Source organism: Desmodus rotundus, chromosome 8 (genome assembly GCF_022682495.2).
Source record: "Desmodus rotundus isolate HL8 chromosome 8, HLdesRot8A.1, whole genome shotgun sequence".
In the NCBI taxonomy this organism is placed as follows: Eukaryota; Metazoa; Chordata; class Mammalia; order Chiroptera; family Phyllostomidae; genus Desmodus; species Desmodus rotundus.
The window spans coordinates 15581675-15653763 of NC_071394.1; the positions used below are offsets into that span (position 1 = coordinate 15581675).

General features: G+C 41.7%; 1 protein-coding gene across 1 annotated transcript; it reads right to left on the reverse strand.

The window, feature by feature from the left end:
* Nucleotides 1–6780: 6780 nt before the first annotated feature.
* SLC30A8 (solute carrier family 30 member 8) lies at nucleotides 6781–37264 on the reverse strand. The gene is given in 11 exon segments (XM_053929861.1): nucleotides 6781–6812; nucleotides 6815–6925; nucleotides 8272–8336; nucleotides 13013–13181; nucleotides 13184–13193; nucleotides 14857–15058; nucleotides 18837–18969; nucleotides 18972–18989; nucleotides 21043–21189; nucleotides 32614–32813; nucleotides 37194–37264. Coding segments are annotated over 11 exon segments (1158 nt in total).
* Nucleotides 37265–72089: the final 34825 nt, after the last annotated feature.

Genomic DNA, 72089 nt, shown 5'->3' on the forward strand with positions numbered 1-72089 from the left:
AATTGGTCATTTAAACAGATTGCCCTGAGATCCAAAACTGGAAACGCAGGGAGATAAGCCATTTCCTGGAGGTACTTTAAAGCTAATTGTGGAAAATGAGGCTTGTCTCTTTGCAGGATTCTCTGGCTCCTATTTCATTGTGTGGGAATGGAGCTGGGGAGAAGCATTCTCTGACAGTCTATATAATGTATGTGCCCAGAAGCACTTTTTTTTTTTTTTGACACCGGAGAGCTGCAGGCCTTTGTGGGCTTGCAAAATTTCACACATAAGTAGTTGATCCAAATATGCAACGACCTCAGAGATCAGAAGGAGAGGGACCAAGGAAGTGACAGAAACAGGAGGAGTTCTGGGAGATCTGTGGCTCTGCCCTCACTGAGCCAGACAGTTATACTTTGTTAATGCACTTTGAGTAACTAATTCAGCTTTCGCTTTGGAGATAAAAGTAGAATTTTTCAGAGCATGTCGGAAAGGGACTCAACTATTTTAATGACTCCGTGACTGCCTGCCCAGGAAACGCTCTCAGATAACCGCCTTCATCTCCGTGAGCCTCACTGCTCCATGGAAGCAAAGAAAGGGCTGTGCAATTCTCACCCAGTCATTTTCTCACTGTCTTAGGAGAGTTATGTCGACAACCCAAAGCCTTTTGAAAGTTTGGGTGATATAAATCTCTGTTTGTGAACACCTACATACACACTCACTTTGTTTATAATACTAAATAATAGTTAACATTTGCCGAGTGCTGGCTGCAGGCTGTGCACAAGTCCACCCTCTTCAAGTCTCCTAACGTATTAAGTTCTCAGACCGCTGAATAGGAAAGTTTTGCTGATCAGGAGTCAGAGGGCCAGAGCATTTAAGTAACTAGCTCAAGGTCACAGAGCTAATAAAGGGAAGAGCTAAGATTCAGACTCAGGCAATCTAACTACTGAACTGATGTTCAAAGTACAAACCTTCTTTCCTTCGTGTCCTTCAACATCCCCATTCCCCATCTGTAACCAAACATATGGAACCCATAAATTTCCTTTATGGGCACTAACATCACCATGGAGCCCGAGATAGATGTCGATTGGGTGCTGGGTGACAGAGGAGCATATTGTGGATGGAGGGTGGCAGTAAAGTTGGTTGATTTCAGTATTCTGAAGAATAAAGTGTGTTGCTTTGAAAGACATGAAAGATCATTAATGTTTTGATTGTCAAAGAGAATATGTTACCATGAAGTAAAGAATTCTACCACACCCTCCCAGTGACTTCAGTGGTCTCGAGTTCCAACCATACCGAGGAAAGGCAAAGGGTGAACTGAACTTCAAAACTCATGTCTGGCACATAAAGCCCCTTGGTGGCATCTGCTCCTTTTATTTTACATCCTTGAAATCCCTATTGCAGGTTGTCTTGTGTTTTATCGCAAAAACATCTACCATCCGGAGTTATCAATCCAGCCAACTGAAGAATAGAATCTCAGGAAATAGCACAAATGGAGCTAGGGGCAGTTCCTTTAGTTGACATACAAATCCCCCTTCCTTATGATCACGTGGCATTTAGTGTGTCTCTGGCAAAAAATTAAAGATAAACCTGATGTAAAAAGAAAGCAGAGCAAAGAATTACACTAGGACTTGTGTGTTTGCACATTCATCTGGTCTTTAGGGCTCTCCCTGCACAGAACATGGAAACAAAAATCATCCAGTGTTCTTGGAACAGGAGAAATGATCTGGGTGACCTGTCCTTTCCATGTTGAAAGCCACCTGAAGCAGGGGACATTAGGAACTTGAGCGCCTTTAATTCTGGTTGCCTAATTCTCTGCGCTTACTGAGGTGGCAGACGAGTATATTTGTCTCCCCGGAGCAGGGCGAGCTGTCAGCAGAATGCTAAGCAGCTATTTCAGTGGCGCTGATTGATTCGCAGAGATGGCACAGATGTGACCTCCTTAGTCAAAGTCAATGTTTTCCTGGCCCTCAAAATTTCAGAAAAATACAAATGCAAATGAAAAATAATGACAAGGCCCACACGTCGCCCCAGAGTCATCGCCTCAACAATTACTAATGCCTGCCAGGCTTCCAGCATCCTGCCAGGTGCTGACAATGACAAAAAAATCATCGAAGACATAACTCCTGTTCTCTTCAACATCAGTAATGATAAAGTAGCAAAAGTTATGTAGTTTTAAAGATCACAGAGTTTAAAATTTCTTTTGCCACATGTATTCTGCTTTTTAAATAAAAACTAACAAACACAAGCATACCTTACACATAATCTTTTTTATCGAGAATATCTTTTCCTTTATCAACCCGGAGAACCTCCACATGCATGCAGAGTCCAGCATGACTGTCACCTCGAGGATGTGAAGCTTCTGTGGCCACACCCACACTGCAATCCTCATCACTTTCTCTGTGCCCCCTTTACACCCCCATCCACACCATTGGAATGCAAGATGTTACTCTGCGTAGCTGAGTGTGTGTCTGAATACCCCACTCAGTGGGGGACCTCCTTTGGTTGAGGTTCTTCTACATGTTGGCTGTTCTTTAGAATCATCTCATCTCAGGGTAGGTTTTAAAAAAATCCAGAAGTTCAGGTTCCAAATAAGGCCCACTGGCTCAAGATTTCCAGGGTATAGACCTGCACGTCTTTATTTTATTTTCCCCTCCACAGGTGATGTTGACTCACAGCCGGGGCTTAGAAGCACTCACTGTGCCAATCCCTTTCTATAGCTCCAATATAGAACCGATGGAACGATGCCTAGCACACAGCAGGGGCTGGGATCATGCTTCTGGACTGAATGAATCACTCACATCCACTGTATGTCTCTTCGTAGGTAAACATTTAAATTATGCATGGCTCCAACTGCTGAGGTCAATTCAAATGCCTTTGTGGGCTTACCTTGCGTATCTCTGGGTTTCTACAGCAGCATTCCTTGGTTGGTCCCAACACTTTAGCACTGAGATAAAGGCAGTTATCTGAGGTGGAAATATTTTCTTTTGTGTGAGGTTTTGCAATAGACAAGTTAGAATTTCAAGATACAGTAGAAGGGATTTATTGCCAAAATGTGACAAGGAAATAAAGATTAGTTGTAAAAAGCCTCTCTGTATATTCATACACATGCCCAGACTAGAAAAAAATCCCAAGAAGTTTTCTATCCCGAGGTCCATGACCAAATTTCTAACTTCCCAATGGACATTTACAAATTTAGATAACATACTCAAAGTGGAACTTACTAATCCTTCCTAAACATCTCCTTCTCCTTGTTGGAGGTAAGAACTGAAGTGGAGATGGTGTAAGATGGTATTACATGGTTAAGGACTCAGGACTTGCCACTTGCCCATCTTCCCCACAGAGAAGAGAGAGAAGTCACCATACAAAGAATAATAGAATATGAACTAAAATATCACATCGCTAGTCTATGAGTCTGGATCCAATAACCCAGTGAAATAGTTCATGGTTTAGAATGGGCTGCTTGGCCTAGAGACTGAGGTGAGCCACCCATTTCTTTTCTACTATTTAAATCTAAATCTTGAGAGCCGGGCATTCAATTCTCCCTGTGCAGAGAGGGAGTAAGACGGAGAGGTGAGAGATGGATGGTCAGATCTGCAGAGCAGGCCTCGGTCTAACTTACCCACTCAGCCCTGTGCTCAGAGGAGCTGGAGAAGAAAAGGAGAGAGTTATGCATGGGCCTGGATCAGGGAGACACTCTCCACCTAGGTTTACTTATCAAGGGGGCAGGATGAGAAAAGAATGAGAGCAGATGCCCCTCGCTATGAGACCCAGTAACCCTGCCTAAGAGGAAAACAGAGCCCAAAGAATGTCCTGGTTTCAGACAAATCATGTCAAATACTCCTGCCCCCTTCATGGAAGACCTGGAAAGTGAGCAGAAATGGCCCTGGAATGAATGGAGCAGCCTTAATTTATTTTTTTATCCCACTGGCCTCTTGTCAAAAGGCAGCCATTTCAAGCTCCAAGTCTTCATGCCCCAACCCTCCACAGCAAAGAATGACCCGGCCTAAAATATCAATAGTGCTGAGGTCTAGAGACCCTGGATTGAAAAGAACATTTGTCGAGCGCTCACTTCTATCACACACAAAAACTGTTCTTTACATTTATTGTCTCATATTATTCTAACAGAAACCCCTTGATGAAAAATATTGAATATAATCCCCATTTTTAGATGAGGAATTTGAAGCTCAGAGAAATGAGGACCAGCACAAGGTCACAGATCTGGGAGGAAGCAGAAAGGGACAGCAATCATGGTCTCTAACTCCCTCTCCCGCGCGTTCTTCCAGCAGAGTTCCCTACTTCCACCATGTTGTTCATATCTGCCTTTCATGTCCCCAGTGTCCCCGGCCTAACTCAGGCTCTCTGGGGGCGAGGTCTTTTGGCAGGTCAGCCCACAGCCATTTCCATTAGTTCAGGTTTCCTTTGTCCTTAGCCAGACTCTGTGTAGAGATGCTATAAGTTGAGTGCTTCCTAGGACAGGATACATTAAGAAAGCACTGCTAGTCCTTCGCTTTTTAAAAAAGTATATTTTATTGATTATGCTATTACAGTTGTCCCATTTTTTTCTCCCTTTTATTCCCCTCCTCCTTGTACCCCCCTCCCATCAGCACCACCTCCCCCAAGTTCATGTCCATGGATCATACATGTAAGTTCTTTGGCTTCTACATTTCCTATACTGTTCTTAACCTCCCCCTGTCTATTTTGTACCTACCATTTATGCTTCTTATTCCTGTACCTTTTTCCCTTTTCTCCCCCTCCTTCCTGATAAGCCTCCATCTACCTACTCCTCCATCTTGGCCAGATGTCCTGTCTCTCAGTCCTTTGCTTTTAAACTCAGGAACTTTTTTCATCTGATTTTTTTTGGAGAATATAGATTTGTCTTTCTCATGCATCTGAAATAACGGTTCATTGTCAATGCAGATTAGTTGGTCAAAAGGGTTGTAATAACTATGTGTAGGACCCGGTGGGTACTTAAAATATTGGGGGCTCACCACTCATTAAAGTACATGCTGGTCTAACCACTACAGTGTACATCTGAATCTATTAGAGAGTAATATTGATTATAAAATATAATTTAAAAATAGAAACAGCCAAAAAAGAAACATGTTCAAAGATAAAGTGTAGATGAGATTTTGGATAAAATAGATCTGGGCTTCAGCTACTTTCCAACTTGAACTTCCTTATCTCTCCCATTTCATGTTTTTTTAAATTCACCCCCTCACTTAGTGCCCCCAGCCACAGGTCCTCCTTCAGTTCCTCAGATACACCAAGTTCTTTCCTCAGGATCTCCAGTCATGATCTGGCACTTCAAGAACCAGCTTCCTCCTGCTTCTCATTTACCACTCCCTTTTTTGTTCAGCTCTCAGCTTAGAAGCTATTTCTTCATAGAGGCTCTCCATCGACTGCCCCAATCTAAAGCAGCACCTCTTCTCTCACCATCACTTGTCACTGTTTGTAGTCATTTCCCGGTGGTGTTCAGGGGTGATTATTGGTGTGATGCCTGTCTCTCCCACAAAAGTGAAAGAACTCTATGAAGGCAAAGGCCCAGTCAGCTTGGTTCACCAATGCTCAGTCAATAGCTGGCCTCAAAAAATATTTTTGAATGAATGAATAAATGACATGATTACTTTACTTAACCTATATGAGCTTTGTGTCCTTATCTTTACAATGATGGTATTAACTACAACTTCTCAAAATTATCATTAGAGTGAAGGAAGGTAACAAATAGCCCAGTAAAATACTTGAACAATAGTCAATGCTCCATAAATATTACTCAAGACCTGGGAATTCTTATCTTAATTCTCTGATTAAATTATTTTCCTGTGACATGGGATAAATACTCTGCCTCTCTATGTCTCCCCACTTTCTTTTATTAATAGGTCATGCCATATGAAAACACCCCCCAAACAGTAATTTTATAAATGTTAATTTATACAGAGAAGTAAAATATAATTCAATAGTTTCAGACGTATTACAACGTAACTTATAAGCAAGATGGAGAGAGGGCATTTCTACACCATTTAGTGAATAGTGATATTGATAGACAAGGATTCAAAAGAACTGCCCCACTTTGGCTAGTGTGGTTCAGTTGGTTGGAGCCTTTCTCTATAAACTGAAATGTCACAGGTTTGATTCCTAGTCAGAGCACATGCCTAGGTTGTGGGTTGGGTCCCTGGTCAGGACACGTACCAATCACTGGTTCTCTCCCTCTCTCTCTTCCTCCCTGACCCTCTCTCTAAAATCAATAAGCATGTCCTCAGGTGAGGATTTAAAAAAACTTGCCCCAAATCATATTACCACTTGACAACTTGGTAGAAAAGCCAAGTTCTTAAGAAGTATTAGGCTTCCTAATTCTCTTTTACCTCTAACTTGGCTCATCTTATTTTTGTCTCTTGGGTTTTGGGAAATTTTTATGACTCTTTGCCTTGCTACAGATGCCTGATCAGACTTTCCTGAGTTCATTTTTACTCAGTCACCCTTGGGCTGGGCCACTGAATGGCAATGAACTTTTCATTGCCTGTGGTTACAGACAACCATTATTTCAGGCCCCTTCAGGAACGACCTACACACACATTCCTGAAATTAAACACATCTACTGATGAGCTGATAACCCAATTGATTGGTGAATCTAAATTTATCTTATTCATGGTGGATGGAGCTAAATAAAGGAGTATGAAAGGTACACTGTATTGTATCATCAATTTCTCAAACATCTTCCTTTGGTTCTTCATTTCTTATGTTCCAGAAACTGCAGAGCATCATTTCCTGACCTGTCACATCTAGTATACTGACAGTGTGACTGAACTAGTCCTGGGGATCTTCACAGAAAAGGCAGCAGAATTCCGGTCGGCTGGAGATTCCATCTGAATGGTGAGTGAATGCACAGGAAAGCTATTTCCGAGGGCTTTAGCAATCTCCCTCCGAACACTCTGGCTGTCCCAGCTGGCTGCTGTTGAAAAGGAACCACAGTGCGACTGGCATTGATTGCACACACCTAGGTGACTAGCAAACCTCCAGCTTCGAGTGCTCCATGGGGTGGGTCCCAGGCCAAGCACTCAGAAGGAGGCAGGTTGGCTCTGACAATCAGCTACAGCCACACAGACAAGGCAGGGGGGAAATTCTAGTGCAGCAAAGCACCCCGTCACTGTGGGAGCTCTTCCTCACAGTTTGCTCTGGGGCCTGGCACTCCTAGGGGCTGCTTATAGAAGGGGAAATGAGCCCTGAAAAAATGCCAAGACAGAATGGTTATTTCTTATACAACTTTGCTCACCAGTCCCCAGGGACCTCTGGGTTGCAGCCCTTGTATCTAATCAGAAGCTATATCAAGACTAGTGACAGGAGGCAGGAAGCATTTAGAGCTCCCCACAGACCTTTCTTAGAGCAGCAACTCTTACTCCATCTTTTCTCTTGTACCCAAAGGTGTCAGGAGGCTATAAAGTTCCCTCCCTAGTAACCTGATTACTAGATTCTTCCATTTGCAATAAAATATTGATGCAGTAGATGCTGTAAATTCCCTGTAGCCAGATCTGAGCCTCTCAGAGAAGATGAGAACGTCTGAGAAAGCAAAGTCCTCAGATGACTGTCACCAACATCCCTGTACCCTGCCACTAAGTAAGTTCTTGAGTTATTTTCTTTTTTAACAGCCTAATGTATCATCCTTGGCCCGAGCTATACTGTGAGACTCCTCCCACTGTCCACTTCCTCGGCCCTAGGACATGCCATGGACAAAATCACCATCTACTTGATAAAGTAGTTTTTACAATAAACCCAGCATCCTAGGTATTATCGCACATGGTTGTAGAATTTCTAACCATTCACTAAAAAAAATAATTAATTTTTACTAGCAAGTTTTTTAGATTGTTGGAACCTTAAGCATAGAGCCTGTGCATCCTTCATTTTTCTATCATCAGTGATAGGAAAAGCATCTCATACACAGGGGATACTCAATGGAGATTGTTTACATCATTCCTATTAGTTAACTGTTTGGGTGCCAAGTCAAGCAGGTGAAGTCTGATTTTTCAGACCCTAAGGTCTTGAAGGTTGGGTGGCATTTTAGCCCTTTGTTCTACTCTCTACCCTCTTCAGTCAGCCTGAAGGGATAGCATCACTATCCCTGTTGCCATGACGACATTGACAGGAGGGATGGTTTCCAAAGGCCCTTGGTAATACAAAACACTTCACAGTTGTTTTGACAGGCAGCAGGCACTAAGGGCAGCTCTACAAAGAGGAGGAAAATTACTGAGTTTATAGAACAAGGACTGAATTTTGTCCAGGGTGTTTACGGAACTCACTGACCTGCAGCAACGTGCACTGAGAGGATCACGTGGTTCTTCGTTAGACACCAGATGTGCAGGCTGCCCCTGAGATGAGCTCTTTCACCGCATCGTAGCTCAGGTTGCTTGGCACGCCCGACAAAAGGAAAGAGTGGGTGGTTGTTGAATGGGAGGCTGCTGTTATTCAGCTGATACAGCTCACTGAGAAGGCTAATTGGGTCTGCAATGTCCCCACCCAGATATCAACATGTGCCATCTCCAGTTATAGTTTCTTATTTCAAATGTGTACAAATCAGATTCACCCACTGCAAAGGGTTTACTGTCAATCCAAAGCTCATGACAAATATTTGCAGATTTTACTGTACAGTAATCAACACCAGTGATGTGCTCATCCTTCATTTCCAGGGTTTATTGTGCTTTTCCCAATGACCTTTGCATACACTCTGGAAGCAAAATGAAACAACCTGGGATTTGGTATCAGATAATCCTGGGTTAGCATTCTGGCTATAACTATTATGAGTTTACCCAAATCTTGGAACTTCTCTAATTTTCGGCATCATTTGCAATAAAATGAGGATAATAAGAACAATATGTAGTTCACAGAGTTCTTTGAGGAGCGTATCAGAAAATAACCGCCTTTTGTAAACTATGATGCTATACCAATGTTAGTTATCCAACAGGTCAGCTGAGTGAACTGCATTAATAGGTGACCCTAACATTGTAATACCATTATATTATTCAATTTGTACAATTTTACTAAACTTTCAAACAAAATAGAAACAGACTCATAGAGACAGAGCAGACCGACACCTGTCAGAGAGGAGGGGTGTCGGGAGCTGGGTGAAAAAGGTGAAGGTATTAAGCAAAAAACACCCCTCATAGATACAGACAACAGAATGGTGGTTACCAGAGGGAAAAGGGGGTGGGGGAGATAGAAGACACTATAGGGAGATAAATGGTGATGGAAGGGGACTTGATTTTGTGTGGTGAACACACAATACAGTGTACAGATGATGTGTTATAGAATTGTACATGAAGCCTATACAATTTTATTAACCAATGTCACTCTAATAAATTCAATAAAAAACAAAATTTAAATACAAATATTGATTTAGATTCATTAGTTAGGGTTTGAAGCTCAGGGCACAGAATGTAATAGTTTAACTGCATCCGTGTTTCTAAAGGAACAGTGTGGAGCACACAGGAAGGTGGGTGGTCTGACAGGCAGCCACTCAGCTTTTCTTTGGGGCTGGAGGAACTGGGGCGTCTTGAGCCTGGAGAAGAGCAGGCTAAGGAAGTAGGATTGCTTTTTTCAAACACTGCAAGGATTGTCATATGGAAGACTGGAGGGTATGAACAGTTTGAAGTTGCTTGCTTTGGCTCACTGCAGGAGCCAATGGTTGGTGAGAATTGTAAAAGATATCAGTTTGACCGGCGCAACAATGTCAAAAGCCATTGGATGCAGTAGTAAATCCCTGTCTCCTGAAGACGATCCAGAGAGAATGCTGTAGAAGAGACTTCTAAGGCGGACCACCTTTTAGCCTCTACTTCCATCATATGTATACCACCCCAACGCCTGGTGTGATTGTTAAAAATAAGTATGCCTCGGCTGCATTCCCATCCACCTGAGGAAAATTTCTGTGGATGGGACTTTCAAATCTACACAGTTCCAGAGGGGCTCTCAACCTTGGAAGCACAGTAGTATCACTGTGGGAGATATTAAACATCCTGATGATGGGATTACATGCAAGACCAATTAAATCAGACCCTTTGGGAATACGACCCAGAATCAGTACTTCCGATGCTTATTGGATGACTGTAACACAAAGTCAATGCTGAGAACCACTGTACCAACACTGACAAGCCTCTGGACAATGTTTCTACTTTGCAGTGGTTCTCAAGCTTGGCCACATGTTAGAAAACATCAAAGCCAGTCGCCGCCACCCCAGTCAGTTTTACCGGAATCTCTGGGTATGGGGCCTGAGCATGATAAGTATTTTTAGAGAGCTTCCCAGATTGTCATGAACAGCCTGTTGAGAAGCATTTGCTTAAAAATATAGAGAGCATCCTTAACCCTCCTTTCTCGGAGTTAAGGACCTTGCTCATGGGGATTTTCCCTTTAGGGCTGCTTTAATATTCTTTACAGTTTGAGTTTAGTGCAATCCCGCTTCATCTTGTTTCATGGAGGCAAAAAAGAGCTGGTCAACATCGACTTTCACTGAATGAGCTGCACAAAGCACAGGATACCAGAAAGAAATTGGAGGAGTTTTGTCTCAGGTGAGCCATAGAATGTGTTGGAGTCATGGGTGAAGTTGTTCTGTTGTAGGAATAATAATAATAGCATACCTTTATTGAGGACCTAGCATAGCGCAAAGTTTGTGCCGAGCACTTTATTTATAGTGGTTATTTTACTTTAATATTTACAAGAACTTTAAGAGCTAGTTACCAGTGTTACAATTCCTATTTGACTGGAGACAGAGAAGTTGAAAAGCATTGCTTAGGCCACACAGATAAGTGGGGTGTTGGAGTTCATGCTCGGAGTGGGAGGTGTTGTGCAAATGCTAGACTCTAGGTGTTGCAACCCAAAGTTGACCAGTATGCCCAGTGGGTCATCTCTGGGGAGTTCCCTTTGACTTCGGAAGGCCTGCTACCATTCACCTAGGACCCTTGAGATGAAAGCATGATCCCATTACCCTTTGTCTCTCTTGCCTCCTTTGCCTCTACATTTATGGAGAACACAAGTCCACTATTCTTTCTTTTACTCTATGAAATGATGCTGACAAGCACAGGGATGTGCTCCTACTGACCTCAGGCTCCATCACATTCTAGAAACCTTTTCTTTTCTGAGGGAGAGCCTGCAAAAGTATTAATGCAGCCAGGAAAATTCTCAAATTAGTGTTTAAAAAATAGTTTCCCAGATTAGTAAGTACATGAAAAAAATCACTCAGCATGACTCAGTTAAAGAACTGCATGTGAAGCCAGTAAGATAAAATATTTCACCTGTCAGATTAGGAAGGAGTCAGTGGACTGACGATACCCAGTGATGGTGAACATGTGAGGTAATGGGCACTGGCGTAGGCTGTTGGCCCAAAAGACACTGATCTGGGATCTTTGGCAGGAATGGCAGTATCTGTCAAATTTCAAAATGCACAGAACTTTTGAAACAGAAATAACATTTCTAGGAATTATTCCACAGATATGTAAGTGCTAAAAATACATATGTACAAGAATGGTAATTACACCATTGTTTTTAATGCCCATAAATAAGCAAGCACATGCATTCAGTGGAATACTTTGTAGCAATAGAAAAGAATGGGGTGTTTCTATGTATCTTTCTAGGTATTTTCGATCATATTGGAGATCTTTCCATATTAGTTATGGAAAGTGAAAAAAACAAGTGCAGAATCCCGTTTGTTTAAAAAATGCATCTATCCATCCATACATACATGCACTATACATATTTTATATATGGTACACATATATATTATACTTGCGTGTATATAACATGTACATACATAAATGCATAGTCATCTCTGAAAGATATGTGTCAACTTATTGGTAGGCATTACCCCTGATGAATGGGACTGAGAATTCAAAGGTGGAAAAATGGGGAGACTTTTTAAATTCATTTTTACCTTTCCATATTATTTTAATATTTTACCAAAGATAACTATTCTTTTATGCTAACCTCATTTAAAAATTAAGCATCTTCCAGACAGGAGTTATCTGAGTTTCAATGGTTAGCTGTCCTTTCTTCCCTGGAGGGTCACAGGGAAGATCTATACGGAAAGACAGGGAAAGTGGGACATAGTCATCTCAAATTGTGGCCCAATCTGTCTTTTACCCGCCTTTTAGTCAGTAAGTTCCATAATACCAACAACAGCTGCAGCTCAGCACTTGGCCCTCAGGAGAGGAAGTAGATGTACTGTGGCTGGTCAAACCAAACTTGTCACCTCCAGGGCGAGGCAGTTCGCTTGTTGCTCCGGGACGTTTGACTCCGTCTTGTTTCACTACTGTCAACGTTATCATCTGCCAACCATTGCAGGGCCCACTGAGAACAGAACCTTAAATGGAGCCCCGGCAGCAAACACTATGGAAATGTGAGCTGTTCTGGAGGCAACTGCCTTCTGGGACTGTATCTACCTTATATCAAAATATGCTAGACACAAAAGAAATGTTCAGCCAATATCCAGGTATTTTTGATCATCTGAATGTTTGATGTAGTGCAAACCTCTGGTTCTGGTTGAATTTTGGGGGTGTTGTTCACAATCCCCTCCTACAGAAATCCGTAGTCCAGTGGTTCTCCAAGTGGGATACAGCAGCATCAGTATCTTGTTAGAAATTCATGTTCCTGGGCCCCACCCCAGACCTACCATCTCAGGAATGGGTTGGGGAGGCCCAGCAATCTGTGTTTTAACGAACCCTCCAAGTGATTCTGATGCCACTACAGCTGGAGAACCACCAGCCCAGCCTAACAAGGGTGTCAGGCAAATCAGTGCTGCCTGAAGGACAGATGTATGCAGCCTTTCTTGGGCCGTTTCTGTACACTTAGGGAAAAGCTAGCACCTCTGCAGTAACTTCCTCCATGCTTATCTCCAGTGTTTGTACATATGGCTTTTACACTGAGACACATCGTTTAACATTTGTTGGAGGAAAAATAGAAGCCAAAACTTTTTGCTGGTTCTTGCCTGAAAGAAAATCATAGTATTTGTTTTTCCCCAAATTCCTTATCAGTTTAAATGTTCTCTGTGATGCATATTGACAGTGAGGCCACTCCCTTTTCTGCTCTTAGGGAAGAGAAAACATGGACCCTAGGAATAAGAGTAAAATCACTCCTACCTGCCGTGAGTACGACGGAGAAGTCCTTTAAGATGGTGAGGGTGCTGGCCCAAACCAGGACGGAAACGACAAAGGTGCAGATTGGGTCAGCCATTTATAGTCTGGCTAGAAAATACAGGGACGTTGGTTAACTGATTCTGTGTCACTTTGGCAGAAAGTCTGATTAATAAAATCAGGGAACCTCCCTGTTTCCTTCCTTCTCCATCACCCTTTCACCCCCTGACACTTGACATTCAACTCAGAGGCAACTTTCTGAGGACTTAATCCTTCTCTTAAGCTTTAAACAACCAGTGATGGGAGAAGAAAGACTGCAGGACATGCTCTCCCATCACTTAAGAAGTAACAGGAAAGCTATTCTTGAGTGTTTTCTCAAGAGGCCTGATTTAACTTCTCTGGAATTAAGAGCAGTACAGAGTGTGTGGTAGACTGATTTGCACAATACCCAGGGACGTTTCAGCCTTAATTTTGATGAGAAGAAAGCGTGTCATCTGCTCAGAGGTTGCATACGAGCAAAGTGCAGCCGGATCTTGGTCTTGGCAGACTGGAGGTACTTCGGTTTTCCCCTCCCAGGAGTGGCACATACATGAGGCAGGCCTCTTTGATGCCACCCTAAGAGGACAAGCCAAGGCCTCGTTCTTGCCTTGCTGCTGCTGGCCCTTTAGCCTCAGGGTGAAACGCCTGCTATTCTGCCTCGGACGCAGTTTTGTGCCACAGAAAAGTACATACCTCATCTCTCTAAGAAACTTGGCATCAACCTAACCTTTAAAAGCATACTCTCAAACTCCACTCACCCATATAATTTTGAAGTGTTTTCCTTAAACTTAATGCTTTCAGTGAGCATTTGCTCAACTGAATTCTGATCTGTCTTTGTAATTTGCATTTACATGTTTTCATTTTTTAGTGAAACTAATGCAGAGGCCCTGCTGACTGGGCAGTTGTGACACAAACTGAGATTAGAGCTCTTTTCCTCCATCACCCCCTCCCCCACTCTAAGCCTCCCCTGTCCATTCTCGGTACTGCCCAATAGAGATCTGTAGTGGATATTTCCTGAGGGTCAGAGAGCCCCGCAAATCCATTCCCAGTTTCCATTAACACCCGGACTTTTTGGAGAGCAGTTACCTCCCCCTACTGTGGGTGATACTGGTGAGACAGTCATCCAGTGCTCTACCCTCCCCCCACCAAGCAGCAGGTATGAGCCCCAAACTAGGTGAATGAGACTCCCTTTCCCAGAAATAGGAATCTTCAGCGTAATGACAAGAAATGAAAAAAAAAATGAGTTACATTCATTTCAGTCTTGTGTCTGGGACAGAAATTGGATAGTTTCTGAAATAAGTCATCCTTATTTGTACCTTTTGTACCTTAATTTCTGTCTGGCAGTTTATCCAATGTATTAACTGCCCCCCCCCCCCGCCCGCACACACACATATGTATACATTTTTTTTCTTAAGTGAGCTAGAGAACTTTCTGTTGCTTACAACCCAAGATCCCTAATGTATTCATGGTTCCATTGTGGTCCATATTGACCCCATGACAAAAGGAGCTACTTTCCTAAAAGATTGGAAGCCCTACAGTTAAAGACACAGCTCTTAAGAATTGGGGAAGTCTAAGGTTTCAGGTTTTGAATGTTTGCCTGTTTGAAAGCTTGCACAGTAGTTCATTTAGGCAAACATCATCTGTCCACTTTCGTTTAAGTTAAGATTGGAGGATCGACTTCTATACGATTGGTGTATAAAATTACTACGACAGTGGGTGAAATCAAGCATATCACCTTAGAGTAGATAATAAGCGCGCTGGTTAACACTCTGATGCTCTGAAGTAGATCTCCGAGGGTGTGTGCAAAGGCTGCTCTGACACTGGCATTAGCTTGCACTTCCTTGTGACCGTGACCAGGGCGTCTCTGGTGCAAGATCACACTCAGTTTGAACGAGAGAACTGCGTTCTCAGCACCCATGAGATTACCCCCTAAAAACCTATGCAGTGTAATAGAAGAGCTGACAGCGGCGTATACTATCCAAATTGGCAGATAATTGAAATAGCAATGTTTTAAGATACACTATTTGGGACTAATTTTGAACATAAATGGATCATAGCATTTAAAATTGGTCACACAAGGACAGGCAATGAAGATGTGCCTCAGTTTTTCCTTCCATCCACCTGATGCCATTGTGTCACATTAAACCTGGAAACCATCACTTCTTAGATGAAAGTCAAGTGTTTGGCGATGGGGAGGAGTAAATGTCATTTATTGATGGTCCACTACATGTCAGGCGCCGAGCTAGGCTTAAAGCTGAGCTTTGGTGGGAACGTAATTAAATGTGCTGCTTTCAAATGCAAAAAGCAGCAGAAAGGGATACAATAAAATAAGTAGTGAATTTCATCAGGGTTGGATTTTTTTGACCTTTTATTTCACTTAATTTTGTTCATTTACATGAGAATTTGAAATTTGAATAATTTTCTAGTGGCCAGTGATGAATATACTGTGCTTATGTATATGTGGCTATTTATCGAGACTAAAGTATATTAAAATATTATAAATGTAAATATAGATATGGGTACACACACACACAATACTGCAAAATTTAACAGTTCCTATTCACATCAGAGTTAAGTGGTAGTCATTATAAATTATGTACCTGATTCTATTTATCTACAATTTCAAGAGGCATTAGACCAAAGGTAAAATCAGAACTTTTTTACTGATGGCCAACAAGGATTGTTTTGCCTGGAAACTCTTTCTGTACATTTTGTTACAAAGGTTTTAAAAATTATTGTTCAGTACCTTGTACCTCTGTTTTCAGTAGAGTGTCTGCCAAATCTCAGGCCATCATCACAAAGCGAACTGACTGCTCTCCACCAAAATTGATTATTACACAATGGACACGTGTTAGGTTGTCAGTGTTTGGGCAGAAATTAACGCTCAGTTAGGAGTTACCGTTTCAGGCCCTTCAGACAGCCTGCTATGGCTGGCAGTTAATCGACGCTCTTTCTCAGTCTGCCACGTGTGCTCCTCACACTGTCATTCATTCTTCGCTGACTTTATTTGAAGGAAAAACAACTCACTTAGGGATCTGTGTACACCAGGCACTGTTAGATGTCTGGGAAATAAAAGTGAGTGAAAACAGACATGGTCCCTCCCCATTGTGGCTTTAAATATGAAGGAGATGCAGAGACCTTAAAAAGACACATGCATACATGGAAAGTTCTAATTGTAATAAGTGTATGAAAAACTGCTGCTACAGATAAGCAAACAAGGGAGTCCAATTTAGTTGGCAAGACAAAACATTTGAGCTGGATTTGAAAGGTTAGAGTTAAATAGGCTGATGAGGGGAGAGAATGTTTCAGGCAGAGGAAATTCAGAATGTAGTAGCCTTAAGCCTCTGTCAATAATTTTCATTCTAGAATCCCTTTGCAACCTGTATTACAACTTTCTGCCCTTATTTTGAGTACCCAAGGAATAAGTATATTCCCAAATTATGGTTCTGATATCCCTATTCAGACAACACAGCCTCTAGCTGCACTTGAAATCTGGAATCCCAGTTCTGGGAGAAAACATTAGAGTCATCAGTACCCTCATCCATTCATAACTACCTGCTTGCCCAGGGAAGTCAATGCCTTTCAATTCCACTGTCTTTCTGAACATTGAAAATTGAGGTCCAAGTTCAAAAGCAGTTGCAGTAAAAAGAACATGTGAATGGTATCTGTTTATAAAGTCAAAGTCAGTCATTGAGGGTCCAGGTTTATGGGGTCGTTTGCTAGGGGTATCCTTCATCTTTGTGTAGCATTGACACAACTATGTGACATATGACTCTGGAAGTTGTGAATATCTTTATGCTTCCTGCAGCCTTGTGGACACGTAGTTCTCCTATGCAACGACGATGCCATTGCCCCCCAGTCAGGAGGACATGCACTCTGGCTTGTCTCCTAATGGCAACAGATTTGCATTGATCTCCCCAGTGCCAATGTGAAACACATTTTCAATATAACTGGCCGGGGGGAGGGGAGAGGGGAGTGGACTAAGTATCTAGTCAGTGACAGCACGTGCAATACCACTCTTCTATCTCTTTAGCTCACAGAGTTTGAGAAATGGTTGGCAAACTAAGAGGTGAGGGACAGCGGCAGGTAACAGGGAAGGGTATCAGAGTGACCTGAGGAGCTTTTTCAAAGTGTGCATGCTCAGGTTTTACTCCAGTTTTAGAGATTCCTCTGCACTCTCTCTTTAAAAACACTGTTTAACAGGCCATTTGTCTATCACTGTTTTCACTTTCATGTATAAACCTACCACACAGTGTGTACCATGTTGCATTGCAAAATAGACAACAGATGATGCATATAGAGAGTGTATGAGTTTCCTAATGCTGCTGAAACAAGTTGCAATAAGCCTTTCTAGCTTAGAACAAGATAAATGTCTTATCTTACAGTTCTGGAGGTCAGAAATCTAAAATGCGTGTGCAGGACTGCATTTCTACTGCAGGTTCTGGGGGGGGGGGCATATTTTCTTACCTTTTCCAGCTTCTAGACGTCACTTACATTCCCTGACTCCAGGTCCCTTCCTCCACCTTCAAAGCTAGCAATGCAGCATCTTCTCCCCTCTCTGACCTTATACCTCCCTTTTATAAGGACCTTTGTGTTACAGTGGAACTATTTGAATAATCCAGAATAATTTCCCCATGTGAAGATCCACCCTTAACTTAATCGCATTTTAGAAATTCCTTTTATTGTGTAAGTTAATATACTTAGAAGTGCCAAGTAATGTGGAAATTTTTGAGGGGCCATTATTTTCTTTACCTCAGATGATAGATAGCTAGACAGACAGACAGATACAGTTTTGAATAGGGTTGCCCAGAATCAGAGCAACCCTGTTTAAATGGGAAGGAGCAAATTGACCAAAAGGATCAAAGCCCTGGCCCTAAACCCATTGTTATGAGCAATCAAGTTGTTCATTTGGGGAAGAGCAGACAAATATGACAACGATCACATGGCCCATAAGAATGATTTAAGACTACCTGGTCAAGAGAGTGGATCAATAGGCAGAAAATAAAGAGAGAATTTAGTTAACAGAACTTAAGGAAGAATTTTCATAATAATGCAAAATAATGCAAAGATAAGATAGAGTGCTTTTGAGAGAAATGAATGTTGTTAGTTCTTTTAAAATATATGAAACTAATGACCATTTTATAGGGATGTTGCAAAAGAGAATTCAGAAGTAGAAAGGGGACTGCAGTAAATAGAATGTAAGATCCCTTCCAACCCAGCTCTCTGGGAACCCATAGTATGCTCCTTAATAAAAACCGAATAGGAGTAAGTCATATCCCATATGGAGCCATCAATATGCATGAGAGAGCAGAACTGCCAGGACCCAATTCTGAGTGTGGTGGGTCTAGATTCAAATCCAGGTTCAACACCACCTCCTTGGCAATTTATTTAACCTTGCTGAGTTTCAGTTTTCTACTCTGTAAAGTAGGGATGTGGTGAACATTGAGCTTGATAATGTAGATCAAAAGATCTTAGCACAGTCCCTGGCACAAAAGAAGCATTCAGAATGGTAGCTATTAGAAGCCCATGTTAAAGCATGAAAACTAGCATAACCAAACTTCCTCTCAGTCATAGAGCCATTTGGATGCTCTGTCAGGTCTGCACCATCCTCCCCAGTGGAGGAATCAAACAAAAACAAAAAATAACACAACAAACACACATCTAGGTCCAGACAGGGACAAAGACTGGCTTCGTGGGTGGTGGCGGGGAGACTACACAACGCTGGCTGCCACTGCACAGCCCGAGACGATGATCATCACAGTCACCTGGATCTGATAATCCAGGTAGAGGAGGCGCTCACACGCCAGGTACAGCAGCACACCTGTCACTGCCCAGACACACAGGATGACAGCAGGGCACTGAGGATCTCTAAGGATGTAAGCACACAGATATCCACACACAAACAATTTATGAGTCACCTCAATGTCCCCAAGAGTCATAAGGCATTCACGTTCCCTGCCCCCCCTAAAAGAGGTTTCAAACCAGTTCACTCTGACTCACAAGGCAAAAGTTTGGAAGCATTTTAGCACTAAGATGGAGTAGTTTTATGTTGCATTTATAAAACACCGGCGTCTGAGTTCATTACACTCCATGTTACTCAGTAATTTGCAGCAATTTTTAAAGCATATTAATTGCTGCCTACCCACGCTGTTTTCCTTGGGATTTTAATTTAAGCAGGTGCTAAAATGATTGAAACTTATTAGGAGATGAAATAATGAGACACAAAGAGTGAAAGGTATTTAGAAACTCTTAATTTTGCCATAAAACATTTATAGCATACCAGCACCAGTATCTTCTGTGGATTAAAACAGTAAAAAGGGAAGCCTTCAGAGGGTACTTGAAAAATGAGTTTCATTTGCCAACTCAATATACCATAAACACAGAGGTAAGCTCAGAGGTGTATCAACACTCTCACTGCATTTTAAGAGCAGCAGTAAGAAAAAGAAACTTCAGGATGAAGACATTTACATTAATATTTAAAGACAAGATAGTGTTCAATCTGCCTGCTGAGTCAAGGACATTTGCTTACTTAGGGGATTGTTAACACCTCACCCTGATCTGTAAGTGAACCTTGTAGATGGACTCTAAAAAGCTCACAAGGGTCTAGAAAGATCCTATGAGTCAGTGGTCGGGCACAATCCATACTTTTGACCTTCCCTCTTTAAAGGAGGACACTGCAACCTGTTTCCCATTGTGGGACATGTTCCCCGACTTTAGCCACTTCCACACAATTGTCATGATTTTTGCCAGAGCCACCTGCCACCTGTCTTATTAGACACTTCATATTCTCCTTACATAAATTGACTCTGTATATTTAGCTTCTCCCTGAACAAAGAGCTCCATGAAATTACATGTTTGATGTTCTCGTTGATTTCAAACTCTGTGTCATGGTGCTGCCTAATGCAATAGCCATCAATCACCCGTGGCTGTTTAAATTGAAATTCAGTAAAAGTAAAAATCCAGTTCTTCAGGAGCACCAGCCATGTAGCAAAGTGTTCTATGGCCATGTGAGGCTCTATACTATAGAATGTCTCCCCGGAAGCAGAGTTCTGTTGGGCAGTTCTGGTCGTCTGGCGTGTCCGTGAACTTCCATGGCCAGGACGGACAAGCGACATTTGAAATTCTGAGTCCTCCCTATGTTTACAAAGCATCCTATGTTTACAGAACAGCTCTGGCCAATGGTATCAGAAAAGGTAAAGTGCAAGTAATAATTAGACAGAAAAATGATGGATGCTCAGCCAAAAGTATTGTTTTCTAAGAGGAGCTCTGTTGAGGGACTGAGAGAGCATCTTCGGGTCATATTGTCACAACCTCTTTTTATCTGTGTTTATTGCCTTCTCCCTCTCTCTCACTGAAAGGAATTAGAACTTCCTTTTATTCTAAGCTTGCAGCAGCACAGTCCACAGTTGCCAGGCTGTGGTCTGGGTGGGGCGGCACCTTTCAGTGACTCCTGGCCAGGTCAGCATGTGGCCCACCCCTGCTCCGCCCTCAGCTCTCCTTCACTTTCTATTCTTGCCCTCCCTGTGAGAAGTTCTTCCATCTCTGCAACTTTTTTGTGCTGTCTGTGCCTTACTTTGTAAAATGGTGGGAGCTTTTCCCTCATCCTCTCTCCCAGATGCAGAGTAACTTAATGAATGACATTGTGGCTGTCACCACACATGAGACCCTGGGGCTGGGTGGTTGCAGAAGTGACCCATGTGTTCCTGTTGCCCCACTGGAGTAGACATGGCCTGATGAAACTGGTTTTTAGCTGAATTAACACTGAGAACACGTGTTCCCAGTACCTGTCTATTTTATCCAGAGATGTGCCTCTGAGGGTTTTTTTTTTTTTGCCTACGGCTCTGCTTTGTCCCCTTTGTTGTCATCCTCCTTTGGACCCTGAGGCATTACACTGCCATAAACGCCCCATAGGGAACCATACCTGCTCGGTGCCATCCAAACGTCAGCCGCTTGGAGGGAGGTTTCAAGGACAGCCACAGGGAAAAGAGGCTGAGCAGGAAACTGGTCAGATCAATTCAGAGGTGGGCTGCATCCCTGACGACAGCAAGACTCCCAGCCACGTGGCCACCTAGGAGGTGCAGAATGTCACATGTGTCAGGGCCCCAGACTTCTACTCTCTCCATATGCGCACTTACCGGAGTTGGTAAAAATGCCACAGACTCAGAGCTTTAGAAGAGAAATTATCATTGATTCTGTCCTCCTCTTCCTCCGAATTTGACAAGTAAAGAAACCGAGACCCTGAGAGTGGGAAGGATCTAAGCGTGGGGAAATGAATTTCAAGGGCACGACCATTCCTAGGGGAGTAAAGGCATAGAGATTGGAAAGTGTGGGCATTCTTGGAGACGGTCCCTGTTGGACTCGGACATAAGGATTCAGAAAGGGCAGTGCAAAAAGATGAGGCTGGAGAGGCTCGGCCAGATTCAAAGGGCCTCAGATTCCAACATGAGCACCAGACTTTGGTCTGTAAACCAGATGACACAATGGCCCTCTTGGTGTGTTTTTATTTATTTAGTTTTTGGCTTGTAATTTTACCACTTTTTACTTCTCTACTAATTTGTATAATCCACCTGAGTTCGAGACCCCTGCTGTGAATAGTGGGGGGGGGGGGGCGGGGGAGGGTACAGGAAGGAGAAGGGCAAGCACTTTGCAGTGGAATTCCTGAGCACAACAACCCAGAAAAGTGCAGGAAGAGAACTCAGGCCCTGAAGTCCTGCCTGGCTTTTCTCTCCATTCCCTCCATGTCCCTTTTGAGAAAATACCTCCACCTCTAAAACTGAAGTCAGAGGAAAACCTTGTCTCTTCCTCCCTGAACAGAACTTGCTGTTTGAGAGCAATAACCTTCATTACTCTCGTTGCATCTTCCCAGCAACAAGCTTTGCTGACTGATAGTCCTCCCAGCAGCTGTTTATTGCCTTCTGTACTAAAAAGCAATGGAGGCTGTCAGTCATCAGCCCCTCCATCATCAGACTCACCTTGTCGACTAATGATTATAAAAAATTACATCTATGGCTCATAATTGCGGTAATCCCCCTAGACTGCTGGCTCTAGCTGCAGTTAATAACTGGTTTGTCAAAGTTTAATGGTCTGAAGCAAAGTAGTCTTCAAGCTTGTTACTGAGCTGTCGGTGCAAAAATCGCAATGATTCATTAGCCAAAAAGCAACATTTTGCTAACAAGTCAGCTGCCCTTCCAATTATCCTCTAATGTTGCTCTGTCTGCCAAATCGGGGCCTGATAATGAAGCGGTGTTAATAATGCATTATTTCTTGCCTGGGAAATGACTACACGCAGATAAGCAGCATGCCACCATCTCAGCAGTGAATGATGATGGTGTTTCCATGTGCTGAGCTGAAATCATAGCCTAAGTCAAGGAAATGAAGTCTGGCGGGGTTTCTTCAACAGGCTCAGCTGAGTCAGGAGGCAACTGAGAAAGAAAAAGGACCTGGCTTTGGAAGACGCATGTAAACATGGAGGATCAAGAACCAAGTACCATTTTGCAACCATCAGAACCGCTGTTAAGAACTATCCAAAAAACTGGGCAATTATGCTGAGGGACTATGGAGCAAACTTTTTGCAAGAAGTAGTTTGCACTGAACTTGAATTTGCTTCTGAACGTACGGGACAATTAATTCAATCATCCAGACAGCATTTATCGAGCCCTTACTGTGCATGGCAGAGGGACAGGACGTACAAAGATAAAGTTAAAAAATCACAGTCCCTCTCTTCAGTGATGTCATGTCCAACGCTCACTGCCCCAAAGGCATGCCTGGCGGGCTGGAGGACTGGAAAACCACTCCGACTGGGAGCATCAAGGAAGTTTTCACAGGAGAGAGGGGTGAGAATTAGCTGGAAGAGAAGGGTTTGTTGGGAAGAGTGGGAACGAGAACAGAGAGAAATGAAAACATGGAACCTTTGTGGACAAGCAGGAAGAGAGAAGTGTTGGAGGAATAATGGAAAGTCAGACTGGAAAGGTGGGCTGGGAACCCTTGTGGGGGGCATTATATGTCATGCTAAGGAGTGGCAAAGTTATCCTATGGGAAAAGGGGATCAACTGATTATTTTGAGGCAAGCTTGTGACATGTTCAGAACTGTATTTAAGAGGGAGATCTTTGCCAGCAATATGGAGACTGACTTGGAGGCAGAAGCAGCTGGCAGTTAACACACAATGGTCATAGACGAAGGCAATGATGATAACGGCGTGAGGGAAGGCGACAGTACTGGTGTTTCTGGATCACTTGGCAAGATGTAGCAAGCACTGCACGTATAACCAGGCAGGAAAGACACTAAGGACTGTGTTCTGCACACGGACCCTCCTTTGGGCCTGTGGGGTGGAGGCCACAGTAGGACATCAGGAGAGCATTGGGCCTGGGTCTCACACTCACCTCAGGTGCAGGGAGCTGGTGTTAAGTACACGTGCTGTTGGCCGTGGAGAACAGAGACGTGCTGACAGAACTGACAGACGTAGAGGTTTCTGAGACAACAGGAGCCTTGGTCCCCATTACAGGACTTACCCTGGTATGCCACTAATCCATAGTTTAAAAATTCTTTAATAGCGTTACTATCCTATGTAGCTTGTCATGTCAAAAACTCATGGGATTATCATATAACAAGTATTCAAACCATACCACAATTTGCATAGGTGTGCTTTGACATTTCTTAGGTTCTTAGTATCAGGAACATGAAGAAATGTAAGCGGGGTAAGCTGCTGAGGCATCCTGGCTCTGGTAGAAAATAAGATCCCTTGTCAGCCAAGCTTGTGGCTATCACACCACCCAGCTGTATCTTTTTCTTACTAAGAGAGATGTTTGTGCACTGCACTCCAAGGTGCTCACCAGCTCCCCCAGCCTGCTTCCAGCTCAGTGTCTCTATCCAGCAATACGGTGCTTCCTCCATCCTTGCTTAACTCTCAGCAGTCCTGCGTCACGATGCCTTTCCGGACCACTCTCAATTTCTCCCAGTGGTGGCCGTAGCTGAGCTTATTTTTGTGAGTTCTCCATGTCTGTATGTCTGTCTTTTCACATTGGGATGCATGTGTACGTCTGCACTGTAACTCATCTCTTTATGGCCTTTCCTCAACGCGGGATTTTCACACGCAATCAGAGAGAGTCCCAGTTCAACAGGTTCAAAGGCACATTAACAGAGGACCCATTGATGCTTACAGCCTCTTCTAATTCCTTCCTCCCATCTGCTCTGAGAGCTGAGGCCAATTCTCTCTCTAAACACAGCTCTATCACCTCGTTCTCCTCTGTTCAAAATGTCATTTATGCCTCCAGGCCTGCAGACTGAGTCCAATTCCCCAGCCAGGCCTCACGGTCCTTGAACTCCCAACAACTGTTCCAGTTTTATTCTCCACTAGCCATGCTTTAGCCTACACCACTGCCTTAGATTGGTCCTTTCACTTGTAAGTCAGTACTGCTTAACTCAAGCTAGCTTAAACAGCAACAACAACGAAATGATAATTTATTGACTCGAACAACTGAAAACAAACCTGTGTGGGATGGCATTGGGTGCAGCCTAAACTAAGGTTCCAAAAATGTTGTTGGGACTCTACTCTGTCTCCAACTATTGCTGTTTATTGTCCTACTGAAGACAGACTTCCTCCCTGTCAGCAAGAAAAGTGGGCCTCTGGAAGCTCCAGGTTCTTGTCCTTTTGGCAAAGTATTTGTAGAGTAAACAGAGGAAGACTTACCCCCAGCCTCCCTGAGTAAAGACCTGGAGACTGATTAATCTGGTCTGGCATCTCATACTCAGCCTTGTCTAGGAGCATAAGGTACATGGGCCAGGAGGACCAGAACCGCAGCCAGCACAAGGCATATGAGAAAGCTTACTCACCAGTCCACTCCCAACAGTGGCACCAAAATGTGTCTACATATCAGATCACTTGAATTACTCCCTAGGAACACATATTTCCTGTCTTGTTGCAGACCCACTCACTCAGTCTCTCCAGGCAAGGCTGTTACTACCTCTTGGAGCACAGCAATAATCAGATGCTGCTCATTCAGGCCCTTCCCTCTGAAAAGCATTTCTCATCTCCCTCTTAGCCACCTCTCTATTTCTACCCTGCCCTCAAGACTTTGCTCGAATACCATAGGCTGCAGGAGTGATCTGAGAATAATAATTGCTTTCTCTGACATGGTCAAAATGATTTCTGGAGGAGGTGAGCTATGGGTTGGGCTCTTAAATCATGGCCAGGGTTTTGATAAGTGTGGGGAATGAGGAGAGGGATTTTTCATTCAGATAAAAGGGCATAAACCAAAGCTATGAAGACATTCAGGTACAATGATTATTTTGCATTCAATGAATAAACAGCTGAAATAGAAGAGCTATATAAGAAAGTGGTAAAGAAAGAGACAGATAGTTTGGCAGCCAGATGGTAGGATATCTTGAAAGCCAAAGTAAGAACTTTTATTTTGTCCAGATGCTAGAGCTTTCAATCTATGGATCTCGCTCCCGTGGGGCAGCCCCTGGGGCGCAGCCTCTTCTTGCCAGGCGCCCTTGCCAGGGTGCCCCAGTGCTCAGGAATGCTTCCTACGTCTGCCATGAGGGGGAAACGTTGTGAAGGGCTGAACTAGGCAGAGAGGAGCCATGGAAGAATTTTGAAGACAGAACTAACATGATGAGAGCAGTTTCAGGAAAATCTGCTCAAAATAAGTACAGCTCAAATTCTAAATGGCTGTCTGTCAGTATCCATTTAATTCCTTTCCTGACAATATCCCTTTCCTCCGACTCTGAAACAAAGTCAGATTAGAACTCACAGACTAATTGTCAGGAATGAGAAGGAAAGGAAGAGACTGATTTGCTCACTCCAAGTGAATAACTTCCCATTTTACTCCTTAAAAATACAAGTCATTTAAAAAACAAAGCCACAGGACATTAAGAAAAGGTGCAAGGAGAAAAGTAAATTTTTGAATGGAAGACCATGTCATTTCAGACTATTGGTTAGACATCAGCTGGGGAGAAGATGCCATTGACTCTGGGCATCTAAATGGATTCAGGGAAAAGCAGAAGAAGAAAGTAGTGGAGGACACAAGCCAGTTTCTGCATCCTCCTGAGCTGTGTTGGCATGGGGTGATACCAGGACTTTGTTTGGAAGGCTGTGAATTTCCAGAACATCACCTTTTCAAATCACATTTCAAATGGATTCTGCTTTTTAGATTTTCCATTTTGTCCATCTGTTTCATGAGCTATTCAATATTGTCCACAATCTTATGAATTTTGATAATAAAAAATGTCAGTGGGTTTCCAAAGGGTGTTTTCCAGATTGGAACTGCTAAAAGTAAAAACTCCACCAAACTATTAAGTCAGTTCCTTCAAAAGACTTGCCCTAGCTCTAGAAATTGTGTGGCATCAATTATTTTTTAAACCAACTAGGAAAAGGTTATTAACAACTCTGGATTTGTCTTGGGCTGGATAGGTCTAAGTTCTTTTCCAGCTTTGAAAATCTATAAAAGTCTGAGTATATAGGCCATAAGACTCCATAGCTTGAAGAAACCAATTAATTCTGATTGCTAGCTATTATAGTACAAAAATAAAAAATAGCCTAGCAGATTCTATTTCCTTCTGCTCTCCGATTATTATTAATTTATGCCACCTTTTGGATAGTAGAAAAAAATGAAGGCGAAATATTGGTAACTGAGTATAACAGGCAACAGCAAGTAGCCAGGTAGCTTATGTATAGTGTGTTTCTGAAAAAATTGTTTTGGAAAAAAATAATAACATTGAATATCAAAACTTTCAGACTAAGTGCATAGCTGCACATAATTTTATTAAGAAAAGATAACCCTACTCCGCTGGAGTGCGGGGGAGGCTCCCGTTCTTCCCTGGACTTCTGAGCAGAGGCATATCTTACTTTAGGACTTCTGGTCAAGATGGAGGCATAGCTAAACACCTCTCACCTTCTTGCACAACCAGAGCAAAAATTGCAATTAAACTATAAAACAACTATCACTCAGAATCGCCAGAAAATCAAGCTATATGGAAGCCCAACAACCGAGGAATTGAAGAAGTCACATTCATCCAGGGGAGTAGACGGGGCTGAGATGGAGAGAGGGGCAGAGACATGGAGTTGTGGAAGAGGTGGTCCTACACCCATGTGTAGTAGATAAAAATTGGGAGGGATATCTCGGGAACAAGGGATCCCAGCACTATAGCAGACCACCCAGCCCAGGGTTCCAGTGCCAGGAAGATAAGTCCCTATAACTTCTGGCTATAAAAACCAGTGTAGGTTGGGGAGGCAGAAGAAACTGTGGGATTCTCAGGAGTCTCCTCTTAAAAGGACCCACATGGACTTAGAACTTCAGCAGACTCACTCCCTCTGGACTCCAGCACCGGGACAGCCGCTAGATGGGTACCAGGTGCATAGAGGTAGAAATCAAAGTATCTGGCATCAGGATGAGTGCTGTGGACAGCTTCCTCCTGGACAAAACTCCAGCGGCCAGGCAGTGACATTGCCCCTTTCTGAGCCTCCCTTCCCCCTACACAGAGCCACAGAACGGTGACACCATATCGAAGACTCCATCAACCTGGTTCACATGGGTTGCCCTCACCCCTGGAAATTATATAATGCTCTGCTTCATCCAACTTATTGGCGCACTTTTCTACAATAGGCCACACTACTAAGAAGGGGAGTCAAAGCAGCTAGAGCTAATACATAGAAACAAACACAGGGAGGCTGCCAAAATGAGGAGACAGAGAAATATGGCCCAATTTAAAGAATAGAGCCAAACTCCAGAAAAAGAACTAAACAAAGTGGAAATAAGCAATCTATCAGATGCAGAGTTCAAAACACTGGTTATTAGGATACTCCAGGAACTCACTGGATACTACAACAGCATAAAAAAGACCCAGGCAGAAATTAAGATTATACTAAGTGAAATTTTTAAAAAAATTACAGGGAACCAGCAGTGGAATGGATGACGCAGAGAATCAAATCAATGATTTGGAACACAGGGAAGAAAAAAACATTCAACCTTCAGAATAGCAAGAAGAAAAAACAGTCCAAAAAAATGAGGATAGATAGGCTAAAGAGTTTCTGGGACAACTTCAAACATACCAACATTTGAATCATAGGGATGCCAGAAGGAAAAAAGGAGGAGCAAGAAATTGAAAACTTATTTGAAAAATAATGAAAGAAAACTTCCCTAATTTGGTGGAGGAAATAGACAGCAAGTCCAGGAAGCACAGAGAGTCCCAAACAAGATGGACACAAAGAGGACCACACCAGGACACATCATAATTAAAATGCCAAAGATTAAAGATAAAGAGAGAATCTTAAAAGCAGCAAGAGAAAATCAGAGAGTTACCTACAAAGGAGTTCCCATAAGATTGTCAGCTGATTTCTCAAAAGAAACTTTGCAGGTAAGGAGAAACTGGCAAGAAGTATTCAAAGTGTTGAAAAGCAAGGACATACAACCTAGATTACTTTATCCAACAAAACTATCATTTAAAATTGAAGGACAGATAAAGTGCTTCCCAGACAAGGTATAGCTAAAGGAGTTCATCATCACCAAGCCATTATTATATGATAGATTTCATATAAAGGGAATTATTTTTAAAAAAGGAGATCAAAATTATGAACATTAAAATGGTAACAAATTCACAACTATCAACAATTGAAAGTAAAAAACAAAGTAAGCAAACAAGCAGAACAGAAAAAGAATCATAGATAGAGAGTTCATTTGCCAGGTTATCACTTAGGGTGGGGGAGGGGGAGAGTGGGAGGAAAGGTGCAAGGAGGAAGAAGTACAAATGGTAGGTGCAGAATAGACAGGAGGATGTTAAGAACAGTATAGGGAATGGAATAGCCAAAGCACTTATATGCATGACCCATGGACCCATTGTTTTTATTAAATAATCAATAAAATATATTTAAAGCATAATCAATATATAAATATTAATATATTAATTAATATTAATAACATAATCAATAAAATATATTTAAAGAAAGAAAAAGAAAGGGTAAAAATAAATGAATAAGAATATAATTTAAGATATTAAAATGTACCATATGAATACAACTCTGCCCTGACTGGTGTGGCTCAGTTGGGCATCATCCTGCCAAGTGAAAGGTTGCTGGTTTGATTCCCGTCAGGGCACATGCCTGGGTTTCAGGTTTGTCCCTGGTCAGGGTGTGTACGAGAGGCAACTGATCAATGTCTGTCTCTCTCACATCAAAGTTTCTCTTGCTCTCTTTCTCCCTCCCTCCACTTCTTTCTGAAAAGAAAGAAAGAGGGGGAGGGAGGGAGAGATGGAGGAAGGAAAGAAGGGAGGAAGGAAGGGAGGGAGGGAGGGAGGGAGGGAGGGAGGAAGGAAGGAAGGAAGGAAGGAAGGAAGAAGGAAGAGGGGAGGGAGGAAACAACCCTGACCAAAGATGGAAGAAGTAAAAAAGGTTTTTAAAGCCAAAGTTATGTTTTAAAAAAATAGAAGAGAAACTAAAATAATAATATAATCAAGAAAATGTATGCAAATAACATATCAGTAAAATAGACATCTACCCAGTTAAATCAAGAAAAAGAAGACAAACTATGTAAACAATATTAAAATAAGAAAGGCGTTAGATACAGGGGTGTCAAACTCATTTTCATCAGGGGCCATATCAGCCTCACGGGTGCCTTCAAAGGGCCGAATGTAATTTCAACTCCTTAACAGTTCAGGAGTAGTTACACTTATACAGTCCTAAAATTATTTCACCCTTTAATAAATAAAATCAGTATGACACTATCATATTCTACTGTATGATAATGAATTGAAAATTTCAATGTGATAAATGGAAAAACATAAATAGCCAAAATTTACTCAAGAAGTACAAATTTTGAGTATGTCAGTGAATGAGTAAACTAAAAAATATACCAAAGAATTATTTCCAAGAATGTCTTCAGGCCAATTTATCAGGAAGTTCTTAAAAAGGAGGAGATAATTACAGTGTTGTATATACTCTTTCAGTTTTTTTAAAAAGGGTATTATTAAAATTAAACTTTTTATTTGTATATGTATAACTGATTCAAAAACTTAGAATATTAGCTCCAAAACAGAAAACTGTAGTTAAGTTTCCATGATCAATAGAGGTATAAAACTCCTAATGAAAAGATGAGTGACTCAGATTAAGCAATGCTTTGAAAGAACGCTTCTCCACAGTGGATTTGAGAAGCACCATTGTGAGAGCCGGAGAGCCGAGTCCTGGAAGTCAGGCTGCCTGCCCACCTGCAGCTATGTGACTTGAGTAGAGCACTTTACTCTCATGCTTCCGATATCTCATCTATAAAGTGTGCTTCATCATAGGGCCTCCCTCTCAGGGATTTTGACAGGATTAAGTAAGGTGATACAGTGGAAAGCACTCATCCCAGTCCATGGCTCATAGTAAGCATTAAATAAATATTAGTTATTAACACCATAATGCCAGACATACAAAGATCATAGTATAATAGGAAATCTGTGAACATAATACACATCCACAATGGGTAAAACTGTTTTTAGCAGAATAAATTTAAAAGAAATGATATTAGATAAAAGTCAACACTCACCCTTGATTTTTGGTTAATCATGAAAAAAAAACTAGGACAAGAAGAATACTTCACTAACACAATAGAAATACTTAACCCCTCAGAAAACACTTTATTTAACAGCGAAATAGTTGAACATAAGATTTTACAAAAAAGGTATAACTATTGAAAATAAGGGAAAATATGGTTTTTGCACAAGAAAGGGATCCAGAGATGAGGCGGGGGGAATGGGTGAGAGAGGAACAAGGAAAATGGACTGAGATACATTTAGAATGATATTTCAGATATGTACATGGTTGAGTACAAGATGATTACACAAAATGAAAACTTTGCAGAATAAAAACTAACCACCCAGAGCACAGTACAGGAGAACAAGAAGACTCCCACTCACTTCCAGAAACAATAAACCAAGCACATCAAATAACTATAAGTAACTCTAGCAAGAAATAGGCTGTCCCTTGTTAAAACAAATAAACAAACGAAAAACCACAAAACTTTGATTAGAGATATAGTATTTGGTTAAATGAAGAAACACATAGTATTCGTGGTGGAAAAACTGAGTATTTTAAACAGATTTGTGTGCCCAAATTAATTTATATACCAATAAAATCATAATTAGATTTTGGAGGAAACTGAACAAAATGATTCTCATGTCTAATTAAAATAATAAACTGAAATAACTTTTTTCCATTAAGCAAAGAATAATAAGGAAAGAATGAGAGATATTATAATGTATAAATTTGCATTAGTTAAATATGTTACCACTGATAGAGACCGGCACCAGACCCTATTGTTTATAAAAATTTGATAAATGATAAAAAAATCAATGAAGAAAGTAATTATTCCATACATTATACTGAAAACTTTGTTAGCTGTTTAGAAAAGAACTTTCTATCCTTAGAACATATCTAATTTCACATTGATTTAAAGCTATCAGTAAAAACCTGAACAACACAATGATATTTATCTTTTCAGTAGCTGGGGAAGGCTTACTAAGCACTACAACAGCAAAAGAGAGGTGAAAACTCAGCTAAAAATAAGATATGCAATACAATGATGTATATACAACTTAAAACTTCTCTAAGTCAAATAAAAATTTAAACAAAAATAAAAAAGTCAACAAACTGGAAAAGTATTTCCTATAAATATATCTAACGTTTAATATCCTAATATATAAAGAGCTCCCACAGATCAATATAGAAAATTACAAATTATCTAAAAGACAGACATTAAGAGGCAAGTAGTTCATGCATTTACAGGGAAATGCAGATCACTAATAAGCATGCAAAAATATTCTAGCAGTAAAGAATGTTAAAACAAAGCATATTCATTTATACATTAAAACATTTTTTTAAGGTAAAAATAAGTCCCGGTAAAGATCGGAGAGACGTCATTGTCATGCAGACCTGGACGCACACAAACCGCTTGAAGCTTTCCGGGTGGCAGTTTGGCAACATGCGTCAAGACGTAATAAAAATATTTGTGTCCTTCAACCAATTGTTTCCACTTTTAGGACTCTTTTTGAAAGGATTAACAAAAAGGCAGGCAGAGTTTTATTCACGATTTTTTATTACAGCATTGTCCCTAAGCAGGAAAAAAAAAAAAATCCCTGAATGTCTAACAACAGAGAGATGGTTATGGAAAGCACAGTGGAGAGTGTATTGTTCAGGCATAAAAATGTTTTCAAAGAATATTTGACAGCATGGTCAGAAGCATTCAGTATGCTCAGTTATGTTGAAAAACACTGAGCTATGAATAGAAAATATATTGTATAGAAATACTTCATAGTTTTATTGGAGGTTATCACTCAAATGTGGGACAGTGATGATTTTTATTTCGTTGCCTTCTTTTTTCCAACTTATCTACCGTGGCCACATGTTACTTCATGCCTACAGAAAACATTAACGCATACTTTAAAAGGAGAACCTAGGCAGCCCTCCCGTAAGGATGTAGGTTTGCTTGTTTAATCAGAGAAAAGTTCTGGGGAAATATTGACCCACGACCTCTGCAATCATGAAAAGAAAGCATATTCCCGAAGTAGCACAGAGTTGCCACTTGGCGTACACCTGCTCATATGCCCTGTTCTCCGTGGCCTTGGCGTTGCCGTGACAGTGATAGATGGCTCCGGACTCCAGCTGCCGTGGCTTCTCTCCCGCACACTGATCTTTGTTCGCGGGTTTCTGCTGGAGATCTGCGCTATGGTGGAGTTTGACAGAAGCAAGGAATGAACGTGGTTGCAAACATCACGGACAGCCCTACCCATTCTTTGAACCACTCTCAGGGCATTCACGACCTAACTAGGAAGTTATAATTCACAGCTCCTTCCACAAGAAATGTCGAGTGTAAGGAACGAGCAAGAAATTTCCATTTGAAGTCTCAACTAACTAAAAGTTTGGCTTTTATCCAGTCAAACTCTATTCAGTCTCTACCACCAGTAATTAATAAATAGCAAAGGAACGGGAGAAAGGAAGGAGGCAGCCTGTGATGCATTTCCTTCCCAGTTACTTCATTTTGAAAAGGTATTGGACACTGTCCCACAAGTAAAAAAGGGGGTGGGAACAATGTTGGATATGTGTGTATGAGCCAGCCTGATGATTCAGAGACCCACCATTGCATGCCATCACTGTCACTTTCTTCTCCGTGACAACATTGCTAACAGATTGCGGCACCTCTTCCTGCTAAGTCCATATGGACCCTCAGAAACCTTCTTAACAGAGCATTGCACACAATCTCTCTCAATCCGTGAAAGTTATCATGGACGTGGAAACTTAACTTATACTTCCCATAACAAGCAGTACCCATCAGTTCCGCTCAAACAGAAATCATTATTTAGAGCCATTTATAGAGTTATAGAATTTCACAGATGGACAGATTGTAGATAACATTTAGTCCAACCCCATGGTTTTGTAGCTGAAGTAATTAAGGTTCAGAGTAATTGCCTGAGGTCAACAGCCAGCCAATGGCAAAGCTGGGCTCCCAAGGCCCGCCCACTTTGCTCCCCTACTAAACACAGCACATTCAAAACTGGTTTTACTGATGCAAATCTTGATGTTGGTCTCCAGCTAATCAGATTTACATTTTTTTAAATAAACTTATTAGAAGGCATTAATAAGATTCTTAGAATTAAGAACTTTGTATTTATGGCTTTGAAATGTTTAAAAACAGAAATAAATAAGCTTCCAGTGGAAGAACTATTTCATTTTTATTATCACCATCTGGAATTAAAGGTCTGCAGGCTTCAGCTTAGATGCTCATTTTGATTATGACTCTAATTATCACTATGTTTTTTTTTCCGAATAAAATAATATATTCATTATGGAAAATCTGAAATTACCGAAAAGCACAAAGCAGAGGGAAAACTCACTGGTAAGCTTACCTGCAAGAGACATGTTGTTGTTAGGCTTTGTAATATACAAACAGACTCTTTTTTACATGATTAGAGACCATGTTAATTAGGAGGTTTTTGGTTGCAAGTGCAGAAAACAAAGCTTCGGCTAGGGTAATTAATAAGTGGGGATTGTTGGTTCCACAACTAAAAATGTCTGGAAGTACCAGGCTTCCGGCTGATTTACCAGGACTCCAGATCCATTGCTTTGCAGCTCTGTGCTTCAATCTCAGGCTGGTTTTCCTCATGGTAGGGGATGTTTGCCCAAGGTGGTCAGGGCTACATACTTGCTGTGTCTTACACAGGAAGCGAGAGTGTCCCCGTTTCCAACTGCTAAACAAGTCCTGAGTTGCATGCTGATTTGGTCAAATAGAAACCAACACTATAGCCAGAGGAAGAGAAATGGGCTGATTGGCTCAGACCTTGTTCCAGTCAGAAGATTGGCTAAACCCAGCCATACGGACTCCTAGAGCTGAGAGTGGGGTAAATGCTGCCTAACTCACATGGTTGTAACTCAGTGGGTATGGGCCACCAAAGTGTCACCATAGTATATCCTACCAAAGACACAGCTATGGGACCTGATTCTTAGCTGTGTGTATTGTTAACAGCTTCTCAGTTTATTAAATATTCCATGTCATTATTTTAACATGCAGAGATCATCATATTTAATACAGATACATCACAACATACTTAACTGATTTTCTATTATTAGAGAATTCATTTTTTTCTGTAGTTATTTTCTCAGTAAGTACCACTGTGATTCAAATTCTTATAATCTTTGCTCAATATATTATTATCTCCTTAAAATATGATCGTAGAAGGGAAATTATTTGGTCAAAGAGTATCTACATGTTTAAGGACTTTGATGTGTATTTCCAAATTGACTTCAGAATGATTGTACCAATGATGTTAAAAGCACTCAGGATTTTGAGCAGTTCCAAATAATCTTCATATTGGAATAAGAACCATTTGGCAAGAGGCACACATAACGTATTTATATCTATACATTTTTGCTTTCGTAATGTGATACATACCCTGATAATAAACAACCATATAATGTAATAGTGTGGGTTGCCAGTGGTCCTCGCTTGGGAACCTGGGAACTCATAGGAAAGCATAGAAGAGATTCCCCCTTTCCTTGTGCTGAGCAGGCAGCGTGAGGAAGACAGGCTCACCGATTGTTCTGGCACTGTTTACATAACCACTGGTCTACTGTGGCCATAAGAGGCTTTACTTTATTGTATGTTTTTCATGAATCTTGTGGCCAGAGAAAACCAGGTGGTAAGTGACCAGGAGAGAGAACTTATCCCCGAGCAGTTTAGAAGGCAGAGCAAGGCAGGAATTCCATCAGGTCATGGCCTGTGGGCAATGCCACAAGGGGGAAAATGCAAGGCCCCTGGCCAATTTTGAGTTCCAAATACTGCTTTCCTGTAGACTTCAGATCAGCCAATATTGCTACAGTTTGAGCTGAAATTGAAGCCTCAAAAATTAAATGTACATTTGCTGCCAGTGAATATATCAACATAGATTCCCAAGCATTCTAATATATCTGAGGCTCTGAAGAACAGGAACAATAGACCAGAGCAAAGAAATTTACTACAGCATCAAAAATTTTAAAAAGGGAGAAACAGGTTTCTAACTGGTAAAATAAGGGATCAAGATAAACAATCTCTCCCGGCTTAATTGTTTTTATTTGAAAAGAACATAAAAACAAGTTTGACAGTTTTGATCATCACCACAACCTGCAAACTAAACCCATTTATGAGGCACATGAGACCCTATAACTATAAGTCGTTGGTTTTATGTGCATAACACAATGCTAGTGGTCTACTTTAATGAGAAGGGAAATACTGTTATTTCAATAATGTAGAGATGCTCTGTTAATAGTGTCCATACTGTTAACAATCTGTTGTACAAAAATTCTGCCAGACCTAACGCTGGGCTTTATTGTTTAGGATCTCAATCCATCACATCTAATATTGATTTCTAAGAAAAGTAATTCTTACAAGGTGAGATACTAGATGTGCTCAATTCTTTGTCACAGATGTTCAAAGCGAAGTTATAAATACCCTACAAGAAAGTTTCTCTTTGCAGATGTTCAGACATCCCATCCTATCAAACACAATGCTGCCCCTCTTTGGAATGTCAGTTTGGTTCCATGAAACGAACAACATTTCACATATTATTAGGGGATAATTATTTTCTTAAACTCTGCTCCTCACATGAGTTTATTTCAGATTTTCATCCATTCATCTGTGTGTTGTGTTTCTCTTTGCTGCCCACTCGGATTGAACTCCCCAAACACACCAAACTCTCATTCTTACAGGTCTCTGACTCTGCCAGGCGATACCCCCATCCGAAACGCTGTTCTGAACCCTACTGCCTATGTACGGTCTCTCTAACCGTACTCTCATTCCCCTTTATTTTTCAGTTTCCCATCTATCACTTCCGAAAAGCTTTCGCTGGCTGCCACAGTCCAGCTGAGACCTAGGTTTCCTCGGGATGTTCTGATTGGATGTCCCCAAATGACACATGGGCTATTTTTGTCACGGCCTTTTCCTTATATGTATGTCACAGTCGACTCACAGTTTCTAAGGAACAGAGATCTGGGGGTAGGAATCTTTTCTTCTCCATCATACATCCCAGTGTGTTCAATTAATCATTCCTAAATAAGGGAAAATGAAGGAACCAGAACTCTGTAGAACATTAAACTCAGCTATTTTTAGTATAGGTGTGCGTATTTGATAATGGGAGTGTATGATTAAGAAAACAGCAAATAATTTTAAAGTCAATGTAACCACAATTTTGTCACATAGTTGAAAATCCTTAATGCTTTCCAATATGATTTAAGAAAATTTACTATCTATTTTAAAAGTAAGAATAATTGAGGAAAAGAAAGGCAAACCCATTATTAGACTGTATGTGTCTATTTCCCGGAAGAAAATCTACAGATGAAAATACACTCATGAAATGTGTCCTTCATGTTCTTAGGATATTTATGAATCAAATAAATGATATAGAGCATTGCATGTTTCAGGATATGAGTTATACAAGTCAGCCAAAAGTTTGTGAAATGTCACAGAATGCCCAAAGTTGCACAGCAGAAGTTTCTAACTCTGAAGCTGTGGGACCTGGGGACTTGTTGACTACAGAAGACAGAAAATCGTGGGGCAGAAACCGACATCTGTTACCTGTCTAGTGTAAAGGCATGTGCCTTGGCGGCTTTGTCATTCACAAGGTAAGTTCTCTCAAGAAACTCCATGGTGGCCGGGACGAGAGCTGTGGCTGCTGCCGCAGGTTTTCTTGGTACTGTTGTTGCTGCTGCTGTTTAGCTCACTGTCCAGTTTTGGGAGCCCAGCAGCATTACCAGTATTCACATACTTTCCAAAGAAAATAATTAAAAAGGCTTCTGGGACTTAATGTAGCAAGCCTCCTACATCAGTGTTCTTGGTAGGTGTGCTACAATCACAGCCTCCTTGGAGTGTCACCTGGTCTCCTTCTCTCGCCCACAGAACTCCTTTCCTAGAAAGACTTGCAGGTAGGATCCTATGCAGTGTGTGTGTGTGTGTGTGCGTGCACTTTCCAGGCTATCTGATTCCATTGTGCTTCCTCAGAGGTAGAGGAGCTCAGGGCGTCCTCCTGCTAATTGCTGATGTAGAGGTTTGGTCTTTAGAGCACAGCTGGGTGATCTACACACAGCTACAGTTCTGTACAATAATCTCATTTTTTCATTTTATTTCCCTTTCCTTTGGGCGTCTCTCTCTCTCTCTCCCTCCCACGCTCCCTCTCTCCAAAAGCATGTCTCCTGACATGTAGTTCTAAGATGACCTCTAAGCAGCTGTCAGGATTTACTTCCCTTCTCCTAGGACCATCTTGGGATTTCACTGCTGCACAGAGGACATGGGTCATTAGTTACAGAAGTCTGTAGTCTGCAACAGTTCCTGGTGCGGCAGCTTTGAAACCGTTTGAACGGGCAGAAGGAGGGCAGACTCTGCTTCTGAATAAATAAAAACCGTCAAGCGTGCAGGAGCCAGAATGATCTGGGTTCTTCCTGGCCTGGGCATGCTGTGCTCAGGATAAAAGGCTCAGCCAAGGAAACCCTGTCAAGCACACCAATCACAACTCTTAGGTATGGAGTTTTCTAAAATGATCTTGGGATCTTCAACCGCAACCTCCTAGGAATTTACTTTTGATTTCATTGCAAAGAACTTCCTTTTGTGCATAAGAACAGATATAATAGCCCAAGGGGAACAGCCTGGTCAAAGGGCAGGCCTTTGTGTGGGGGCCAACGTGTGTCCCAGGCCTGTACAGATGCTTACAGGGGTGGGCTGGGCTGAGTGGAAAAGAGGGTAAACCTGACCACTGAGTCCTTGGTCCCTTCTCCCTCCATCAACACTCACTTCCTCGTGAGAAAACTCAGAGTGGTCCGGAAGAGCCCCATGGCCCTGCATCCTGACAGTCTGTCTATCTTGATGAGCAGAGACCTCAACCACCCAATAAACTACATGTAAAATGAACACTATCCCCAGAGGGAGAAGGGGATTCAGTGGCAATCGCAGCAGGCAGGGAGGGGGAGAAGTCGTCTTGGCCGAGAGCGAGCATGCAGGTCTCCCATCACATCTGTTGGGGACGCTGTACTCTTGTGTAAGATTCCACACACTAGAGTGTTGATTCTGTGGTCATTTCGTGTGAGCCCATTGCCTGAATGATCGTTTACTTTGCTCTGACACATGGAAACCAGAGAAATGGCTCAGAGAGGTCGTTTTCCCTGCAGGAGAAATTCTGAGTCTTCTGTTAGCAGTATAAAAAGCAAACCAATGTCTTCTCATGTACTTTGCAACATGATACCTTACTCTGGGGAGACAAAAGTAGGAAACCAGCAAAGAATTACTAATCCATCCAGGCAACATGTGGTCGCACGTTACAGCTTGAATTGTTTGTGAGTAATTTCCAGCACAGAAAAGAAAAACAAAATTCAAGTGAAAGAATGTCAAAAAGTGTGGAAACTACTTAAACTGGGTTGAAATCCACTAAGGATAAGTGCAAAGAAGAGAAGAGAGGCATTATTCAAAGGTAAAAAAGAGAGTGTTTGGCTGTACATACCAACTGGAAGCAAACGATCTGAAGTTTGCGATTTCAGACAAACTTTGTCACTAGCACATGTATGATGCACAGGGATATTTACATCTGTTTGTGGTTCTGGGAGTGTGGAGGCACGGACTTGGTTGTTCAGGTGAGCTGCCTGTGGAGGCCAGGGTAGAGAGAACAGACCTAAGAAGGGTCGGATAAGACTGACGTGGCATAGGAGAAGGTGGAAATGGGAAAAGAGGGTAAAAAGACAAGAAAATACTGCACCACAAAACATATTCTATTATCTCTCTTATTTATTTGTAAATTGAACTATATAAAATTGCCATTTTTGTAGGTCCAGTGTGGTCTGCAAAAAGCAATTTCATGCGATTAGACTTAAATATATATGTGCACATATCTACACACCAATAAAGGTGTATGTGTACATGTGTTATGCATTTAAAAAGAAAAGTAAGTGTGCGTATTTGAAAAGTGTTGGGAAATTAGGTACCATTTTCATCAAAGGTTTCTGAATTTCCAAGTGCTGCCCTTGAAGATAACGGTAACACTTTGTTATAAACCAAAGCTTCTGATGTAAATAGCAGAAGAGTAGGGAATAAGGGATGATGGCAAATAAACTTTTATGTGAAAAAAAATAAGTTTTGCTGCAGTAAACTTAACATGTAGACCAGGTATGATCAGAAATTGCCTGTAAGTTACATTATGTGAAATATCCATCCGTGACCACCTCATCCTCTTACAAACTCATTTCAAGGTCACCACTATCCCCCTCTCCCCCGTGTATCGGCAGCGCAATGTTACAGAAAATTTCCCATACTCCTTGCCTCACCTTTGGGCACCTTTGGCATGCACTGCCCATCAAGGGCCCATGGCCCCAAGCGGACTCCCTGAGAGTCACAAAACTTGTACTTGGAAAGCAACACAGATGCCAACAGCACTCCCCTCTCTTGTTGATGATTAGTTTGGGTGGGCATTATGCTGCTCATGCCAGTTTCCCGGGCAACCAGCTTCCAAACCATCCTGAATTACAGGTTGTCCTCTCCGCCCACTCTCCATCACAAGTTTATAGCAACTGAAGAGGCAAAATGCACTTTATAACAGTTACCTCTGGAATAAAGATCCTGTCAGCCACAAGAACATCTCATCTCTGATACAGCCGAGAACTGTTTGGGGTCTCCAGTGCCTAGCTCTTGTTGGCAACAATTTCTTAGTAGGATTTAACAAACGGTAGCTCATACTTGTGCAAAAATGATTTACAGAAGTGTCTTACACCTTGTTTAATATTTCATTTGCAGAAAGGATGTGTGTATTTGTGCAAAATCACTTGATCGGCCCTAGACATTAAAGTACTGAGTTCTTACGATTTGCATTCACAAAATTTAAACTCGTATTTCACAAATACTTCATGTTGCCATTGTTTGCATGTAACTATCCTTTAAAAAGAGGCACAAAAATTTGCTTGTTTTTAAATAACGTGGGTTTGTCATCCTGTTTGGCTCTTTCTTGTTTGTGTGGAGAGGCAGGCAGTCCAGTGAGGTAGCTTCATGCATGGGCTTTCAAAGTAGACTTAGCTTCAGTTTCTGGTTTGACCACTTTCTTGTATGTGTGACATTGAACAAGTTACCTGAGCTCAGTGGTTTTCAGTTTCTCATCTGTAAAATGGGTGCATTGACAGAATCCAACTTAGAGCGTTCTTGTGAAAAGTAAGAGAGATAATGTGTATAAAAGTTCTTAGCATAGTTACCTGGCATTTAACCCTTCTTATATACAAGTGAGTCGCTATGGACTTGGCCTCGTCAGAGTGAAATGTCTTGGCTGTCCCTGAGAGACTGGCCCCAGTCTTAACAGAAGACTAAGAATTACCCACGAATGGAAGAATCCAACAAGGATGTAGAGGTTATTGGAAAGAAGGCCTGCGGTTTTTAACCTGCCATCATCCATATGGAGATTCCTCAAACGTTTGGGGCTCAGCTTTCTAAAACAGTAGATTTGTGCCTGTTTTATTCTACCTGCTTAGCCATTCAAAACGCATCCTCTTTATTGACACACCGGGAGAGAAACCGCAAACTCAATCAGTGTAATTGCCTGCTAAGGATTCTGTATTCATGTGTTTCCACACAGACTATAAAGATATTATTTCCAAGTTGGGTAGCATTTCCTTAGGAAGGTGGTTTTATGGTTATTACTACACTGTAAGGTTTTTCAAAAGTTCCATCCAGGAACTTGAAAACAAAGGCATTGGAAATTAAATTGGATTGTATTTTAAAGAGCGCTATGAAAATTTCATTTCGATCTAAAGTCAACATGTATAAAACATAAACCATTCCCTGATATTTCATACCTTACTTGAAATGGAATGAAAGTCATCTGAATTTTATTTTCTTTTGATAAATTGGTACTATATAACTCCTTTTTTTTTTTGCCATTTTGATTTTTAAAGAGATTAAGCTGTAGAAATGTTCCAGTGCAAATACAATTTGTATTTGTTGAAAAAAGAATGACTTGATAAAACATTGATACTAAAACAATAAAAGAAAGATTCTATTAAGGCTGATAGATGCAAATAAATAATACAAAAATAAACTAGCAGGGTTTTTTGGTGGGGGAAAGTATTAGGACTGGGTGGTTAAAATGTTTATGAAGTATATATTTGATTGATTAGTCTCCGTGTCCCACACTTCCTTTTCTAAGAACTCTGCAAACTTAAACTGATTAACCCTTAACTGCATCCTCTGAGCTAGATATGCTCACCTATGTCTGGCAAACTCCAAAATAGTATTCTGCTGGCTTCATATTCTCACAGCTGGGTATGTCCCTCCTCTTTATTTTATCTACATTGGCAAGCAGGAGGGTGCTCCAAGAACCTAAGCCATGATTTTCAGGCATTAGAGTAATAAACAGAGACAAAACCCCACTTTCAAATAGTCCATCTCCTTGATCTGCAAACGTGCAGAAGGCTTTTCACAGCTAGGCCCAGATGAACGGCAAAGAGGGCAGCGGCAGGCTCCTGCTCCCCAGGAAGCCTGAGTTGATTTGATTTGAGGCTGACAAGAGTGCCTCTCAGGAGAGAGTCCAGGAGACAAGACAGAAGCCGCCTGGAAGCTTCCCCCTGAAAGACTGAGACACCGCTTTTCACGTCAAACCCACAGTGCATCAGGGACTGCAGCTGGGATTTCTGCTTGGAAGCACAGCCACCCGGCATTGCAACTAATTCATCTCTTCTTTTCATAGTAATGAACTTACTTCCACTGAGCCTACGTTTTTATTTTATTTTTTAAATGTTATTGTTTCATTTAACCTTTATTGTATGTTTTCCATTCCCATTTAGTCCCCTTACACCCACCTCCCCACAGCGATCACGACATTGTTGTCCAATGTGAAGGGCTAGTCCAATTGTAGCAGATCTCACCCCCACCAAGAGCCGATGAGTTCTTCAAATTTGTGTCCAACCCTAAACAGCTGAGGCTTCATCTTGCCTTTTGTATCCCTAAACCCTCCACTCCGCTGCCAAGATATCGGTCAGTGAGACAGTGGGAGCTTCCGTTCTCCTCCCAGTCAGCAACTCCAAAGGAGGAGACAAATAGGTACTTAATTATAACAAGTGAACACATAACACACTATTGAAAATATGTTTGCAATGGATTTTTAAAAACTTTATGTGCCTAGGATAATATTCCCCTTGACCTTTCAGAATCAAAAACTAAGATTTTTCTCAGTATCTTCACCAGAATGTGATCCTTCATTATTCACAGAATAAGTTTTATTTTAAACATTATAAACATTCAGATTAAACTGCTACCAAAATAATATCGAAGACACAGACAATAACAATGTCCTGCTATTTTAAGTATTATATTGGTTTTGCCAAAAAGTCCATTTAGTTTTTTCCATAAAATAAAGAAACATTTTTCATTTTCACCAATAACTGTATTGAATCAGATATTTTGAGTCTGTCGGCTGTCTCCCATGTGGTATAATGTTGATTGTACTCAGTTAATATCTTGTTTTGATCGCTATTAACTTTAACTGGTCTAGCTGACCATGGAGCATCATCTAGCAAGAAATCTCCAGCACAAAACTTCACAAACCACTTTTGACACGTTTGATCAGCCACAGCACCTTCTCCATACACTGCACCAATCTTTTGGTGCTTTGGTTGCGTTTTTGCCTTTCTTGAAATAATAAAGCATAATAGGCCAAAAATGTTGCATATTTTCTTCTATCTCCAATATGAAAATGGCTACACAAAAATTCACCAATATTGATCATTTTTTTAAATGCTCGCTGATATGACAGCTGTCACAATACAATCTAACAAAATCGTTTAAAATGAAGTTAAAGGCAACTAAGCACTACCAGAGCCATCTTGTGGGATAAACTGAATAAACTTTTTGGCCAACCCAGTGTGTGTGCAACAAAAATCCATAGTACAAAACCATATGAACAGTTTTTGATAGAAGTTGGTAAGAATAGGACTTGGCACAAACTACACTTCCTAGTCACAAGTTAGTTTCAAAGGAAGCTAATAAATGGTAAGCTCAGAGGCCGCTTCGCCATTTTTACTGAAGGAAACAGAAGGGGAAATCGATGCAACAATTACTGTAATGTCCCGATGGATACTAAATCCCCATTACTTCTTAGAATCATCATTGTTATGGATGTTACCGAGTCACTGAGGAATAGTTCTTTTTAATCAGCTTTATACTACATGGTCATTTCTTCTTAACTTTTGAATGAAAATCAGGCCCCAACTAAAATGAGGTTTAATGATTAGTCCCAAGGTTTAAATACATTGAATCTATTGTCTGCTCAAATATACCCTTTCCCCTGTTGGCTGGCCAGATTACAGGCCTTTGGGCGTTCCATTCTAATCCACATGGTCACTTACTACATTTACTCTTTGCCAGGTAGATGTGATTATTTCATTTCTAGTCACTAACGTAGACAATATGGTATTCTTCCGTGTATGAAACTCTTCTCTGAGGATATTTTGCCTCGAGTCTAGCTTATCTGACCCCTAAATCCAGCCCTACCACCATTTTAACTGCACGACCACTAAATTGGCCATACTGTTGTGCTAAATGCAGCCAGTGGGTGAATCAGGGGCTACAAGTTCTCGTTCTGTCCCTTTTTCTGATTTCCAGCCTGTCAATGAGTAAGTTTGCTTCTTTCTGCTCCAAATCCCTAATGAGAAAAATTTGAATGACACTATTCAGCCAATTCAGAAAACTCTCATAAGGAAAAGTAATCCCCTGTGTCCTCCAGAGGTAACAAAACATTTCCCAAGATGTAATATTGTTACATACATGAACTATTGAGAAGTCATTTGTGGATAAAATAAATACAATGTACCCTAAGATGAATACCACCTAAATAAACATTTTTGACATAGTTTTTAATTTAAAAAGAAACACAACAGAATATCTTTAATATTCAGGAAGGTAGATACCATATTTTGCTGTGTATAATGTGCACCTATTGGTCCAAACTTTCAGGAAAAAAACCTTTCATTTTAACTTTTTATTTTAATTTATTTATTTATATTGAGAAACAAAACCGATGATCATATTCCAGGGTATTATTTGGAATGTGGATATCATCATTGCTTTCTAGAGTTACACTTTTAATGCATAAGCACAAATAAAAGAATTAAAAACATTTATATAGATATGGAATTAGTGCTACCCATGTATAATGTGCATCCTTATTTTCCCCTCAAAAATTTAGGCAAGAAAGTGTGCATTATACATGTCAAAATATGGTAATAAGGTAGGGAGTGAATCAATTTTAAGAATACCCTGAATAGCTTCATGGAATTCTCTGTGCATCTATGGGCATGTGTGCATAAACACACCCATGCACACGCACATTGTTTTCTTAATAGTCTAATTTAACATGTACTTTAGAAATGACTTACAAGCCTGTCAACAGTTAATTACTTACATGTCATTTCTTAATTATGAATAGACTTTATTTTCGACAACAGTTTGAGGTTCACAGAAAAATTGGGTGGGTACAGAGATTTCCCATATACCCCTGCCCCCGAGGCATGCATATATCTGATGGACCTGCATCACACCTGATATCCTTACATTCGGGTTCATTCTTGGTGTTTGGATAAGTGTTTAATGGTATGTATCTGCTAGGTAGCCACTAGGAATGAGCAGCCAGAGGGGAAATAAAGGCAGGGCCCTCACCGTTACAATCTAAAAAAGAACTTAATACAAGAGGCTGGAAGCAAAAGGAAGACATGTCTTACCAATGAACTCAGCAGTCCTGAGCTCAGTTTGATAAGATTGCCAGGTGTCCCTGGCATTATGAGCAAAATAGCATAGGAGGAGGGGAGAGTCGCGGAGACTTGGCTATGAAAGGAATTTCTGTAACAATGTTACTAAGACTGCCAGGCGTTCTGTACATCACAAGTAGGCATTGCACAGGAGGAAGAGAGAGAGGGACCTATGCTGGGAAAGGGGGGCTCTGGAACAATTTCACTACCTAAGACAAAGAACCTTTGCTAACTGAGAAGGAAAGCTTTGTAGCTGCACATTGCTCCCAAGATTTAGAAGGGGGAGAAGGGGGGCTGCCTGGAAGCTAGCTAAGCTATATAACCCCTGAAGCCCACCAGTCAGTATACTTAGATAAGCTAAACACCCACTTACAGCCTCGGCTAATGTGTACAGAACAAACTCACTAGCTTACTAACAAACTAGCAACTTTCTTTCCTCTATATATGGGGCATTTAGACTCGCTGGGTGCCTGCTTGCAGCTTTGTGCTCGTATGTGTTTCATAAATAAACTTACTCTCTCATTTCCACTACACATGTTTGTCTCTCACTTGAATTCATGTCTTGCAACCGAGACAAGAACTGAGAGGGGGGAATGAGCCTCTTGACTTGGTCTCTCTCTCCCCATCCATAACATATCTGCCCAAGTGCTAGTGAGTTAGACAGATACAATTCCTGCTCCCTGAGAACTTATAAGAGAGAATTGCTTTCAAAAGCAATTCATTTGGAAATGGATGGCATACCATTGTAATCACAAACCAGCAAACATGTCAGAGTACTGCCAGCATATTTATATGGGAACTATATCACATTCATTCACAAAACCTGAACAGACCGAACGGCAAAGTGAGTATCATAAGCTCCAGTTCTCCTCAAGGCCAATGCTAGAAATTAGAGACTCCTGTCTTAGCCCTGTGGATGATGAGATCTGACTCTGTCAATCAAAAGCAGTATCACATATCATACATTGTCATATACTTTCTCCTGGCTTTAAAAACAAATCTCACTCTCTAGGGCCTGAAATCAGCAGACACCAGAGTTTGTATCGTTGTTCCGAAGAGTTAGGCAACTTAAAATGAAACATTCACTTTGTCATATGAGTCCAAATACTTTCCTATCTCTCAGGGAAATGCCACAAGGAGGTGAATCTTTTCTGGCTCAGTCTAAGAGTGGAAGTCACGACAATGCACAGGTAATCGTCTCCCTCCCAACACCCTAAGGGCAAAATTGTCCTTGTCGCTCTACACTGAGGATCTCACTCAGAGAGCTTCAGTTATTACTGTTCAGCGTCGTGTTTACAAACACTCGACAACTTACTTTTCAGTAGATGAGAGGAAATGGGAGGGCTACCAAAAAAAATTAACCAAGACAGTATGTAATGTAAAAAGACTAGTTAGAAGTGTCACTTGCCCATAATTTTCTCCTAAGAACTGCCACCTGAGACTCCTTTTTCCTCGGGTTCAAAAATAAATGTGGTACCTATAATGAATAGACTTCAGAGTCTTCAGAGCTAGTTTTGTTTGTTTGTTTAAATCGAAAATGAACGCCTGAGAGTGCAATGGTAGCCTTCATGTAATCAACAGAAACCAGAGGACAGGCCCAGTGGCCTCTCTTCTAGAGGGTAGCGGGATGTGTAATTGGTTGTAGATTGCTTCCATTGAACTCGTTGCCTGCTTTTGGAAATGGGCCTTCGAAAGCGAAAGCTCCCACCCGCTGCGAGTGGCCCTCTCAGACACCTCCCCAGTGCCCCTCCTCTTCCTGCAACACTTCTGCTCCTCCTGGCTGTGCAGGAGCATCTGCCTTCACATCCGGCTGCTCTCAGCTTGGGCATCGCCCCCTCAGGGTGCCCTTCCAACTCCCCCAGGAAAAGCGTGTGATTAGCCTCAGCCACCCAGATCCGGTTTCTCTCCTGCTCATGGCACTCTTGATTCCTTTCAGAGCCTTAATCTCTTTCTGTGAGTCTCTCTTTACTTTCTCGTTTCTAGTCTCATCTTCTCCTACAGGAATGTAAGCTACTGGTGGGCAGAGGCATTGCTATTTCACCCCGTTGTGTCTCCAGTTCTTGTTGTGGAGCATCTGGTATGCTCTGGGTGAATACTACAGTTTTGGGAAATCAGTGCATGAAGGAATGCATGATGGAGTAGGTGGGTGGGTGGATGGATGGATGGTGGATGGATGGGGCATACTGGTGAGGAATTATTACATAGCAATTCAGAGTAAACTTTCTGAACTCATGAAGACTTGGCTATGACTCATTCACTAGGTAGGTTGTCATAGCCTTTCTGAACCTGTTTTCTTAACTGAAAAATTGGATAATTAGTTTTTATAGATTGTTATAAAGTTTAAATGTAATAATTTATATAATGAATTTCACATGTATAGATAATAATGATTACTGAGTAAAATATATGCATATTAATACTTCATATATAAAATCAGCCTATAATCAGATAGGCAATTCTGCCTGATCAAATATGGGGAAAAAAATCGCAAAGGACTTTCATACCTAGTTGTCAAGTCAACTAAGATGGAGAAAAAGCTATAAAGGATGGATTTTTCTGCCTTAAAAAAATAACAAAAAACATTTGGAGCTGGCAAGCATAGTTAGCTTGAAATTGTACTGCTACCTGGCGTGTCTTAGCTGTATCTGTGCTTCCAAGAGAGCGGAGAACATGGCGCAAGCTGTTGCGATGTGGAGGCAGAAAAGACACTTAGACTGAGCCAGAAAAGATTCACCTCCTTGTGGCATTTCCCTGAGAGACAGGAAAATATTTGGATTCATATGACAAAGTGAATGTTTCATTTTAAGTTGCCTAACTCTTCAGAACAAGGATACAAACTCTGGTGTCTGCTGATTTCAGGCCCTAGAGAGTGAGATTTGTTTTTAAAGCCATGAGAAAGTATACGACAGTGTGTGATATGTGATACTGCTTTTGATTGACAGAGTCAGATCTCATCATCTGCAAAGCTAAGACAGGAGTCTCTAATTTCTAGCATTGGCCTTGAGGAGAACTGGAGCTTATGATACTCACTTTGCCGTTCGGTCTGTTCAGGTTTTGTGAATGAATGTGATATAGTTCCCATATAAATATGCTGGCAGTACTCTGACATGTTTGCTGGTTTGTGATTACAATGGTATGCCATCCATTTCCAAATGAATTGCTTTTGAAAGCAATTCTCTCTTATGTTATAAGTTCTCAGGGAGCAGGAATTGTATCTGTCTAACTCACTAGCACTTACTTAGCATGAGCTTTGCACTTAGCTACCAGCAGTAGGAATTTCATGGAGGCTTGGGAGGAGGAGGAGGATGGGGTTGATGTGCCAGTTGCTGGGTTGAGACATGTCTCTGAGAGCATCTTGCTTTCTACTTTCACTTTTCTCCCAATGAAAAGCCACTTCTGTGAACTTTAGCTTGTTCAATGGCTGGCAAAAAATACGTGAGGTGGGCCACAGAGCTGTCTGCAGTGCCTCGTGGGGGAGTTGTACAGAATAGTGGCCACAACCATCCAATCTTCTTGGTCCAGGAGGCAGGGGACTGGGAGTCTCCCAGCAAGTGCACAGGAAAGAAAATAGCTTCATTATTGGTGCTTCATTAACTCTGACATTTACTAGTTAAATTATTACACATCTAGATCCTATCTGGTTTTTTCTTCTCAAAATACAGAAACTTACGGCTTATTTCTTTTGCTAAACCTTGCGGAATGTGCCTTATTCTACTGCTCTTTAAATTTGTAAGTATATTTTGGACAGTATAATGTGCATTTTCAAATATATGCAGAGAAAGCCAATTTATTATAAGACAGGCAGAATTCTGCATTATTTCTCATTGGTGCAAAACTAATTGGCTTTTCCCAGTCATTGCACAAATATTTATTTTTCCATTTTATCATCCTTACAATAGCAGCTGAAATTAGAAGAGGGCATATCCACCTGGCAAAATCTGGAGCAGGAAGCCTTGCATTTCCAAGCATCCTAGCCACTTTCATTTTCCAAGCCTTAAGTACCACTGCCGATAAAGGCCCCTTACTCTCTATAGTGCCACCCCATCGAGGACCGCAGTTACGCATGCATTTCTCTGTTCACAGGAACATTTGGTAAATTCCTTCCTTGGGCTGCAAAGAAGTTCCTACAATACATGGGTTATCTAAGGCTCCAGAAGTAGGAATAAAAATTGGTGACAAGAACCCCTGGCTCCTCCACTGACCACCGTAGAGTTGTGCAAATCTGGGCTGGTGTCTTTGCATGAAATGAGAAGGAATGATGAAAAGTATAAGAGAATGGAAAAATTGAAAAGAACTAAAGCTCCTGAAACCAAGTTAACCTTTCCTATTTGGGGACTAGACTCAAGAATCTTAATAAATGCAACAAAGAACTTTCTTAAACGTCTGCGTATTTTATTCTGATAACAGTTTTGGGATATGCTAATATAACTGACTGGAGATCTAATGACTCCTTGAGATATTTCACTTTCATGCCAAACTCCACAGTCTATGGAAATTCAAAGTCTTCCCTGTATTTTGGCAACTTTCTAGGGAAACAGGGAGGGTGCGAAGAGCAGAGGGGGGTCTGCCTCCCTGCTCTGCTTCTGTGTAGCAACGTACTCAATCAGCAAAGAAAGTCCTTCAGTTTTTCACAGAAGAAATCTATGCACACAGTGCATTGATAAAGGTAGCTGACTTACTCGAGATGGAGGACAAAGATGAAAGAGGAAGTTAAATTGCCGTGTTGCAAAAAATCTGAGCTAGAACCATAGTCATCAGTGTTCTGAAAAGACTCTTCAGTCTTCTTACTAATAGGCTCAAGCTTTTCCTGGTCTTCCACTCCCCTGTCCCAGTCTTCCTACCTTGCTGACTTCTATCCCTTCATTCTTTTTAATTTTTTTTTCTCTTTTTGGAATCATAGCAAGTGTTTAAACTTAGCACACTCAGAGTAGTTCAGGAATAATCTTCAGTTGCCTGGTTAGTTAGCTCTCAACCCACACCCTAAGTTGTTTATCAAGATATTTTCCCAAATGAGGAGAGTTCTCTCACTGATAAAAATTCTGATGCTAGAATTTTTCTATCTTGACTCTCTTCCCCCTCAATTCATTAAAGAGTGCTATATATGTGACGATATCTACTGCCATCCACTGATTTTTATATCTCCTCTCTTCCTAGATATAAGGGAAGACTTCTCTGCCCCCTTGCAATTGGATATGGTCATGTTTCCAATTCCTCCCAAAGGGTCGAGGGGGAAATCACATTCATTAGTTTTGGGTCGAGGTATTTAAATGCCCATGTGAGATCCCTCAGTGCTGATTTTGCCCTGCTACAGCTAGAAACTGAGTCTACCTCAGCCTAAGCAAAAACAATGAATGAACGAAGCCTCCCTAATGACCTGCACCGGACTGGGGAAACAAATCTTTGTTGCCCTAAACGTCTGAGATACGTGGCTTGTTTTTGCAGCGTACTCCAGCCTTTTCTGACGAATACAATATTCCGATCACAAAGAGGTGGCACAATTTGTTCTCCCTGTGGCAGAGATTGCGTCCCCTTGGACCCAGTTTTACCCGCAGTCAAATGAGCACTTCAAACAAGTGCTCTCCTTTACAACGTTCTCTCTGAATCTCAAGGCCTGGAAAGGCAGAGTTTTTAGAGAAAGTTGTCCATGAGGATCACTTGGTCCTTCTGCTCGTCCACTGCCTTTCCCACCTTTGCGTCTGCTTTGGTCATTGCCCATGAAGAGTCTATCAAGTTGAAACTAACCAGGCACTTGCTTCTCAAGTGCAAACAGAAAGCTGCAAAAAGGGGACGTTCCCCAGAGCACGTTGATACACAGCTGTACCAGCCAATACCCAAAGCAGGTTCCGTGTCTAGTTTCTCCATCCGTAGTTCCCAACGTCTTCTGTGCTCTTTCTGTGGTTTGTTCCATTGGACCTGAAAGTGAAATGGCACATTAAAATAAGCAACTCTCTTATATGTGAGCTACGTTAAGAATGACACGTTGTATTCTGAAATTAGCATGTGAGGATATTGCAACACTATGGCAACAGAGTTAAAAATCCTTGAAGTGTACACATAAAAAAGTGACTTTTTTATGGGAGGTTAATCATACCTAAAAAATCTTTTAAAAAGGACAAAGTGAAATATATTATTGCTTTAAATAAAGTATAATTTTAAAAACCAAATATTGCTTTAGGTTATGAAATTTTCATATTAGTACAAAAAGATACTATAAACTTTTATTTCTGTATTTCAAGGATATGACCATGTCCCAAGATATTAATGGCTAATGAAATTAGTTCAGGTTTCTAATTAATGTTCCGTTTAAAGGCCCCATCGTGTTAGTTTAATATTGATAGCCTGTTTATGTAAATGCCATCGTTAGTCTGATTCTGAGGCCTGTTTACACCTTGCGTAAAATCAGAGAGATGACATTTTTAAAACATGAAGGCCAGGAAAACAGACTTTGTAGTCTCTGTGTCATCTGAGTACATGGGAACGTTTGTATGTCGGCACATTCTGTCTACTGTTTTGAATTAACACTCGGTCCCAGAAAAGGGTGGTTAATTTCCCAGTGCTCAGGAGCAAATGGTGAGGGTGGATGAGATGGGGCCCAGCCTATGGTACGCCCTCTAAGTTAAGACGGAAGACACAGAAACTTCCCATTAGTTCATTCAACAAATGTTTGTTGCATGCCTGGTCTGTGCCAAGCGACATGCCCAGTGTAAATACTGCAGTGGTGACCAGGTCCAATAGGTCCCACTCCTGTGGGTGTATATTCTGAAAGTAGAGAGGAGTGGCCAGTACAGTGTCAAAAACTCTGACAGACTCAGGCATGATTTGAGGAGCAGTTGACTCAAGGGTTTCCGTACAGAGGAGCACAGCCCCGTGGTGGGGAATGGAGAAACAGTTCCTCCGTGGAGTAGAGTGTGGTCATCAGCAGGGACACTGCACAGCTCCGCGATCCTCGTTTGTCAGAAGGAGACACAGGCTTCTGTGAGGTGTCAGGCAGCTCTGAGGTCTTCTGTGGATCACCCAGTGGTTGAGTGTGGTATAGAGCCTAATGCCAGGGAGAGGATGAGGATGTTTACAATGGCTTGCTTAGACTCTGGCCTCATCTGGGACCCATGGTGGGTGTCAGGTCTTCGTAGATGGTGAGCCCATGTGTGGGAAGCTGAGATGAGTACCGACAAGGAGAAGCTCTGAGGCAGTGGTTAAGGGTGTGAGGCCTGGGAGCTGAAAACCTCAGTCTGAATCTTAGTGCTGCTGTTTCTGAGCTGGGTAACTTAGACAAGAGGTTTGATCAGTTCCCTTATATGTAAAAAGTTGATCATTATAATAGGAACCAATTATTGGATTATTGTCATTAATAAATGAGATGATATATGAACAGTGCTTAGAATATTGTCTAACTCTCCACAAACTCTCAAGATACATTACTATTATTCAAGGATGCCAGGCACTAGCCAGTGTGGCTCAGTTGACTGGAGTGTCATCCCATAAAAGTTGTGGGTTTGATTCCTATTCAGGGCACATACCTGGGCTGTGGTTCGATCCCCAGTCTGGGCACACATGAGAGGCAGCCAATCGATGATGCTCTCTTACATCAATGAAAAAAAATATCCTCAGGTAAGATTTAAAAAAAAATAAAATGTAAAGGATGCCAGGACCTAACTTTTGCAGCTGCATATAAGCTTTTAAATTTCATTTGCTCCCATAAGATTCTACTATAAACCAATTAGAGTGAGTCTACAGGCCATACAAAAGCCAGCCTCACTGCTTCTAAGCTGTAGTTACTAAAGAAGCAGTTAGCTTGTGTGTACATCCAATAAAAAGTAGGTTCAAATGTAAATGAGCATTCTAATACCACGGTTTCCTTTTCAGTAAAAATGTACATACCCTAGACAAGAACACCTTGCATTTTCTATTAATATGCACTATGCCTTCCTAGTACTCGAGTTTCTACCTCATTCCAACACTCTAGGCCTCCTGAGAGCATTGTAAGGTCTTCGTTGGTGTTAGCCAGGAAGAATGAAACTTAACACTTAATGAACACACTTAAGACCACGTGATGTGATACGGGAGTGGGGAGCGGAGAGGGCTTCAGCACAGAGGAAGGAAGATTGGCTGAATGGGAGGTCAGCATAAGACGGTAGGATAATTCTCAGGAGGTTACATTCTTCTCACTCTCCCCTTAGCTTCTGCTTTGAGAAAAGTGGATGTGGCAAATGAGAGAGAGACTTCAGCAGCCAGTGCCCTGGCATTGGCCAGGGGTCTCCGTTCTTGTTCGAAAATTCAGTCTAAGTTGTGGAGATGGAGAAGAGGCAACACTGACTGACTCGCACAGGATTCTAGCCCAGAGTAGGTCTCAGACGTTCCCCTAACACACCACAGATGAATTACGAGTATGGGAGGCAAGAGCTAGAGTTTTGGGTTCCTTTGTGCACACAGTGGAACTCTGAGATTAACGTGTGGAAAACACCGTCCATGGCTAACCTCACGGTTTATCAGTACCACATCCAGGTTTCTCTGAGACTATGCCTAGGGCCTGCCTTGACCCCCTTCCAGAACACTCTAACTAGTACAGGAAATCAACACTTACATCTGTCCTTTTCGAATTGGAGTTTCTGTAGTCCTTGGCATGGAAGTCAAGGGCAAGGGGACTGTCATATTTGATTTCTGCCAGCTGACACCGCATGGACCTTAGGCCTGTCTCAGAGGTTCGGAGGCATTTGCCTGATTTCCAATACCATGTCTTTGAGTTTCAACTTTAACTGAATTGCTTACAATATTTCCTTTCTATAAATTCACCAGAATTTTGCCATCACCCGATGGCAATGTAAAGAGGAATGAGTCAAATTGCTGTTAGGTAATAAAGACCAGGTTAATGAGAGGTTTCACACATCAAAAGAAAATGAGGAAGCACACCGAGAGAAGGAACAAGATTATATTTAGAGATATTTACAGTTGGGATGGCTGATCTTTTTAAATACATTTGTGCAAAAAATAAATAAAAGGGAGCTGCTGTACCCTATGACTCCAAATCTACGTTAGTGTGGGCTGCTATAGACTGTCGAGCTCTGAAAATATGACTTATCTGGTCTTGCAATGCATTGACAGTGCTCTGTGGTTTAAAAAAAAATGAGCTATTGATCCTAGAAGATTTTAATTTAGATTAGTTCACTTAAGAGTGTAATAAATGGCAGGGCTCACATGTTGAATCAGTAAGGCAGCAATTACTTTAAGACATCAGTCATCTGTGCTTCCAATTTAATCAAATCTCTTTACAGAGGTTTTAGACACCATTTGAAATAACCATGTTACCTGCCTGTGAAAAGGTATTTGGAGTTGTATGTCAAAAGTTAAAGAGAAATTAGAAAGACAACTTATAGTTTTAAAAGATCAACGATGACAGATGGGTAGTTGCTTTTATTTTATTTGTGAGCACATGTTGTTTTGTAATTTTTTTTTCTTTTGTGAGAAGGTATAGTATCTGAACTAGAAAAAAATCACCCCAAAAGTTTCTGAGTTAGATTTGAAAAGGCTAAAAATCTTTAAGAAGTTGGGAGAGAAGCCATTACACACTCTATGTGAACTCTAGGAAATGAATTCCTGGTCATGTCCTGAAGGAAAAGACAAATAGACAAAAAGAGAAAAGAGGAGAAGGAGCCAGCTGTTAGCATCAGCTTGCAGTTTTACCTTAGGAGCCCCGTATTTCCACTGAAAGGCTTTCTACCTCCAACCTTTAAGGTTTCAATGAAGATTCCATCATCTTGGTCCCAAAGGTTCAAGCGGCTCCCTGATGAGCTGAAGACAGAAGGGCCTTCCTCTCTGGAGCCCAGTTCTTGAGCCCACTCTTAATCCCATAAAATTCTCCTACTGCCATCTTTCCCGACATCTGTACAAGAAGCAATGGAAAACATGGCCATATAAATGACATCTGAGGGATTCATCTGAAATTCTAGTTCACTGAATTAAATAATTAAAAGTTAAAAATCTCTCCGTAGCATTAGAGCACTCTCAAATAAGAATAGATTTTATCGATGAGGCATCCTCCTTCCCAACACTGGAAGCAGTTGGCAATTTCTGCAGAAATGAGTTTAGCAATTAATGAACCGTGTCCTCTGGGATGTGACTGCATGATTGAAGCTCTTATTGAAGTATTGTTACATATTTCAGAATTCCCAAATATCCACCCATTTACAAATGTATGAACTGAGCCTAGTGCCTCTTTTTTTTCCTTTATAGAATGGTGTTGAACAATAGTATGACACTTACTACACGGGACTGTTGCAAGGATTAAATGTGTCAATATAAACGCTCAGAGCAGGGGTAGGCATACAAAAGACACTACATGTGCTGGCTATTGTTATAATCGTTACATTTTTTGTGTTATTCAGAAGAACCTTTTTGTGCCACATAAAGGAGAAATTCTCAAAGGAGAGGCCCTTCTAGGAGGACAAAAAGGATGGTAGCTACACATTGCTTTTCATTACTATTTGAGTCTTAAGCATCTATAGAGTGTTACAATGTTAAATTCTAAGAGTCTAAAAACCACGAAGAAGTCAGGAGAGAGAGCAGTGTTCTAAAAGAGGGCCAGAGGCAAGCCCCTGAGGTTGGAGAAGTTTCAGAAGTTCTGTTGGTCTCAGCCCTGACTCATGCTTGAACCCACCCACATACAACCGCGACCTGCTGGTGAACCCATTGCCCCCATTCAAATGCGCAAACCTGGAGAATAAGCATTTTAGGTCGCTATTTCCCACAGACACTGGAGTGTCAAGGAAACCATCAGAACTGTTCCAATTTCACTGTCCCAGCTACCTGAGAAGGGATTTTCATGGTGGCAAGAAGAAAAAGGAGGGTCTGAAGAAGAGTCAGGCTATCTTCCAGTTTGTGAAGGATTCTGGGAACAATGTGTACCTAACAATTCGCATTATTTTATGTAAAAATTAAGGCAGACTTGAAAGTAATACCCATAACTCTACCACTCATGTATTCTGGTATGTTTTTTGTTTGTTTGTTTGTTTGTTTGGTTTGGTTTTGGGTTTTTTGTGGGGACTTTTGGGGGGGAGCAGAACAGAAAAGAGAGGACTTATAGCTAGGACACTTGGACTTGCCCACACTGCACCCTGTGTTGTATCGTAGCCACAGCCCTTATAAGCAGAAGTCACACACAGGCCATTGGCAGGGGAAGCTCTCCCCCCTCCAGAAAAGTCTCTAAAACCTTCCCCACTCCACTCACAATAAAAGCACACAGCACACAAAGAATGTGCTTGTTCTGCAGATGCAGCTTCTGGATAAGTCCTGACTCCCCTCCCCTTCCTATCCATTCACCCCTAGACTCCGGCATTAAAAATCTGGACCCCCAGTGGTTTTGCACATGTAGTTCCTCTGTCTGGGACGGTCCTCTCCCAAACTCACAATGGCTTCCACCCGTTATCTCATCAGCTCATCTCCCACCACCTCAATGCACGCTTACTCAACCACTCTAGAAAGGGGCTGGCAATCCTCAGCCCTGTCTTCAGGTTTTCTCCCTCCCGTCACTAACTGAAGTGAACCCTACTTCATTATTCGTTCGGTTGGCATCTGCTTCCCTCACCCAAAAGGAATCTCAGGGAGAGAAAGGTTCCTCTCTGTCTTCTGCCTGACACATAGTAGGTACTCAGTACCTATTTGTGGAGTGAAACAAAAGTTACAATGATGAAAGAATATTTGCAGCGTGAATATTTGTTGCTACTAAAGAAAAAATGGTAACCTGATGAAGGGCCTGGGATGTGACCAGGGAGGCTCCAGGCTAGAGGGGGCACAAGGGAAGGAAGTACCCCCAAAATGAACAAGAGAATTGGAAAGGGAGACTGATGGGAGAAGGAAGAGCAGGGAGCAGGCCTGGGAAGTACTTGGCAAAGATAACCTTTAGTGGTCACAAATGTGCCCGCACCACACGCTAACTAGAGCAGTTCTCTCGCTGGTTCTCCTTTTAGAAAAACACAGTGATGATCTTGGAGAGCCTAACATTTACTTCTCATTCCTGAGGCTGCTTGGGGCCCCTCTGGCAGTCGCTCATTTTCACACAGCTATGGAATGTTCTAGGGCTGGGGAGCATAGGCCCCAGAGGATGGTTTTCTGCTGCCCCCCAGCTTGTTCCCTCAGTAGCCTCCAGTCTCCAAGTCTGGCATAGCTGAGAATCGGCTGAATGCGGGGAAGGAGGAATCTCGAGCCTCTGGCTCACTAAGCAGCCAACTCCTGCACTTTTCAAAATGAAACACCATGCAGTAGGAAGGCGAGGGATGTAAAGCTGACAGGGGTCAGCTTAACCTTTGATGGGGGAATTCACTGTAGCTGTTACCCCACTGCGTAAGTGTTCCGTAATAAAACTTAATTTCTCCAGATTGATTTCCCACTCTCCGTCATCACCAAATGGTTGTACTCCACAGAGTATATTCCCCATTGGTACTTGGACGCTGCATTGTGGAGCCTGAATAACAACTCAGAGGAGCAAGATGACAGGGATGAAACAGGAATGCAAGGTTGCAGCATGGGGCTTGTCAGCTGGACACTCACATGGTTGTTCCCATCCAAATCCTAATCTAGCTTCCTCTGTCTGCTGGTTCCACCTGTAGACAGGCAGTAAGGTAGCACGTTCCTGGAGAAACTTTATGAACCATGGCCTCTTCCTGAGCGATATGTGTCTGAATTATTGACTTTGACGGCTGGTAGGACAATGGGCTCATTTCCCCTGGAGCTGGGTCATCACTTTCTAGTGATTTGCTAATAGTTTTCTCCAACACCTGTGGATACTTCAGGATCCAACCACCTGAGATTTTGCTGAAGGAGCAGGTAATAAAATGTAGTCTCTAAGTAATCTTTTGTGGTTTTGTTTTACAAATCTCTTGTGTTTTACAAATGTACCCATGTCTTTACCATTGTCTGAACATATGTTACTGCACCATGAATTATAATTATTCTGTGTATTACATCACCCTCCTAAAATAAACACTTGTGAGGGTGGGAACCAAACCTGTCATACCCAGTGGTTTTTCCCAAGAGTCCAGCTCTCACTAAGTCTTATTGAAATGAGTTGAATATAAAACATGTCTCCCGCCACCATTTACGTATACATATAGCTGAAAAGCAGTGAACCTCTCTGAATGCCGGTGTCTTAACAAACCTGTTACTCACATCTCTGAGTCCTAGAGATAAGAACCTCTTAACACAGATGCATAATGCAGGGAATTGTTAAATCGGAATCAAATTCCAGCTCCTGGGCAGTGCAGCCAGGCACGATGCACAGAAACGTCTCCACGCCGTGAAGGCTGTAAGAGCAATACCTTGCTTTAGGAAAGCGATAATGCTTTTGCAACTGTTTCCTCATCTGTTCTTCACAACAGCCCACAAGGGAGGAAGGGCCGATATTCCTAACTTCATTTTGAGGATAATGCGTTCAGTCCTAGCACCGATAAGTGACTTGCTGCAATCCCACAGCAAGCATCAGAGCAGAAAGCTGGCAACCTAGGTTTCTAGACGACCAGTTCTTTCTTTTCCAACTAAACTGCACTATGGCGTCTGCCTTCCGCATGCTGTACTTTTCATATGTTTATGTTCGTACAAATTGCCTGAGGATCTCATCAATATACAAATTCTGATTCAGTACGTCTGAGGCAATACCTGGTATTCTGTATTTCTAACAAACTCCTTGGGGATGCTGATGCCACTGGTCTGAAGTCCAGTTTGAGTAGTGAGGGGCCAGAGGGCAGTGACCAAGCTAACTCACTTTTATATCTCCACTGCTTGGCACATGCTAGGTGCTCTATAAATATTTGTTGACTTAATGAAATAAGTCAACGAGTAAGTCAGCCACGCTTGATCCACTTTTGGTATCTCTAGTGCTGAATGACTAGTAAAACACTTGAGAAATAAATAGTGAATTAATAAATTAATCAAGCAGTCAATGAAACAAGGAAAGCACTGGCTGTAGAATTCCACATGGTCATACTCAATAGTAAGAGGAAGGGCTTCCCGAGCAGGAGAGCCCTGGGGACACACCCCGGTGAGCGCCCTGTGCTAGTGATTGCGTTCATGCTGACACATTTTGCTTCTGGGTTTCCATTCATCAGAATATATTCTTGACCCCATGAGTAATATGATGACTTTTATCCAAGTACTTTTTGTGCTTTGAGGACCTTGTCTCCCTCAGACTTCCTGTCAAGGCTCAATGAAGTAAACCAATTTCAGCATCCTCGTTTTTGCTCTGGGAAAAGAAATCCAAATTTTTTCCAGTCTCCCCAGCAGAGCTGAAACTAGATCCCAGTCTTTCTGCCTCCAGCCCAGATCTTGACACTCAGCTGAGTCTCCAGGGTCTTTTTTCATATACACCACCTCCTTTATCTGCACAATGCTCCTGTGTGGTGAATGGGGGTTTGTGCTTCAGATGAAATATTTAACTGTTCTCAACTGAGTAGTGAAATAAAGGGCTTTATTAAGAGTAAGGGATGAATAAAACAGAGCTTAATTAAAATTCTGTAACAGTTCATAAGGGAGAACAATGCAACCCACATTAAACCAGTTTCTAGGAATCCCATCTCAAGGTCTGGGGCACAAGACAGGGTGGCCCCTTAAGTCTGTCTCAGGAAAGCATGAAAGCACTTGCAATGTATCAATCAACCCAAAATGATGTTATCTTGATGAACTCCTCACAGCAGCAATTACATTTTTCCGGAAGTGGGGGAAGGGCAGTAGCCAGAATAGGGAGGAATGGAATGTCATCCCCTCCCTTACAGAGGGACTCAGTCCAGATGCTGCTGCTGCAGCCTACACTCACCCACCGGGGTCACTTGGTTCCCACCCGAGGCACAGATTAGCACCATCATCTAGGACATCTCCAGATGCTGTGCAAGAAAGAGATTTTGGATTCAAAAATTAAAAACTCTTTAATTTTAAAAAGAAAGAACAAAGCGCCTCCACCAGGAGCACAGTTGGTGTGCTCTACAGATACCTCAGATCACACAGTTGAGACTCAGTTTCCCTCCTTCTTTCAGCTCTGCATCTTCCAGGTTGACTATCAGGAAGGGGGGCGGCGGGGGGGGGGGGGTCTCCTCGGTTGACCAGATGGCTGCCAGCCCATTGGACCTACATTGTTATAGCCACGTAGCCCCAATGAAAAGAGAGGGCCTCCTTTCTAGGAGTTCACACAGAAGTCCTGGGATTCGCTCTAATTTGGTTAGCTTAGTCCACTCCCCTAAGGCTAAATCAATCACCGTAGCCAGAGAGTATGTTGTTCTGTTTGGCCAGACCTGGTTGATGCCTCGTCTTGGGCTGAGGAGTTGAACACCACTGAAGCACAATAACCAAGATTTTAAAGAAGGTGTTCCCCCAAAGAAACCTGAGGTGCTGCTACTAAAAAAAGAGAAGGAATGGATGGTGAATAGGTAACTAAGACAGATCTACTACTAAACCTGATGTTATATTATGTCTGAATTCTGACAGCTAGGTTTCTCCTTGTTTCCAAAACCCAGTTCCAATAATTTGAACACTATTTCTGATAACTGGCTCCCCTATCTTCCTTTATATCTGGGTCCTATCTTGGTAACCTTCCTGAAAACTACAGTAATAATCGGTAGGAATGTCTACCAAATGCTTACTTGGTGCTAGAATTTGTGCTAAATGCATTATAATCTAATTTTATCATCATAAACACCTATAAAGATGTGTTTTATCATAAGTCCATGTTTAGTTGAGACAACGGGGGCTCAGAGTTAAGTAGCTTTCCTACTTAATGTGACAGGGGAAAAGCAAGATAAAAAGTCCCATTTGATTTCAGAGTCTCAGCTATTAATCACTGAGCCATGTTGCCTAGCTCCGTTTTCATGGACTCCTCCACAATTAACAGGACTTCTCAACAATCAATGCTTGCTTGTTCTATGGCAAATCACTTACCATTTTTGGCCCTTAGTATCCTCATCTGTAAAATGAAAAAGATAATACCTGCCCCCATCTCACTATGTCATCTCTCAGCACATTGTGAAGATTGCATGAGGTGTGTGTGTGTGTGTGTAACCATATGATCTGATTATTCCTTTACGTATAATAAGTAAAATTATAGATACAGGTATAAATTCGGATTTAGAAACACATACACCACACCAGCTCCCATAGCTGCTCATTTCTAGTTCTGCCAAGAACACACGCCCTTTTCGGCCAGTTCCCCGATGCTCTCAGACACTCTGGGATTTGGAGTCCTTTATCCCCCTGAGAGGTGAGGCCTCACTGTATGTTCTGTGTACAACTGGTATTCAGCCACCTCCTGGAGATCCTTCCCTCTCAGCTTCATACAATCCTACTAGGCAGTACTGATGGCCACCCCTCACCTGGCCATTATCTGGGTCACCTACCCAGCACACCATGACACGTGGTAACCTATGTCATTACTCCTGCTTGTTTTATCTTTCCGGCATTTACAGGACTAGGAAGAACTCCTCAGCTCGGTCATTCAGAATGAACAAGTGACTGAATGCACAGTATTAGACTACAATTTCCACCTATGTGATGACTTTTTTATTAAGCTAATGTTGCTGCATTCCTATAAAAATTCAGAGAAGTGGAAAGAATTTTGACAAGTCTCAGCATCTCTCTCTGGGGCCCACCCCAACCATCAATAGCAGCCACATCTTCTGTCCTTTTCTTAGGGAGGGTATTTTTTTAACACATTTTTTATTCTAATAATCTTATCAGGTATAACTATCTTACAAGATGTAATGGGGATTAAAAAAATCAGAAATTCTTTTTTAAGTGAACAAAATGCTTTGCACATCAGTTTAGTTTTTCAAAACAGAGAGGGCTTGGAAAAGTCAATACGGAAAGGGTAATTCTATGCATCTTAATCACTGTAAATGCTGAGCTGGCTCTCTGTGAAGCAGTTTCCTGACTGGTACACGGGGTGGTAATTCCGTTTAGATCATCCCCTAGAAGAATGTCTTCTTTGAATTCTCAGTATTTGTCCTTAATAGCACTAAGGCTCTTTGTTAAAGACTTTTTACCTTGGTAGACAAAGTTGAAAGCATACAAGACTGTTGAGGTAGCAATTTTTCAACTTAATAGCAGCATGTCTTCAGCAAACGTAAATACAGATGTCGTAGTTTAAATGGGTTTTCAGCATGGTCAGATAAGGGCCCATTCATTAAACACAAGTGAACAAACAACTTCCTAGCCAAAATATACTCAGGGCTTGTGGGTGTTTATAAAATCCGGTTAGTTACTTCTCTTGTGTTTTCCTATTTGCAGCAGATGGATTTAGAAGGTAAATGGGACACTTCCCCTGACCTCAGGGATCAGGGATGTAGTGGACACCTGGGAAGTTTTCTCAGGAGCTAGAAGTTAAGGACTTTTTCCTTACTGTTCATCTCTATCTTTTTCTTAGTCAAGCTACTTAACCTCTCTGAGCCTCGGTTTTCTCATTTACTAAATGGAGAGCATTTCAATTTCTATAGCTGTTGCCTGTCCATCATTATTACCTTCTTTTTCTGATAATAGCCCCTTAATTTTCTTTGGAGAATCATTGCTCCCCATTCTAGTGATGCTTACATAGGGCTGCCCCTACAACCCTCCGTTTGAGATTAGCTGTATAATACAGGGCTGGCCAATGAGTATTCTGTCCCTCTGGCGACGGGGATTGGTTCAGGTCTGAGCACATAATGCTGATCAATCCAGCAAAACCCAACCTCAGGAACTATTGATCAAGATACATTCTCTATAACTTAGGAAACTTCTATGGGATATCCACTGTAGGAGAATGAACGCAAGAGCCACAGGATGCCACTTCGTGGAGATGGCCTGGCAGGGCATGAAACAGACACCGAGGGAGGAAAATTATCCAATAAAATGCTGACACTTAAAGCAGGAATTGTTAAATCCTCAAGTAGCTAACGGCCCCTAGATAGGATTGTACACAATAGATGCTCAAGAATGATCTGTTAGAGGAGCAGGTAAGGGCATTTTAGATCTTGTGTTGCTCAACTCTCAGAGGAGCTGGTCCACATCCGGGGAGTGGGCTTATTCTCCTGTTAGGCAGAGCAGGCAGGACCAAAGGCCAGAGCTCCACACTCATGCAGCCATCTTCAAGGATTCGCAGCGACTCTGAGACTCCTCTATCCAAGGATTCCTCAAAGAAGCTGTAGGAGTGAGGCCTGACCTTTATTTTGGCTTCATTATCTGTGAAGGAGGGATAACGGTTTTCTAAACTTTTTTTCAGATAGTTGTGGGGATCCAATGAGACAGTGAGAGGAGGGATCATTCTCCATTCCTAGGTTCAGCTTGGGCATGAGGGCACCTCTCTGAGCCTTGTCCACTCCCCTGCTGACATAGTATGAAAAAGTCACTCTATGAAGCCATTTCTGGGAAGAATTTTCATACAAACGAAATTGGAAAAGCCAGAATATAACATGTTAGACCTGCTGTGGCCATTGTTATGTATCCCTCCAAACACCACCCTGCTTGTTCTTGTCATGTGGGAGCATTTGATTGTAATTTACCTGTTTAAATGTTGACCTCCTCTCTAGAGTTCCCATCAAGTGGTCCTTGCACAGGCGAAACTCCCATTAACTTCCATAAAAGCTTTACCTGTGAAATATCGTTAGGAGGTGGCTGATATTTTATTCATATTGCTGATGGTTATTTTAAATGTTTTAATTGTTCCACTCTTGCACCAAGGCTGGTTTAGGGAGAAATGTAGTTTTACTCATCAAAATAAAACATCCTGCAAATATAAAATGATGCTGATAAGTAGTAAACAATAAATTTCCTTAGAAGTTTTTTTCCCTGAAATTTGGTGACCCTATACCTCACTAATTGTGTATTTCAGAGCAAGCTGGTTAATAGTAAAGATGAGCGTGAAGGAGAGGTCATTCGGATTGACTTGGTTTTGATGCACTTTGCTATAACTTAGGAGACTTTTCCATAAAAGCAAAATAAAAATAGTTATCCCAATCCCCAAATCACTGTCTTCAAATTGCAGTTGATTTTGCAATGACTTATCTTAGCCCATTGATTTTTTTCTTCAGTGTTTGTTATTGCTGGTTTTTAGCAGATTTGGAGGCTTTGTGCTTATTGTCCAAACGGCCGGTCTAAATTTGGTTCTGTGAGAGCACCGGACGGATGGCTCTCCCCGCACAGGAATGATGGAACTTGCATTGCTGTGTCCGTCACAGATAGTGGATCGAACGCCTGGCCCCACACAATACAGCTCTACATCGACAGATACCATCGTCTCTCCCCTTAAATAACCGTCCTCATTTCCAGCTGGTATAAGAAGTTCATCTTCAATAATTGATCATTGTGACAGAAAATCTGTTGCTGGCAAAGCATGTTTAAAATGGTATTATTCAATCTTTCTCATCTCAGAGGCACTGCTCTTCACGTCCAATGCACACTGTGAGACCCGGATTTATTCATGCAGCAATGGATTGCTATTATTTTTACATTTATTTTATCTAAAAAGAGCAAAGGCAAACTTTCCTCTGAGTGCTTTCTGACCTATATTTTATACTTTGATATTAAATTAAATGCAGAGTCAATATAACATCCTGCTTTGGTACAGTGCAAAATGGTTTCAAGCTCACTTTAACAAGGACGATCTCCTGGCAGAAAGCACGCTGTCAGGGTAAATGTTTATTTTGCACAATGGAAACGAGCAAAGGGAGATTCGTAGTACAAGAAAGTCAGTCAGTGGCATGTGAGAAAGTCTTAGAATCGTCTGCTCCCTCTGTTTCTGTCACCTAGAGATTTATCAAAGAAGGTGTTATGTCAATAGCTGTATCATATGGAGCAGGTGGCATTTTCCTCACAAGAAACTGCTGACGACAGAGTGTTATGCAGATAAAATGTTTTTCCCCCATCAGTAACACATACATGGGTCATGCATGACTGGAGAGACCCTGCCTTTGGCTGCATGGCAGAAGTGATGGGTGTGTCATAAAGCCAACCGGCTTCTACAGGATAAAATGCCAGATCATTCCGCCATGATGCAGGCAAGATGTAATCATTTTGAAACCAAGTGCGTGGTCAAGTTCCATTTTTAGAGGCAATTTTTAGTTGTAGTTAAAGTGATCTGGAGATTCCAAGCAGGAAGTAGAATCATCTAATAATAGAATCGTCTAATTGAAAGAGGAGGTCAGTACAGACTCTAGAAATAAACACTGGATGGAGAGTTAGCCAACCCCAGTCCTGGGGGCTGCGCTGCTGCTGACAAGCTCTAACCTCTAGCAACTCACTTGACCTCTGGCCCCTCCTCAGTAGAAGAAGGCTGGCCAAGGACTCCTGGCATCCCTTTGTGCTCTGGCATTCTCTGAAGCAATGACCAGAATCCACTTTGTCCCTAGTCCTTAGTAAAAGAAACTGTATAATTTAGAACTACATTGCTTAATACAGTAGCTGCATTTGGGTATTTAAATGCAAATCTAAATTAATTGAAATTAAACAAAAATTGAAATCCAGTTTCTCAGTCACATTAACCATATACTTGAAGTATTTGTCAGCTACATTTGGCTAGTGGCTACTGTATTAAATAGTGCAGATTAGAAAACATTTCCATCATTGCGGAAACATTGATTTATAAAGACCATTCTCCACCCTCTACAGCCTGGTGGCATTATCTAAACATTTGTAGAATGAATAAATTATTAACTAGCAGCATTACCTTTGGGAAGGCATTCGACCTCTCTAAACCTCAGTTCCCTCATCTGTAAAATGGACACAACAGTACCTATACCTCATAGGGTTATAGTCAAGATTAAAGGAGACACATTTAGTCCATGTGTGGCTCCAAGTCAAATACTCAATAAACACTATGTCTTATTTAATTATATAGTACTCAGAATTTATTATTTTATTAATAAGAGCTCTAGTTGGTTAATGTAAACTCATTTGCAAAAAAAATGATATTTAGCTCTCAGGGGCCTTATTTAAATTATTTTGGAAGAAAGCTCATCTATTTGGCATTCGATAAGCTGGCAGCTCTCACAAGGTTCTATTTACCATTTGGGGTATGTCTTCACAATACCCCAAGTGGTGGCTTATGGTCACCAGGCACTTTCTTATTGGTTGACCTTCCCTAGACTTTAAGATGGAGGCTCTTTACATCTCTGTCTCCTGTGATATCAATAAACTATTATTCCCTTTATATATACATATACATATATCTCTTATTTAATAAAACAGTACTGAGACTGGGAAGCTTTGGTTCTGGAATAAGACACTATGTGATAATTGTCAAGTTACCTAACCACTCAAAGTCTCATTTTTTAAAAGGGGGGGGTGACATTGTAGCTGAGACATGGTATTTAAATAGGAAGGAGAAGCCCATCATTCAAACATCTTGAGAAGGGAGCAGAGGTAGACAACAACTAAACTATACAAAAGAAACTGGTGCAGACACCCTCAGGAGAGAACAAAGACTGTTGGGAGTGGGGAGGAAAGAAAATGCTGGAGGCATCCTATAGCTGGAATTCATGAGGAAAGATACATATCTTATACTTTATAGTAAGCTGCTCCTACTTCTAGCATGGTAATTCAATTTGATGATAAATTGATTCTCTCTACTAGAACTTTATCCCCAAGTTTAACCTATCTTCCAATATTCTTAACTGTATGCAATCATTTTCCACTAAATCTCAGCACACCCAAGTAATTCCACTCCCCATTTGGTGCCTTTGATTTCTAGCATTGTAATGGAAAATTATTATGACAGTCCCTCAAAAGCATTATACAGTTTTACCTTTTTCCCCAGAAGCCAGTTATTCATCCCATTCATCGCTGTGCCAGAACTTCCTCCAATTCATCTCTATCTTGTGCTGCTGGGCTAACAAAATGGAACAGCCTTTTTCTGAACAGCAGTGTTACCGAGGGACAGTCTCTTCAATAGGCTGTGACTCGGTGTTTGCCTGTGGCCCATCCCAGAGAGCCTGTTTATCTTCTCTTTCGGCCCAGAACTCCGGTGGCATTTGTGCAGCCGGATTTCCAGGAGTTTTCCTGTCCACTTAGTGTCTGCTTTGGATATTCCCTCCCCAGGTGGGGGTGCACTTTTCAAACTGACTCTCAACTTCAGTTCGGCCCATACTGTCTGCCATCTTATGACTGAGGCATTTCTCAATCATTGGTGTATTCAGCAGTGTCTTAGAAAATCCACCCAACTGTGAGCATCTAATCCTAAGTGAGCAGATTCAGAAATTCAGAACTGTGACATTCCCAAGGCAAAAACCCACTAGAAAAGCTGCTTTTCCTGAGACGGGGTGGAGGCCAGAGGCATGACATTTGAGAACTTCAGTTGCCTTGCCTTTGAGCCTGAAGGCCTAGGTTTGCGTTCTGTCTCACTCTATATTCTGCGTGGCCTTCAGCCAGCCATTTGTCCTCTGGTGCCACTTCATCTACGACACAAAGATTAGGACAATTCACGGTTTCCAAACATTCTTTTAGCACTAGAAATGTTTTGAAACACACTTCTATGTAACTCCAGTTGAATCCAGTGGACTCAAATGGCACTGTTGGAATTTGGAGTTCAGATTGCTCAGCTCATCTATCTGTTCTTTCCCTGGATAATCCTCCGTGGAGCCTGGGCCTCTCAAAATGGAGTACAGGGTGAGGCAAAAATAGATTTACTGTTGTTTATATAGAAAACAATACAATAATTAATAAAAATAATATAAGAATAAACTCTGTATTTTGCATACTCACGACTGTAAACCTACTTTTGCCCACCCCAACCCCCCCCCATATATAAACCCCTGGCCTATGGGGTTTGGTGGGCTCTTTCCCACTCTCTGGGCCTATAAGTAATAAGCTGAAACTGGGGGAGGGGGGAATGTACAGAAATAAATACATGGGGAACTAAAAGATGAAGGATAGGAGAGACAAACTAGCATTAGTTGATTTTCCTAAGAAATTTTTTTCAAACTAGCATTACTTTGAACACTATAGCCCGTCCCCAAGAATCAGAGTAATAGACCATGAGCTCTCACTCAGTGCTTTGTAATGTACACAATATTACATTATTGGATCAGCCCCAAAACTACCACCAAATTCTAGGGCAACAGAGTGATATTCATATAGCCCATAGAAATGTCTTCATTGTATTACCTTGTAAGATTTATCTCTGTGGCAAGAGGTAAAGAAGAGAAAGACAGTGAGGAAAACACATAACAAGGGATTTCTGTGGCCAATGTTTATCCATCATGTTTTAGTCCCAAGAGTTCTAAACTAATTAAATACCAACATAGCACCTGACCAATGGGGCTTTGTGGGACTTTATAGGGTTCATTTCTCTTATCACCAAAATTCAATTCAACAAATATTTATTGCATTTTACCATATGTTTGCTGTGACAATGCCAAGACCAGCTAAGGAGGTAGGGCAGAAACTCAGCACTGGCTGCAAATCAAGCTTATCCCCCTGGGAACCACGTGACTGTTTAGCAATACGGAATAAAGGCTTCTAAAAAGGAAGAAGGGAGATTCTGTGTAGGGAATACATCCTGTCTCCAGTGTGTATGCACGACTGTACACTTCCTCACCCCAAAATTGGCTTTGTCAGTTCTCTTTTAAGATAAATTACAGTAAGAAAAGGGACCTAAGGGCATGTTAAGAAAGCTTTAGCTCTCTATCTTGTGCACTCATCAAAGCTGGAGAGGTTAGTTCCGCCGGGAAGAGCTGGCTAGCAGTTCTGGAAGCACTGCAATGGCAGCCAGGCTTCTGCTGAGATAAAGGGGCTCTGAGAACGTGATTGCACAACCAAAATGTTTTCAGATTAATTGCGCATCTAATTTGTCTGTTTTGTGTTCTAAGAGTGAAGAAAGGGTTTGAGAAGAAATAGTTTATTCCTCCATTCACCTAGAGAGATTTTCTGAACATCTTTTCTATATGTCAAGCATTGAGCTGGGTATTGCAACAAAACTACAAATAGGACATTGATTTTGCTTAGGTGGTACTCTCAGTCTAGTGGGAGACATTTACGGGAAAAACAAATGCAATGCAATGTGAGAAGTGTATAGAGCTAAGTATGGGTGGTGCTATGGGACATCTTAGGGGCTGGCATAAAACCCATGCCCAGGCATGTAGTAGCTTCTAGCACAGAGTGAGTCCTCAATAAATATTTGGTGAGTGCATGAATGAATGAATAAGTGAGGACAAAGCTACTCAGAGGAGTTAATAGATAAGCTTAGTCTTAAAGGACTAAGGAGGTGTCAAGATCGTTCCATGCAGAAAGAACAAGTGGCAAAACTCCAGGTACAAAAGATAGCATGGCATGCCCAGGAAAGTCCAAAGAGATAACTTCAGCCAGGCTAGCGTGTGAGAAGGGAAGAGGTGAAAGGTGTGCCTGTAGAATTAACCATGTGGAGGTTCCTAAAGGAAATTCCACAATGAGATATACAGTAGCTAGTGGTATGTTCCCAGTGCTAAATCTTTGGGGCTAGATTTTAGAGCAATAGCCCAACATTGTAGTGCAGTAACCAAAATGTGACGAGTGGTGTCACCCTCCAATTCCCTTCTCCTGACCCTCTGCCCAAGAACTGGGATCCTCCTTCCTGCAGGGGAGCCCGACTGCAGCCCTCCTCTTCCCTCACCAGGACTGAGCTCCCTCATGCTTGCTGGACTCTCACAGTTCTCAATTCCCAGGAAGATACGGAGTCTCTGAGGTTGTCAGGCTGTCAAACACCAAGTGCCATGGGCCCATCCTTTCAACAAAATCTTGGTTTTGGGACACAGGGTGTCTGAGTGTAGGTAGTCCTCTATTTTTTTCATCAAGTGTGAAAAACATCCTCAAAAGAGCCAGACTTGGCTCAGGAAGAGAGCAGGTCTAGAGTTTGTTCACCACTCCTTGTCTAAAATCTTCAGAATCTCTCGGGCTGACTCTGCTTTTTCTGCTTGCCCAACAAATAGCTTAATCTCTTTTTTCATGTACCTGCAAGCACTTGAAATGGTCTTTGAATCCTTGTGTGGAAGCTCCTTGTAACTAAGGGCACTCATTAGGAGTTCGACTACCCAAGTTCAGTTCCTGGATCCATATCCAAATTGCCTGCATCACATAACCATGACAGACACCCTTGATGGACATGTGCAGCTGCCACCTGTGCACCTTTCAGACTGCTGCCTGTCGGCCCACCTGGCTGAATTTCTGGTACCAGAAACCCTGCAATGCTGGGACTCAGCAATCTTAAGATTGTTTGAAAGAACATTTTCTGTGATCAGCTATTTTTCTCATTCAGTCCCTCGATTCTTCCTCCCATCCCTCTAAATTCACATTGCTTTCATCGTTAGGGAGTCATTACACACTCCAGCCAGAGTGCTCTGTGCTCCGAGGACCTGGACCAATTATAATTAAAGCAGCGTATGGATCACTGACAATGTGGCATTAGTCTTTGGACATTCAGTAGCTCTTAACCTACTTTAATAATTGACCGAGACTATTGATTCTTTAAATATAGTTCAACATTTCTATCTTAGTGGAGCCAATTACCATTTATAAGTTTGTTGAAGGACAGCTGACTTCTCAAAACTTTACACGCTTTATCTCAGGGACTCAAGAGATAATGCATGACAACGAAATGACGTCTGGCCCCTGGGTCACTACTTTGGTGCAACTCGAGCACTCCCTGAGTATTTCTACTGAAACAGGACCTCAGGATGGAGGGAGAGTGGGGAAGGAGCAGGAAGAGCTGAGGGAATAAGCCATCATTGAGAGTCTGCTGTTACTGCCTGCCTCACCTGGACTGCACAAGCAGGCAACCAGCCATAGACATAGTTTTTAATAAGGTGCCAGTCTTTATTAATGTTTTAACTTTTTTAAATTGAACTTATTAGAGTAACATTGGTTAATAAAATTATATAGGTTTTAGGAGCACAATTCTGTAACACACCATCTGTACAATGTATTATGCGTTCACCTCCCCAAGTCTTCTTCCATCACCATTTATCCCCCCTTCACCTTCTCCTACCTCTCCCCTACCTCCCTTTCTCTCTGGTAATCACCATGCTGTTGTCTGTCTGTCTGTGAGTTGGGGGTTTTTTTGGTTTTGTTTTTGTTTTGCTTAATCCTTTTACTTTTGTCACCCAGAAAGTCTTTAAAATTGCAAGATTGTCCTTAAAAATTTTTATTCCAAGTGATTATGGAAAACTCCGCCCTGACCATGCCAGGCCTTCCTTCCTTGCGGTGGAGCCTGAGGAGGCTGAGTAGTGGCTGCTCTTCTTTCGAAGAGCAGGGCCTTGCTCTCCAGTTCACCAGGGTCCCCCTCCCCCACATTGTTATGGGCTGAACTGTGTCCCCCCAAATTCACACACTAAAGCCTAAGCCCCACTGTGACTGTATTTGGAGATAGAGACTTTACATAGATTATTTAGGTTAAATGAGCCATAATGGTAGAGCCCTAATTCAGTATCTTCTAATTTAATTTTTGCAGCAGTTTTGGGAGGTGGGCTCTATGATGCGCATTTTGCACATGAGGAACTGAGTGTCAGTGTCCTGGGTCACAAATCTAGAAAGTAGTCGAGAGTCAGAGTCACACCTCTGTGACTTCACACCTTTGCTATACAGTGAGAATAACAATAGCACCTATCTCATCGGGTTTTGTGAGAATTAAATGTGTTCATATATGAGGTGTGTCCATAAAGTATCCAGCCATGTACTACAAAAAATAGAGACATCTATTGAAGAAAATCCAAGAAAATTGTACATAGGACAATGACACCTCAGT